This window comes from Lygodium microphyllum, chromosome 21, assembly GCF_053477565.2.
Source record: "Lygodium microphyllum isolate KBCC chromosome 21, Lygodium_microphyllum_v1.1.10, whole genome shotgun sequence".
NCBI lineage: Eukaryota > Viridiplantae > Streptophyta > Polypodiopsida > Schizaeales > Lygodiaceae > Lygodium > Lygodium microphyllum.
In genome coordinates, this window is record NC_141155.1 from 66,951,208 (window position 1) to 67,023,296 (window position 72,089).

General features: G+C 38.8%; 1 protein-coding gene across 1 annotated transcript; it reads left to right on the forward strand.

Moving 5' to 3' along the window:
- Positions 1 to 46,023: 46,023 nt before the first annotated feature.
- On the forward strand, positions 46,024 to 49,912 carry LOC148018099 (pentatricopeptide repeat-containing protein At1g03540-like). Its single transcript, XM_087661775.1, has one exon. The coding sequence runs from the start codon at positions 47,285 to 47,287 to the stop codon at positions 49,721 to 49,723; it is 2,439 nt and encodes an 812-aa protein (XP_087517901.1). The 5' UTR covers positions 46,024 to 47,284; the 3' UTR covers positions 49,724 to 49,912.
- The last annotated feature ends 22,177 nt before the right edge of the window (positions 49,913 to 72,089 follow it).

The window sequence follows — 72,089 nt, forward strand, 5'->3', positions numbered from 1 at the left end:
TGACATTACTCAAGTCTTTATCAAAGAAGTATTTAGGTTACATGGATTGCCAAAGAGCATAATTAGTGTTGACCGAGACTCCAAGTTTTAGACTTGCCTATTCTAAGCAATTGGAACGCATTTATGCTTCAGTACTGCTTATTATTCTCAAATTGATGACCAAACTGAGAGGGTGAGCCATACCATTGAAGATATTCTAAAGTCTTCGTATGGCAAAGAACCAAGATAGTGGATTGAATATCTACCTTTGAAGGAGTTTGCTTATAACACTGCCTTTCAACAAACAATCAAGATGTCACCATTTCAAGCCTTGTATGGGCAAGAATGTCGTACACCTCTAAACTTCTCAAATCCCACTCTCAGGTAGAGACTTCTAAGGCTATGCTTGAAGAGATGGACCAACAAATCCAATTGATCTCACATGACATTCAAGCTGCTCAAGATCGAAAAAAGTCCTATGTAGATCTTAAAAGATCCATAAGAACATTCAAGGAAGGTGACATGGTGTTTCTAAAGGTAAGGCCCAAAAAGAGCTCATTATCCTTGGGGAAATATAAAAAGCTTAGTCCAAGGTACTCTGGACCATATTGTTTCGGGTTTTTTACAAACCGGATTTCTAGCACAAAATTTTGCCAAAACCCCTATCAAGAGCCTTACCATATCACTTTGGGTTTACTCTTCAAACACTAGGTATGCTACATTATTGCTTTTCGATTATGATAACTCTAGCAAGTGGGGGAACAAGTTCTTGGGAGGATGTCAATGTAAAGGGTAAAAGGGATGGGTTATCTTAGTGAAGGTGGAAATGGATTACACCTAGGGATTGAGTGAGTACATAGATTTTTTTCAAATGACTAACCTCCAACTACACGTGGGTTTCCACCTGCATCACCAAGATTTTGGATCTATCACCATCATTAGAGGACACCTCACCCTTGTACACAAGTCAATGTCCATATCATGGTGTCATTTGGATCTTACAAAAAAGCTTACAAGCATGGACCCCCTCTGTCACATGCTTATATGTATTTATATGTATATAAGGAGCTAAAGTCAAAGCAACTTTTGAAAGCTGTTTTTTATCATTTCAATAAATCCCAAGGAAAAAGAAAATTCTCACATTTCCCAACCAGTTTCGACTTGGTCTACAAAGTTGCAGAAGAAACTTTTTTCAGATTCTTCACCTATTTGAAGTTACGAAGGCGCTGACTATTGGTTGCATGCAATTTTCTTCTCTCTTTCACCCTTATCACATCAACTTCTCATTTATCCTTCTTGTAAATATATTATAATAATGTGCTTTTGGCACCCACTTCTTGTAATCTAGCTCCCTTTCTCTAGCTTGTCTACAACCATCCTTGGCTTCTTGCATGATGACCAAGGTGGGTACTTGTCCCATCCACTATTCTCCATATTTTCAAAGATGCCATACATAATTTAGGATTAAGTTAATCAAGAAGATTAGCTTAATCTAATCCCTTATGGAGGCTATATAAGGTGCCCATGGAGATGTAAAGAAACACAATGACAAGCACATGAGAGCACTCTAGAACACCCTCATACTAGTCCATCTCTTTGAGGTAAGCTATGAGTGAGTCTCTTTTATTATGTAGCATTCCATATATACATAATGGCAAGCTTCCTCTACCTCTTCTCCTCTCTCTCTCTCTCTCTCTCTCTCTCTCTCTCTCTCTCTCTCTCATATTCTAATATGGTGTCTAGATCATATGTACTCTCTTCTAATTCTCCCTCTACATTCATACTTAAACTTATTAAGTAAGACTTGTCATATGCTCTATTGGTGGGAAATCCTTATTTCCTCATGTTATATATATGTTCATGGGAGAATTTAGGAGCCATCACCTCTCTTAACCTTCCATCATCTTTATTTTCAATAAGATGGGCTACAAGTTCTCTCTCGTGAAGTTGTGTTTTAGTTATTTCCATTCTCTTTGAGGAAAGGGATGTCCTAGACTATCCTCCCTTTGGCTAGGTGGTGCCCTTCTTTAGCTCTCTTAGTGAGGATTGGAGACTAGATGGGTAAGAGGCAATCCACTCATCATTTCAACTCTCAATATGAAGTTATCAGAGTAATGGGAAGGCAAGCCTACAAACTTAAATTGCCACCCCATCTCAAGATTCACAATGTATTTCATGTAAGCCTACTGAAATCTTATGTACCAAACCTCGATCATGTGCTTAATGACAAATAAATAGTCATGCATACCCAAGGAGTTCTGGAACTGTAACCCGAGAAGATTCTAAATACAAGTGAGAAACCTCTAAGAAGCCGAATCTTGAGAGAACACCTAGTACAATGGAAAGATTATCCTGAAGAGGATGCCACTTGGATCGATGAGGCAACCCTTATGAAAGAACACCCAGTTCTCTCGAGATGAGGACATCTCGAGTTCTCTAAGAAGGAAAGAATGTAATGTCCCCATTACTTAGTTTATTTTAATAAAAAATGTGTGTATATATTCCAAAAGTTGATTTATGTTGAAAATATTTTTAAAACTAGCTCTAACTATGAAGTTAATAATTATTATTAACGAGATATTATATGCTAATTTATGGAAGGAAGGCTTGGGAAACCCTCCCAAGACAAGCTTATTAAAATTATGTTTGTAGTATAGAACAACAAAAAGAACTAGCCTAGTAGATAGTCACTTGGCAGTTAAGTGCACTAGGGTGACGACACTGTCGGGATGGGTGACCTCCCAGGAAGATTTTCCTACAAGCTTGTGGGAGCTTATCATGTGCAGCCAATGGTACCAATGAAGCCTTTGTAGCCTGTTTTGCCAAGTATGCCAAGGTCTATGCATTGGTCGCTGCCTTGATCATGAGCCTTGGAGTAACGCCACTGCCCGACGATATGACACGCAATGCTCACATATATATTCATAAATTTTTATCTTCTCGCTACAAAAACGGAGTGCCCTCTCTGATGTCATCAATGATGTCATCAAAAACGCCAAAAGAAAGTGTTCTCTCCTTATCATTGATGATGTCATCACAAAAACACTAAAAAGCAAGGGTCCTCTCTTTAACCCCCCCAATTACTATATAAACAGGGATAGAACGTTACGTCTAAAAACACGACCCGTGCAGAAGTCTCTCTACTGTTGACACAAAAAAGCTCTGCTACAATCAGTCGAGCCTCTCTCTCTCTCCACACCTACGCAGAAGCGTTCCTCAAATCCATTAAGCTTCTTCCATAGCTCCCAAGAGACATCGAGATGCTGGGCAAGGTCGTGCTCGGAGAGCTCCCCAATGCGAGGAAGTAACCGTTGTTGTGCTGTTGAGGGAACTCAACACGAAGCTAAAGCGCAAGTAGAAGTTACCCCCGAATTCATTCAACCTGAAGGAGTGGTTATTCCACAACAAACCGAGGTTGCGGCCATAACTCGTAATCACGATGGATGACCAAATGGAGATAATCATGTTTAGTACATAAGAAAATGATTGCTTTTAAGCTATTAACTCTACAACTTCCTAATGAGGGATAAGTTAGTCCGTTACATAGATTACAATCAGTTAGAACGTACTTAAACTTACAAAAACATGTTAGTATTATCAATTACTTTTTAGGAAGGAACACGGGAATTGATGGAGGGGATAGATTCTATACATTGCATACATTGACAAGTGTCTTAAAATTTCTTATGGTTATGACTGCTTTTAGATTTGTGAATAGTGAATTATGGCTCTTATGATTTCGTGCTTGCACAGGATGGACGAGTTGTGGATTATGGTGGTTCAGGATGTTGAGGTCCCCAACCCAATGTTGCTCCCTAACTGTAATGTACCCACCTTGATTACATGACGAGTATCGTTTTAGTAGTCGCCCAAAGTTACCTTCCAGCCATCACCATCCCTACTCTAACCAGAATGATCGGATTTTGTCCGGCTAGTTAACCCTAGGTCTACCTCGTAGGGGAAGCGTCCTGCCATTACCCATGGAGGACCGACCTGAAGGTTTCTAATTGATCTAACAGTCACCTATGAACAACTAGCTCACATCTGGAGGTATCCTTCGAGAGGCTTCTTGTTCGGAAAGAGCTATTGCCATTACCCTTGGTTCATGGAGTACAACGCTTTTTTCCAGTAGCAGACTAAGGATTTATGAAATCCCTCGCAGTGCTCTAGCACAGCCATTATACCTTTCCCTTAAGATAAATTACAGCACAGGTTCTAAGACTAAACCCTAGGTAAGTCTGTGAATCGGCCCTTCCTAGAGTTTCTTCCTATCATTTATTTTTTGGCAAACCTCTTGGCTAACTGAGACCACCCTGCCATAGGACTGGATTCGTCGGGAATCCATCCACCTACTTCTCTCTATGGAAGTTCTTAGTTATCTAATTACCTACCACATTATGTGAAACATATAAAAACAACTTCATTAATTAAAATCCCTTTATGCACAATTGTTCGTTTGTGTAATTTACTCATGGACATACAATCAGAATAAAACAAATTCATTGATTATGTTCCATAATGTGTATTCTCCTGCCCATACAGGAGAAAAATTACAATTTCACGTGCTACCTCATTCGGTGCATTTGCATGTCACCAAGATCAAATCCACCTATAGCTAGCGTTTATAGGTGTCCCAAGTAGAACTTAGGCCATACAGGGGACCAAGTAGTTTTTAGGTGCGAAAAGGATTTACTAGCTAGAACCCCCTGGCACCCTAACCACCTCCTACTTGGGGGAGGTATAGGGCTCCTCAATTTTTATCTTGTTTCAATACTTAATTCAATCAGGATGTAATCTAGAAAATCACAAGCAAGATTGATGTCTTCAATAGTTATGACTTCAATCAATCATGCAACTTTCAAGTGATGATTAATCTAGTAGCAATCGACACTTGAGTTTCACCTAATAAACTCTTTCCCTTGGAATTGAACTAAATTTTAGAAAAATCTATGATATCGCAATTGGTAAAGGGTTGTTATCCGTAGCCATGACTCTGTTAGTCACTCCTGTGCTCACAACTCCAACTGTTGCTTCCATGTTAGTAGGGTCATTCATGATTTGGGCTTTTGAAATTTTTTTCTTCGGGGCCATGATGGAAATATGATTTGTAAAAGAAGAAGAACACGACAATAATACCGGCCAGCAAAGGTATAAGACTCACGATGATGATGATGGTTATTGCAGGATTCAATGATGTAGGCCTCGCAAATGGTTCTTCTTGCTTCATGGAGAGCAATACTTCTCTCTCTCACACCTTGGAAAGCAAGGGTAAGAACAAAGATAGCTCTTTCTCTAGTATAGAGAAAGAGCAAGAGAATAGGTATGCTCTCTCTCTCTAGTAGATGGAATAGGGACGAGAGTAGAGGTATGACTTCTAACCGGATTGATAGAATAGGATAAAGTTCTTTAGTGTCCTCTCTTCTCGGATTAGAGTAGAAGAGGATGAGAGATCTTCAGTGTATCCCCTTCCTTGGGTTGAATGGAATAATATCTCTTCGTCTCGCGGAATAGAGTCTCCTCCTTCTCAATCAGTGTCTCGTCCTCGTCAAGATTGCTCTTGTCTCCCTCTCTTGGTATGGAGTCAGATGTCGTACAGAATTCGTGCGAGGGTTTGTGAAGTCACTCACCGCACGGACGAGACTTTGTTGTCAATCTTCAAAAATAGGTAAGAAGCTTTAACCTCAACTCAAGCCAATCTCCATAGCGACTTGTGATGTTGAAACTTTGATGTAGGCGAGGAGCTTAAAGCATGTCCTCAAACCTTCTCTCCGAAATTTGATGGCAAGATCGAAGAAGGCGGGGATAAAATCTAAACCTCAAGCCTTACACACACTTGTGATTTTTTAATGGACCTTCTCCCCTCCTTGTCCTCCCTTTTATAGTTTTTCTCAACTCCCTCTCACATGTGTTTTTTCTTTGCTTTTTCATAAAATCTTAAGACGTTTAGCTTTAAAGCTTATGCTTTTTTCACTATTTTTGTTTTTTCTGCCATCTGCCTATTTGCAACTTATTTGGATCATAACTTCGTCATATGAACTTCGAATATAGTCCTCCAGATACTCAAAACGATTGGAACACATCTGATTGACAAGGTTACGTGGATAGAATTGCGAAAATCCATCAAAAATAGGTAAAAATAATGATTTTTGTAAATCGTATAAATTTTCTCCTTCTTTTGTCTTGGATAACTTATTCCCTTCAAAATAAGTCACAGTATATGTTTGGATCCATCTAAAGTGGGAATTGCGTCATCTAAACATGATATTAGAGATTTCAGACTATTCTAGTAAGCCAGTCCTACTTCCTATAAATCCTATAGAGATTTTGTAATTTTTCCATGTGTAGAGGTGCAACACCACGTATACGCACATTAATATAAATTAAGTAATGGGGATATTATACTAACACTCTGCAAAGTGTGGAAAAACTCACCTGCGGGTGGAGGCCCTACGTTCCTGAGAGAGGTAGCTATTTTTGGTTTTTGATCACTCGAGTACTTGAGAGGGCAAAGGGCTGAGTGATAAGTACCCATATTATGTAGGACGGCTTCTGAGGCTCAAGGAAGCTTAGAGGGGCTTTGAGCCAGTAAATTCCTTGTTGACCGCGGATGGAGTGCAATCACATATAGCCCAATCCCAAGGGATTGCAAGGTCCGACGATGTCTTTCTGCAAAAAGACGGTTTTATACCACTCTGCAGAGTGATGGTTCTGGATCTTACTATGAAATAAAGTTTCTGATTTCTGAATTGTTTGTTATGTGCTAAAGATTGAGTTTAACGAACCTAGTTTAACGAAGTAATAAAAGGAAGTTGATTTTGTATGTCCAAATAGTGTGGTAGTATGCTTTGTTAATTAGAAAACTAAGCAAACCCAATTGAGGAAAGTGGGAGGCTTCGATCCTGACAAACAAATGCCTATGGGCTGAGTGGACCTGATAAGTCGAGTAACTTTCCAAAACTAAATAGAGCTGATTAAATTGTTACCCTCCCAATATTGGTAAGATTATTTACCAGGTTTAACACCATTTTAGGGAGTCGGAGCTAAGATTTTACCTTATGGGTAGGGGGATCGAGTTACACTCTCCCCTGTCTCTCACTCTCTTTGAACCAAGTGTGGTGTTAACCTCACTCCTGGCTTTGATTGATTACAAAGTGGTCTTTCTTAAGTGGGCGTTAGATTGCTGTTAGGGCTGACTTGTCCACGCTTCCCCTGTGAAGTAGAACCGAGATTCCATGTTCAACTAAGTCCTAATTTTCCCATAGGGAGACTAGATGGTAATGTGCATGGATATGAATTTCGGCCAACTACTAAGAGGACTCCTCCGATCCTGTTGGAGGAGGTGCTTCACAGTATGTTACGATGTTTTATATGTTTCAAACAGTGCATATTGGGGCCAATCCCTAGGATGTAGGAGAGATGTAGGGGCCACAACAATTGGATGGGGAGTGCCCTTTGTATATGTGATTTGAGGTAAGATAAACACCTACATGTGGGAAAACTCCTTTGCTTGGAGTCGAGAAGGGTAATTAGTTAGATTACAATCTAGAATTGCATCTACAAATGTAATAGTTAGAAGAATCATTTATAGTACCCAGAAGCCTCTAGTAACGAGGCCATGTGGGGTCGTTTGGTGTGTTTAGGAGCCTTAGCTAGAGCCATCAAAGCCAGCGTAAGGCTTATTTTAGGTCCTGACAAGTGGTATGTTTTCCAAGAGTCCATTAGGATTCCCAATTGTATCTAAGTCTTGGTTATTGAGTGTATGACTCTTGCTCAAAAGTAGAAAGAAAACTTTTAAGGCAAGAATGAAAGAGAGAGCTAGAGATCTCTCGAATTCAACAAGAGAAACATAAAGAACAACTAAGAAAACATGCAAAAAAAATTGTAAATACTCCTTTGACCGTACTAGTTTTATATTCCTTAAAGTTAGGGGTATTAGAGCCTCTCATACTAAGAGCAATCCCAGTACACTCAAAAGTGGTAGTTTACCCTTAATACCTAAAGTTGGGTGATCAGCTCCTTCTAGGACCAGCCAAAGTGGTGGATCAAAACCACCATCTAGTGGTGCAATTAGCAGCACCATAGTTGTCCCTCCTAAGCCTATTTCTAAATCTATAGGGATGGCACAACCACCCTTTCATACCCCCTCAAGCAATACAAATCCTATCGGGCACGATAGCTCTACCTGCTTTAGGGTACCTGACATTGCCTATCTTTAACAAAAGTCCAAACAAAGATGCAAAGTTACACATCAAAGAATTTCAAAAAATTATGTTCAATTATCAAGTCAACAAGAAAGCACGTCACATGATGTTTTTAAGCATGACTTTGAAGAGAAGTGTTGCCTAGTGGTACTACCATCTTGTAGTCAATTCAAATTTTACTAACATGCAAGGGTTCTACACTATATCTCGTAGAGAGTTCTCCCATGAAAGCATATGCCTAGAAGCTACATGAGGCCTTCCAGTGTTTGGATAATACCATCCAATTACCCCCAACTACTTAGTTGCAATTCTTCTTAAGACGGTTGGATTTTACAATCCAACTACACTTGAGTAACATTGCACTAAATGATCTTGATGTGGCTAGAACAACAATAGAGGGAGTCGAGTCAAGAATTCAGGCAGCCTATGCAGTAAGAGTCAAGCCCTCTCAATGACTTGAATGGTGCGAAATGCAATGCTAATAGGATATAACTCAATACCACCACCACTACCTATACCTATAGGGCCAACCAAGATCCACGATGTCTATGAGTAGTGGGTAAGATCCCATCATAAACCAAGAATCTATGTAGCCACCAACCCCTTTACAAATCATAAAACCTAGTGTGGGGTGGCTCCTAATGCCATTGGTTACAAATCCTCTACATCAAATATTGTTGAGGAAGTTAAAGACATGATGAAACATTACATTGACATGATTACTAAGCAATATCAGTAGATCACTATGGATGCCAATTTTCTAAAGCATCAATAAAATTTGATGGACACTAGAAGCCTGATGATACGGGTCCATCAAGATTTAGACGTAAGTGGTGTGGTGGTCAATATTTTCCTCGAAACTATCCCAATGCTAAATGTGGCTTATATGAAAAGTTCAACCACTTGGCCAACACTTGTGGATCAAGGTTAGTTCCCTTCAGCAAGGAAATAGATAGCTAAAATCACTGAGGATAAGGGAGCAAAATCTTCAACAAGATGAGAGACCGAAGCAGATTTTTTAGAGAGAAAAGGCTGTTGTGGAAGAATTGTCTAGTGGCAGTGGTGTAAGTTTGATTGAAGCAATGTGTGTTAATGCAACTGATGCTTCTAATTTATGAGCAATTATGAGAGGTCAAAAGGCCAAAGATGGAGATAAAGATAATGCAAAACCTCTTGAGAAAAGTCCTAAACAAGATGATAAGAGCAAGCAAATCCTTGGCCCTAACGTACAAGGTGATCCTTCGAAGGCTACTACGGGCAAAGTAGATCTAAATAAGGAGCTGACAAAAAAAAAAGTGAAGACCAAGAAAGAGGTGCCTAAGCCTATGAAGCAACCAAGAGAGTGGATGGTTTGGCAGGAGAAGAGAGCTATAGCTAGCTTTTAGGAATTTGATCTAGCAAGTTCTCTTTGTGAGGTCAAGCCTAATGTTAATCTCCTGCAACTAATTAAATTATATGTGGGTCATTAGGCTTGCAAGGTGGCCAAGCTATCAAGTGCTACTAGGAAGGCTGTGGATCTTACAATCCGATTATCAAATTGACATACCAGCTAGTCATTTGATCTTTGGCAGAGGTGCCAGTCAAGCTATAATTGATGTTTACCCAGAATCACCTCAAAGCGAGAGAGCATCCATATCCTCAACGAAATTGTATGTGTTAGAGGGGCCTTCTGGTAGTGAGACATCATTGAGTGATGAATCAAGAGAGGAGTCTACTACGAAACATGTTTACCATGTAACTCTAAACAAGCCTATAGAAGATCGGGAGAAGATCAGATGGAATCAAAGATGCAGAGGTGATAGAGATATATCTTAGTTCGTTGAATGATTTGCAAACTAATCAAATTAGGGTCTATGCTCAGCATAGAAGAAATCCTTAATCCAAGAATTCCACGATATATTTACTTAGAGTTATGATGGATTGAGGGGTATTCCCCCCAATTTTGCCATACATACTATTTTCCCGAAAGAGGAAAGTCCACCTATCTACCAGAAAGTGAGGCACATACCTTTTGAGTTAAGGGACGGGCTATTCGAAGAGTTACAAAAATTACATGAAGCCGGCCTAATATTTCCCATGCCACACACGAAGTGGTGTTAACTAGTGATTATCAAAAAGAATAAGAAGAATGAAATTCGACTTTGTGTTGATTTTAGAGAACTCAATAAACAAATAATTAAGGATTATTATGTTGATATAACAAGCTCAACACGTGCAGATGTTGATGATGGACTACCTAACTAGATAGGTCCACACATCTACACTTAGCATGTCAATGGTCATTATGAACCTCACATAGCCATTGGCTTATCACTTATTATATTTAGCTTGTTGCTCCTACCTACAGCCGGTATAGTTATAGCACCAGAGTCGATTAGTCTAGTCAGTTATGCACCGTTTGACTTAGTAGGCCACTTTTCTTTTATGTTATATCTTATCTATACTTTGTGTATAGTATATTATATATGCAAGAAGAAGAAAAAAACCAGCAAGAAAACGTTTTGGCCTCCTTCTCTCTTCTTGTGTTCTTGAGTGAGCTTTCTCTTGTGTACATGGTGTGTGTTTGGCGTAGTAGCTCAAGCAATTTCCCCCACCATACAATTCTCGACATGGTATTAGAGCGGTGTCACTGAGAGAGGCTAGTTTTGAAGGCTCAAGTGAAGAAGAAGAAGTAAGGATTGAAGCAACCAAGCAATGGGTAAGAAGCTCTCCCATTCTTCAACTTTCTCTTGGATAGTGCCTGTAATAGAGGCACCGGAAGCAAGGCAGAGTGAAAATCCTAGATTGCTGTGAGATTTGGTGTACAAGCAAAGCATTGTATATTTTACAAATAATCCCTTTAAGGCTTACCCGCAAGTTTTTTGGCCATCTGAGGCCCTTTTTCCCCATTTTGGACATGCAAGATTGTGGACAATAGTTTCAAGGCATATTGCAATATCGACTGAAAGTGGGTGCACAGGTTATAGATTTCACATCTGTAATTTTTTAGATGTTTGCCAAAAAGTAAACATAAGTTTTATATGCAAACAGGTTGCAGATTACATGTACTATTGAGCAGTCACTGTGAACAAGGTTGCTTAGTATATTACTGTGCACTTGTTGTTGTGAGAGGTTATAAAAGACTTGCTTATTGTTTTGTAACATTTTTGTAATAATGGCAAAGAACAATGGAAACCTCATCATTGAGAAGCTAGACAAGAATAACTAACCATCATGGAAGTTTTGTGTGACAAACTTTCTTACTGAAAATGGCCTTTATGAGTTCATTTCAGGTGAAGAAAATGAGATAGAGCTGAGTAACCATGTGATTGCAGTGAATTAAAGGCGTGGAAAGAATGGAATGCAAAGGAAAAATTGGTGATGTATTGGCTATCTACAGTAATTGATAATACTATGCAAGGGAATATAAAAAATACAGAGAGTTCACATGCAGCTTGGATAATTTTTAAGAACATGCTTTTAGTTAATACAAAGGCATGGAAGATTCAACTCAAGCAAGAGTTGAATACTTTGAAGAAAGGAAAGATATCTATCAGTGAGTATGTTTTGAAGGTGAGAAGTATTGCAGATGCTTTGCTAGCAATTGATGCAATGCTTGATGATGATTATTTGATTTCATCTACTTTGGGTGGCCTTAATAATGAGAAGGCTTTGAAATCATTTATCACTTCTGTATATGTACAAAAGCCATTTCCAAATTTTGATGAATTGGTCTCTCTCTATTGAAGAGATCAATATGCAAGGTGAGCCATCTGAAAGAATGGTAAATAGGTCCAAGCATTTTACTCAAGTTTAGGAAGGGGATGTAGTAAATCCTCTTTGTGAAGCCATGGTATGGACATGATGGTGATAACCATTAAAACAAATTAAATTAGCGATTCGGTGAAATGTACATTTCACGATACCATTGAAACTTTAGAGGCAAGAGGAGCTCTAGAGAAAGAGGTGGATGGCAAAATAGAGGTTCTAGAAATTCTACTATTATTTTCCACTATTGTGGCAAAATAGGTCATATTACAATCCATTGTTCTACTAAGAAGGATGATATGTACAACAGTAAATTGCAGCAAAAGAAACTATACATCATCTTTAAAACAGAATGAAGACAAAAATTGTTATGTAGCATATGATGAATGTTGTTACAAGAAAGAGCACACATAATGACGTATGATATGTTAATTCAAGTGCATCTAATCATATGACCAATCATGCTAAATGGTGTGGAAAGACGCATGATTTATAAAATCCAGGTTATGTGTAGATGGGTGATGATTTATATCACCCAATTTCACACATTGGAAAGGTTCCTTTGTCCTTGCATGATGGCCAGACAAAAAGTCTGTCAGATGTATTACATGTGCCATCAATCACAAAGAATTAGTGTCTGTTGGCTACATGGTAGAGCAAGGATTGCAAGTTCGATTCAATGCAAAAAGTGGTTTTATAGAAGACTTTAATGATAAGTACAAGTTGCTCACAAAAGGAAGTAGAGTTGGCCGCATGTTCACTTTAGATATTGGAATTCTTGCTTTGAATGTTGCTATGAATGCTAAAGGAAAAGGAGCAATCATAAGCATTGAAATATGACATAAATGTATTGGACATGAAAATGTGCAAATGCTAAAATTAATGCAGTCCAAAGAATTATTTACATATTTTACTACTTCTAGAGTTGCAGAATTTCACAAAGTGTGTGAATCATGTTAGTTTGGTAAGTAGGCAAGACAACCTTTTTTGCATGACAAAGATATGAGCAAAAATATACTTGATGATGTGGATACAATGTTTGGGTGCCTACACAAAATGTATCTCTTGGTGGCAGCAAATACTTTATTAAAAGAGAAACATGCTTGAAAGTTAAGTACTTGAGATCAGATGGAGGGGGACATTATCTCTCTACTAAGTTTAGTGGCTTCTTGAGCTCTCACGGGATAAAGAGACAGTTTACTTGCAGATACATCCCACAGCAAAATGGTGTTACACAAAGAAAAAATAGGCATATTACAAAAGTTGCATGGGTATTGATGGCTGAAAAGAATATGCCAAAACATTTTTGGTTTGAAGTTGTTCATACTACTATCTATATTATGAATAAAACTCCCACAACTGTAGCTTATTGGATGACCCCCAAAGAATGGTTTACAAGCAAGAAGCCTGATGTATCACACTTGAAAGTATTTGGAAGTATTGCATATGTTCATGTGCCAAAGGAGCTATGAAAGAAGCTTGGTCCAAAGGCTGAAATTTTTACTTTTATTGGATACTCTTTAAAGTAGAAAGAATATCATTGTTATAACCCTCTCACACAAGTGAGTTCAGAGTGAGCAAGTTTATTATTTTTTATGAGATAAGCAGTTGGTATATATCTAATGGTGATGCATTAGATGACGATGATAATGATGATTACGATAGTTATATGCATAAAGAAAAGCAAGAATTGTGAAGCCTTAGTGGACCAGAAATATCATATGGTACTACATCTACAATTAGCCCAGACCAAGGAGTAGCCCCACATCTTCAGGTGGATCTACAAGTGTTGCTGATAAAGACAAAGGAAAGAAGAAAGTATTGTATGGTAATTATGCATCTACTAGTCATTTGGGATTTGATGAAGATTCTAATGGTTCATTTGGATGATAAGCTTGGTATTCCTTTAGTCAAGACACTTGGTGTACAAAGAGCATATGGTAATATAAAGGCTCCATTAACTAATCCAGTGGTACGCAGGTCTAGCAGGTCAAATACCCTATTAAAAGATTTGGTTTTGAAGGTTATGCAACTCACCATTATGCTTATATGATAACGGTAGTTGAGGATGATGAGCCCACTAGTTTTGCGGATGTTGTTGGTCATTCTCATTAGGATGTAGCAATGGATGAGAAGATTGCTACATTAGAAAGCCAATAAGACTTGGGATTTGGTACCCCTGTCTAAGGGCAAGAAAGCTATCGGCTATAAGTGGGTTTTAAAAATCAAGCATAATGCATATGGTTTGATTAGCAAGTATAAGGCTAGGTTGGTTACAAAAGGCAATGCTCAAATAGAAGGTAATGATTATGAAGAGACATTCAGCCCAATTGCTAGGATGGCAACTGTTAGACATATAATTGCTTTTGGCAGTAACCAAAGGTTGCATGGTGAATTGCAAGAAGAGGTGTATATGGAGCAGCTAGCAAGTTATGAGGATTTAGAGTATCCCACATATGTGTGCAAGTTAAAGAAAGTGCTCTATGGGTTGAAGCAAGCACCTAGAGCATGGTCTAACAAGATCAAAGAGTATCTTGTCAACATTGGCTTTTATGTTTCTAATGTTATGTGAGAAAGGGAGATACATGCTTGCTCATCATAGTCATGTATGTGGATGACTTGATTATTACAAGTAACAGTGATAGTGAAACTGCTAAAGTTAAGGATTTTTTGAAGAAGAAGTTTGAGATGAAGGATTTGGGTGAGCTACAATGCTTTATTGGTATTGAGGTGATTAGATGTGATGATGGTATATGTTATCCCAAAGGCGGTATGGCTTGGATCTATTATCTAAGTATGGTATGACAACATGTAAGCCTCTTTCGGTACCATTGGAGAAAATGGTGAAGTTGAGTGTTGATGTTGGGGATGAGATAGAAGACCCTACTATGTTCAAGAGGATAGTAGGGAATTTGATTTGCATGACTATTACAAGGCCAGACTTGAGCTATGCTATTGGCCTTGTTAGTCAGTTTATGTAGATGCCTAGAAAGCCTCATTTGGATGCAGTTTTGACGTATATTGAGGTATATGAAGTCCACTTTACATTATAGAATTTTTATGAGGAAGGTAAGGATGTACAAGTGTTTGGATACACTGATGAAAATTGGGCTAGTAGCATGTCAGATAGAAGATCTACTAGCGGATTCATGGTTTTCCTTGGTAGTGCAGCAGTTATATGGAATAGCAAAAAGAAACCTATAGTTGCTTTAGCGAGTACATAGGCTGAATATAGAGGTGCTACTCTGGTAGCATGTGAGGTGGTATGGCTGCAAAAGTTATTGGGTGATTTGGATGTGGAGGGAGATGATCCAGTTGTCATTCACTGATGTGACAACATGAGCAGCATACAACTAGCTAGGAACCCAATGTTCCATGCTAGGACAAAACACATTGCCCACTTTGTGAGAGAGAAAGTACTTGCAGGAGAGATTCACTTGGTATATGTCAACACACAAGATCAAATAGCTGACAATTTTACAAAGGCATTGGGTGCAAAGAAGCTTTGAAAGTTTCGAAGCTCACTTGAGTTACAAAGATACTGTTGAGCTTGAGGGGGAGTGTTGAAATAGCAAGCTCAATACATGCGGATATTGATGATGGACCACCTAGCTAGATGGGTCTACACATCTATACTTAGCACGTCCGTGGTCATTATGATCCTCACATGGCCACTAACTTATCACTTGTTATATTTAGTTTCTTGTACCTACCTACATCTAGCATAGTTATTTTCCTAGTCGATTAGTATAGTCAGTTATGCATCATTTGACATAGTAGGCCACTTTATTTTATACTGTATCTTATTTATATTTTGTGTATATTGTATTTTGTGTGCAAGAAAAAGAAAAAAACTAGCAAGAAAATGTTTTAGCCTCCATCTCTCTTCTTGTGTTATTGAGTGAGCTTCCTCTTGTGTATATGGTGTGTGTTTGGCATAACAGCTCAAGCAAGTCCCCCTACCACACAATTCTTGACATATTATCCATTACCATTCACTGATCAAATCTTAGACCAACTAGCAAGTAGGGATATATACTCCTTTCTGGACTATTTTTCCAGCTACAATCAAATGACCATCGCAAAGGACGATAAGTTAAAGATGACATTCATAACCATGTTTGGAACCTTTGCATATAATGTCATGGCCTTCAAATTATGTAATGCACAAGGTTCTTGGCAATGCATGGCCAACAAAACCTTCAGTGATATTTTTTCAAAAGATCTAAAAGTTTTTATTGATGATCTAGGAGCAACTACACTAGGGATAGATAGTTAATCATTTTGAGGAAATATTTTGAGTGTTGCAAGTAGTATTACATGGCTCTATATCTTAGGAAATGTGCCTTCAGAGTGCCCTATGGATTATTGTTGGACCATGTAGTTAGTTTGGCTAGAATTGCGATTGATCCAAAAAAGATTAAAGTCATCGTCACTATGAGTATGCCACACAAAACCCTAAGGAAGTGCATAGTTTCCTATTGTCAATTGGATATTATCAACAATTCATTAATGCACTAGCTGAAAGGACATTGCTATTGAAAAATTTGTTATCATTTAGCTATTCATTTGTTTGGAGTGATACATGTAAAATATCCTTCGAGGATGTAAACTAGAAATTGGCTAAAGCACTAGTCTTGAAAGTATCTAAAAGAGGTGAGACGTTCTATGTATTTTCAATAGCTAGGATATATAGTATCAACTACTACTTAGCTCAAATATGGGATGGGAAACGGTACCATTCAATTGCATTCGCAAGTCACACAAATTGGGTGTGTCCAAAATTAATTATACATATATGAAAAAATTATACATCGAGATGGTCTTTGCGAGAAAGAAATTAGACACTATATTATGTAAGAGAAGGTAGTATTTTATACAAAGGCAAAAGGGCTAAGGTTATTATCGAACAAGTTTCAACCACCCAATCACCTAGCAAAGTGGTTAATCACTTTGCAAGGATTCGATTACGAGACTAAGAGTAAGCCGTTGATATTACAAGGCATCGTAAAATGTCTTGTAGTCTTTAGGGAGCCAAAATAAGTATTGGCTAAAGTTAGCAGCCTTGAGGGTCTATTTAAAATAGACACATCCTTCATTTCATCATGGTATGCTGCAATAACACATTATCTATCCACAAGAGAGACTAGAGCCTCTTTGTGTCTAAGGTTGAGAAAAAGAAAATTAAACATCAAGCCTTAAAGTTTGCCTTAATTGTAAGAAATCTATATCAATAAGGAGTAGATAATGTTTATCATCGATGCATTATGCCTACTGAAGTTCCATTCATCTTGGAAGAGAGTCATGACTTTGCTTGTGGAGGGTACTTTTCTAGATAATTGATTGTGCGAAAAGCCTTGAGAGTTAGATATTGGTGGCCATCTATCTTCCAAGATGCATTTGCATATGTAAAGAGATGTGATATATGCCAAAGACATGATAGTAAAGAGAATCAAAAGAAGCCACCACTAACTCCTATTATGGCTTTATTACCATTCAAGAAGTGGGGTATTGACTTTGTAGATCCAATTACCTAGTCATCCTCTACATAGAAGAGGTATATCATAGTAGTGACGACTGACTATTTGAGAAAATGGTAAGAAGCACAAGCGACGAGGAAGGATGATGCAAATGAGAGTGCTAGCTTCCTTCTTGAACAAACAATCTATCCAATTGGTCTACCAAAAGAGTTGGTGTCGGACCGTGGAACTCATTTCTTGAATAAGGTGATCAAATTCTTGACTAAGGCTAGAAGATCAAGCATAATAAAATGGCACCTTACAATCCACATATGAATGGGCAAGTTGAAAGCACTAATAAGAAACTTGTGGGAATCTTGATAAAAGATCATTTCAGAAAAGAAACGGGATTGGAATAAGAAATTATACTTGGATGTATGGGCTTACAACATGACCTTTAAACAAGCTATTGGCCACACCCCGTTTAAATTAGTCTACAAAGAGGAGTGTGTATTACCCCTTGAGATCGAGTTGCATATAATAAGAATTGCGATCAACCATTCTCTCGAGCATAAAGATGCACTTTTCAAACACTTTACCACCTTAGCACATCCCGATGAGCTTAAACTTCAAAGTCAAGCATCGTATGAAACAAGTCCATGATGTGAAAGTGAACAAGTATACCTTTGAAAAAGAATAACTTGTCATATACTATGATTCATGTAAGAAGATTTTTCCTGGAAAATTAGAGCCTAAGTGGGATGGTCCCTACATAATATTTAAAATAGGTAAAAATAAGTCCACCACATTATTAGTAGATTTATAAGGGGTAGAATTTAAGAATAAGGTTAAGCTTAATAAGATTAAGTCTTTTTATCTACAAGCATACTAATGAGACAAATGCCCTTGTAGGTTTAACAAATGCCCTTGTAGGTTTATGCAGTGTTGATTTGAAACCTGCAAGAGTGGTTAAAACCAATTTTGATGGGGTAGCCAATGCCCTATTTGGAGTACCCATACCTAGAACAAATATATTATTAGGGAAGGCTTGTTTGGTGGAGCAAAGGATATAATGTGATTGAGTAAGAAGATGAGATGCTTGTTTGGGAAATTAAGGTCTTTTGCCATCACTACTTGAGTATCATGACAAGTATCCATGTAGGTTTCAATGATGAAGGTGGGATGGAGCCTTTGGTTTACCCTTTGAATATACTAAACTTCGATTATCATAGTTACTCTAAGTCTTCCTTATCTCACTAAAACACTTATGCATATAGTAAAACCTAGATCTTCTCTTTCTCCTTGGCTTGGAAGGCTCACTTCCTTGAGCAGAAGAGGGTCTAGATTGATTTGTTGGCCAATCAGGTGCTCTAGGGGAGATTCGAACCTTAGTAGTTGTAGGAGAGGACTATCCTGCAAGATCATATAGTTAATCATTAACCACATGGACCTTGCCTTGGGGGCAGGAGGAGAAGACATAGTCTCTACACTTGATTGCTTCGATTGCATGGTACAATATTGGGGAAAACTAGGGATAGGAGGGAAGCAGCTTGTGGAACCTTTGATGGCCTTGCCTCTTGTTCACTATCCTTGCTCTCTATAAACTTTCCTTGCTATTTGCTTTGTCCTTGCCATCATTACTTGATAGAAAATGACAGGAAGAGTAAAAAAAAAACTATTCCTTGGAGGTATCATTGATACGATGTGTAGAGGATAAGTTGATACGATGTGAGCTGATACGGTGCAAGTGTGTGCAGCAAAGTGTAATCTCGACACGATTCTTTTTGCTTCGTATCATGAACACGCTGATATGGCGTGAGAGTGGTAAAGTGAAATCTCCATAGGGGTCCTCCTCCCTCCGTATCGTGGAGGAGCAAACAAGTGCATGTAGAGCACAACCTCTATATTTATGTCGTTTTGTAATGTCTTATTTTTTGTGAGACCAAATACATATCTAAAAATTTTCAAAAAAAAATCTATAAATATTTTAGGCTCTAATTTTTTTTTGGAGAATTTTCAAAAAAAAAATATGCTCATTTACTATTTAAAATTTTTTTAAAAAGCAAAAGGCTAAAAATGACCAAAAAGCTAAAAAAATCACATTTAGCTATTTTTTCTTAAAAATAATTTTAAATTATTAAATTATCATAAAAATTTTAAAATATTTTAAAATATTTTTCAAACTAATACTTTTATTAGAAAATTTTAGATTTCTTAAATAGATGTAAGGTATTACTAAAAATAAAGATCATAACATTATCAGAGAGTTACATGTAACCAATATCCTAAAGCGTAAAAAATTTTGGGTGGTTCTTTTTCTTTTTTTTCTACCTATCATTACATAATTTGGATCCAAAAGAGAGTATCTTTTTGAATAGATATTGTATCCTATTGTAGCATGATTTATAAATGCATCTTATTGTGGATTAAGGGAGGGGCATCCTGTCATGCTTTGTAATCCAATGCCACTTGGCATTGGGGGGGGGGGGGGGGGGAGGGGGGGGTGAGAGTGTAAGCATGTGAATCCTCCTTATGCTGGAGGGGATAAGGAGGCTAAGTGTGAATGGTCTTGAGGGGAAGGGGATCCTCCTTATGCTAGAGGGGATAAGGAGAGTTGAGTATGAATGATCTTAAGGGGAAGGGGAAACCATCACCCAACCCCCCTATTCGCACCATATCATGATAGACTATTTTTTTGTGACTTTTTTGTGCTTTCTTGGTCATTTTTAGGCCTTTTTTTACTTAAAATAATTTTATACAAAAATTTTAAATTTTTTTAATAGGTGTAAGGTCTTATTAAAAATAAAGATCATAATATTATCACAGAGTCACATGTGACTATTATCCTAAAGCTTAAAAAATTTTGGGCTATTCCTTTGTTTTTCTTTCTACCTATCATTACATAATTTAGATCCAAAAGAGACTATCTTTTTGAATAGATATTGCGTTTGTATATATTTGCTATAAAATTTCTATCTTCTTTAGGAGCTTTAAAAATACATAAGATATATTGAATAGTTATATATTTTTGAGATAATATATACTTTTAGTCATTTAATTACTAATCATTCTATCAAATCACTAAAATATTTTTATTTTAGAGAGAGTATCTTTTTGAAGAGTTGTGAAATATAGTTTATCTTTACTAAATAATATATTCTATCCTTTTGAGCTATAGAAAAAGTTTGAAGAAATATTGAATAATTATACTTATTATCATGGATTTCATGTAAGAATTTGACTACTAATGAATTATTTATTCAATTCCATTGATTCATCAAAAGTTTGTACTGTTATATAAATGACTCCACTAATAATTTATTTATCTAACTCCATTGACTTGCCAAAAGTTCATGTTATTTCATGTAGAGGACTTTGTGTAACATTATATAATACTCTTTATTTTTTTAAAAAAATAAATAAGATCATGAATGCTATAAAGTAAAGGAGATCTATAATCACAAGGATTAATTTGATGGTCATTTTTTTGTGAAACGTGAGATATATTACATTTAAAGAAAAATATATAAGGATAAGACATCAATAATGTAGTGATGCTTTCAATTATAAAACAAGTCTACATTAGAATCAATGTTTTGAGAGAAACAAATAGAGTCAAGTCCTTTCTATTTCTTCCTACAAATCAAGGAAAGAGATCTTAAGAGATTTGCTAGGATATAATAGTATGAGTAGTATTATCCCATGACATCAAGCCACCATTTGGGTATTGAAATCTGATAGTGCTATTAAGGATCGTAGTTGAGAAGATTGAAACCCGATAGTGCTATTAAGAATCATAGTTGAGGGTATAATGAGAAAAAAACTCCCAAGAACTAATATCAAGTAAAAACGTGTATCCTTCATATTCTCTGAAGCATCCGACACACATGAAATCCTCTTAGTCCTAAAGTTGATATGATACACAATATCACTAATACTTTTATATATTACTAGGTTACTTTTTTTATATCTTAATAGACTAAAAATTGAATAATAAACATTTCTTATCTATTACTAGGCAAATCTTTTTTTCTCTTAGAAATCAAAGTACTTTCTTTCTTCTAATTATAATATATTATCCTTATGCTATGCATTAGTGCTTGCTAAAAAGTTGATATTACAATATTGTATAATAAAGATGTTCTATTTCAAGTGCCAAGATCAAGGTGAAAATTTTCACTTTCTATTCTATAAGCTTGAGGTTGATCCTTAGTATCTATCCCTACTAACTTGTATCAACACCATGAGACTCTTTTAACCATTTTATTATGAATCAAATTGAAAAGATGGAAGAAAAAGTTTGGATTTGGTTAAAACAAAATCTTACAGAATAGATGTCTTAGGGGACAAAGTAAAGATGCGGCTTGGATGTCCCAACCTAGTTCTTGGCTTTGAAGGATCTAGAAAATTCTATGCACCTGTTGTGATCTATTTGCTCGCCAATCTTCTCTAGGTACTTGGGCTAGATTGCATTGCTTGACCATTTGCTTGCTTGTATCCTCAGTTGCCATTAGTTTTCCTGGATGTGTATACTTGGGTATAGTGATTGGATGAACACCTGCATCTTCGTGGTTACGTGATATTTGTTCTGTTCTCTTCCTTGGAAAATGGTAGCCCTACCATTTAGATTCCTATCATAATACAATAGCTCACAATGAGTTCTCTTTGAAGGAAAATTTTCGCTTAAAAATCAAAGCAATTAGAAGGAAATATTATCAGATAGTGAAATGTATAAGCCAAGGAAAGAGAAATTTTCATATCAATCAAGCCACACATTCCACGCAAGAACTTTGTGAAGAATTTTTCACTAAATGAAAATTTAATTTATCCTTCTTTTTGGAGTTCAACCATATTTCGATTCATATTCACCTTTCACCTTACTCGCTCCCCTCTTGGAACAATAAGAATCCTTCCTAGGATTGGAGAATGGAGGGTAACAGATTTTGGTACACTCTTAGCGTGCTCTAGTGTTTCAAGAGCCAATTATAGAAGTTTGGGTTATACTCCAATGTAGCATAATGGTCCATGTCTTGTGGGTGAATACCCACATGTGTGATATAGTTCAAGACATCAGTTAAGAGATCCCTTGAGTGCATTCTGCAAGCAACATGAAGTTTTTCTTCCATCAAGATCTTATCTAAGTATGGATTCAACATGACATTGTCTTCTAATGGTCTGATTCGTATCAAGGCCATTACTCTAATCAAAGTTGGGGCCATGTAAGTGTTCGGAAGTTTTGATGGCACATCTTTGCTTTGCATTGGTCATGATTTGACAATCCTCTTGTTCCTATTGGATGTGAAGAGAGTATCATTTCCGTAGTAAATCGCAACTAGCTTTTTCAGCTCATCAAGTTCATCGAGCAACATTGGAACTCTGCTTTTCTTGAAGGACATGATTAATTGTTGGTTTAGGGTTTTTTCTTGGGAAATTTTAGTGGCAATCAGATATTCTGAAATTGTGGAAGTTCTTGTGAATATGAATTCAAATTCCTCCCAAGGCAAAGAGAGTTTATCATTTGCTATCTATTCATTAAACATGCCTAGGTCCAGACATTCATAGCTTCTAGTAAATAGTGTGAAAGTTGAGTCTAGGCATATGATACAGGTCACTAAGTCATCTCACCTGTTCATGGCTATATTGTATGCCAATTTGAGAACTGATAGGCATTGATAAGATGGTTTAAGGCCTATGGATGGTAGGGGTTTGACTCGATTGGATTCCTTAGCTATATTTGCCTTCACTATGAGGTGGTCATTGGAGTGTTTGTTATTTGTCACTTGTGATAGAGCTTGTGGTTCAAGGGTTGTGTGGGCCTCTGTTTGTGTAGTGGGTGGTGCATTGGAGGTATTAGGGCAAGGCCTATCAGTAGAGTGAGTTTGACTTTTAGATGATAGACCCATTGAGTGTTTGACATGGATTGAGCAATTTTTGCTCACTTTGGTTTTTACCTCCTGTTGGGACTAATAAATATGTGTATGTTGGTTGGGAGGTTGCGGGTGGATAGGTAGGTGCACCATTTGTGGATCTAGGCAACCATACCAGGGTGTTGCCATCATAGAGGCCTTGGTGTGCTTTAGGATTTTTGGCACCCATCGAGGTTTGGTTCTTTGCCTACTTGTGTAATGCTAGCTTTTTCTTTTAGGTCTGGTGTGTGGGACATAAGAGCCATGAAATCTTGCGGATGTGCCCTTGGTAGGTGCTGTGATTTATGTTTGGGAACCCACTTGGTTAACTGGACTGTAGCTTTGATTGGGGCTTCTAAGTATTGTGAGTATTTCTCACTGGATGTCTGTGCAGGTTCACTACCCCTCTTCTTAGGGTTTTCCCTAAGTTTAATTGCTAGTAGCACTGTGGGCTTTGACAAAGCCATGGTATGCTTGCGGAAAGCTATGACTATCTTGGCATTGCCTATGGCTAATTGGATGCGCTAAGAGTCGTAGTCAATATTCCAATGAGTCTATTTCTTGAAAAAGCGCGACCCAAAAGTGATTCCTTACCAACACCTTTTTTGTTAGGTAATACATAGAAGATGATCGGGAGACTCTTAATCTTGATAGAAACCATTACCTTGCACTTCCCTAATAGTGAATAGGATTGCCCCCCCAAAGAGGCTGAGTTTGGCATTAGTTAGTTATACTTGGGGTTGACCAATGAGGGTCCAATGATCAAATGTGAGGATGTTGTTGTCAGCTCCCTCATCGATTAATGCATCAAAGATATGTACATTTTGGGCATTTACAGTGTAGACTGGTGCTACTATTTCTTTGTCCTCATCCTCAATGCTTATGATAGTTGCTACTCTCACATTCATGGGTGGTGTTATCATTGGCAGCTCATATAGTGGGTGTGATGGAGGGTAGTACTTCTTGATGCAATTGCCATTGAAAAAGACTATACCCTCTCCTTCTAGGGTTTCAAGCTCCACGTTGCTAGTCCTACTAATGTTATAGACTTTGAAAGGTCCCAGCCCCCTAAACTTCATCTTTTGTTTGTGACCCCTTACAGAGTACAACAACACTAAGTCTCCTTGTCCAAAGTCGTGTTGTTTGATATGCTAGTCAAACTAAGTCTTGCATCTTGTCTTCTCACATAGATTAGGACATGGGTTTCAATAAGCCACATTTCAGATAGGTGTTTGAGTTCTACTATGTAGCTCTTGTCCATGCTTCCTTGCCATCCCATCTCTCTTGGATTGCTATTTTCAAGCTTGGAACAAAGAACTCTATTGGTAAGATTGCTTCAGCTCCATAGGTTAGCTTAAATGGTAGGCTATCCCATAATCCCATAATACTTCCATTAGCTTATTATCCTAGTCAATGTTGCGGGAGGCAAAGACCACCTTGGTTAGGACAGTCACTAGGATTTTATTTGTGGCTTTAGCTTGACCATTGGCTTGAGGGTAACACAATGAGGATTTTTGATGGATTATCAAGAAGGTGGATAACAAGTGGGCAATCACTTCATTGATGAAGTGTGTGTCTTGATCACCGACTAATTCTATGTGACATCTGAACCATGAGATCACTTACTCCCAAACAAATTTGGTGATGGTCCTAGAGTCATTTTTTTGAGTTTCCAAGGCTTCAGCCCACTTGGTGACATAGTACATGGCTATGATTATGTACCTCATTTATGAGTATTGTGCTATAGCACTCATTGGATCAATGAAATCAAACTCTCATTTTTCAAATGGTTGGTGTGCTATCACTGGTGTCAAATCCATCTTATCCTTACGAATAGGGACCTTGCTTTGTTGGCACTCATCACAGTGCTTCACAAACTTAGTTGCATCATAGAATATTGTGGGCCACAACAAACGGGACCAGAGAACCTTACGTGCTGTAATGTTCCCACTAAAGTGTCCTCCAACAATTCCACCATGAGCTTCTACAAGCACGTCATGCATCTCATACTCACACACACATCTCCTCAATAGTCCATCCTGCCCTAATTGGAAGACTTGGATGGCAATCAATTGATAGGGTTGAATCCTTAGAATGAGATGTTTTAGCCTAGCCTTCTCAATTGGGAGTTCAAGTAATCCATGTTCATAGATGATTTTAAGAGCCGATATATACTTTCATGTTATAGAATATGTGGCGAAACTTGTATTTTTGACTTTCGAAAGTGTGGTGATTTGTTCTCTAAACCAAAGATATCCTATAATCGGTTGGCGAATATTTTTTATGAAAATAATAAAGTAATAAAAGGTTTAAAGTGTTAATGAAAGAGGATGTCATTGATAAGTTGGTGAAAAACTATGGAGGATTTGCAGATTAAATTGGCTAAGTATGAATATTCTAGGAAAATTGGTCATTCATAGGCTCCGCCTAGGAATAATTTTGTGCATAGATGCATATGGTGTGATAGCCCTAATTAGGAGCACATAGATTGTGAATCATTTAAGAATTTTATATAAAAATGTTTGATTTTCTGGCTGGATGGAAAGTTCTGTGTAACCAAGACTAATAAGTATATTGCTATAATTTTTGGTAAGGGTGGAATGAAGAAGCTTTTTGAAGATATGACTACTTGAACATATTATGTAGCCACATGAGATGCTTCGGCTTATGGTGTTCAGATTGAAAAGAAACCAAAGTGTAAGTCAAAGTTATGGACTTTTGCTTTACAGACTACAAATAAGGACAAAGTGCAGCAAGAAAATTTATCTAGTGCAAGGAAGAGCATCACAACAGAGATTGGGTGGGGATCTTCAATTGATAAATACTCAGTTATACCTATTTAACAAGGGGGAAGAGCAAGAAGCGAGCTTTTTGAGCAAGCATTTAAGCGAGCTTTTTTGGGCAACCTCCATTTCTTGTTTCACATATTCCACTTATTCTCCCTATTCTCTTGTACACATATCAAGCACCACTACCACCCCTACTGTCACCACCATCTCCATCTCCACCACCACTACCACCACCTCTACCGCTGCCTCCACCACTGTTGTCACTACCATCTCCATCGCTTCCACCACTACCGTCCCCTCCCATGTTTCTCCCCCCATGTTACTCAAGTACAACTCTCTCTCTCTCTCTCTCTAACCCCCATCTTCCACCAATTATTCTCTCTATATTTTCTCTTCTCCCCATCTCTCTCTCTCTCCTTTCCTCCTCTCTCTTTCTTTCTCTCTCTCCCCTTTCCTTTCCTCCCCCCTCTTTCTCTCTCTCTCAAATAGAGCAAGTAAATAAAGCAACTAAATAATATTAGATCAAAGAGCACTAGACCAAATAAGCAACTCCTCTCTTTCTCCCCCTCTTACACACACACACACACACACACACACACACTCTCTCTCTCTCTCTCTCTCTCTCTCTCTCTCTCTCTCTCTCTCTCTCTCTCTCTCTCAATTAGCAACTTTTCACTTTCTCCCTCTCCTACACACACACACACACACACACTCTCTCTCTCTCTCTCTCTCTCTCTCTCTCTCTCTCTCAATTAGCAACTTCTCTCTCTCTCTCTCTCTCCCCCCTCTTAATTTTGCAAGGGTCATCCATCCATTTTTCACAACCCTCTTATTTTTACAAGGGTCAAGGTTTTGCATGAGGTAAATTGTCTTAGACACTTTTAACTGTTAATATTAGGATGAAAAGAATATCACATTGTTATCTCACATGCATATATACATTCACGTACCTCTCACTTTTATGTGCATGATTTGATATTATATCCTGATATATCACTTTCATTATTGTGCACACATAAGTGAAACTACATTGCACATGTTTTCGCTACTTTCAATTGAGCATTATTGTGTGGACTTACTATAAGAGGATAGGGTATCAAATAGTTTGTTACACTCACTGCAATAACGTGCAATATCTATTGTTTTTCACTTTTTTCAAATAGTCAATATTGAGACAACAATATTACCTCATTGTTACTCAATCCAATGTTCACATATACATTCACATGCATGCATGTTTCTACACTCGACCCTTCTGTAGATATTTTGCACGTGCTTTGTTTACACATCTTGTAGTATTGCAATTGAGTGAATGCATATATACAATCTCCCTCACTTGCACATTCCTCTCTCTTTCTCCTCTTCCCTCTCATCCTCACTTCATTGCGCTTGTAAATAAACACAATCTAATAATTCTAAAAGTACATATTCATCATGCGCATCAAATATCAATCGAGTTCCATTGCGCTAGGGGGTGGAATTGGTAATCCCTAACAAAGTCTAAGATTGAACCATGGAAGCACGCTAGCTCAGTCAAGTAGGGAAGCATGTGCTCCAGAAGAACAGTGTCCATGGGGTTTCCCTCAATGGGGGTGGGAATATAAAGGCATTGGGTGGGTTCATTTGCATCTTCTCCATGCTATCATCCACAAATAGTGTTGTTGTTGGGTTGAAGTTTGGCCAATCAATGTCGTCAAAACATTTCATGAAAAGGGGCTTTGTGTAACTCTTTATTTCAGCAAAAGTTGGTGTGGGAGTTGCTCTACACTTGCCTTGTCCATATTAGAATACAAAGGTTGGTGCTTGCTTTGACAAATTCACACATTCACTTCTAACCAATTGGAGTAGCTCACTTAAGTTGTCTTCCTTCATGGAGCTCTAGATGGCAATGTCAAACAATGTAGATATTTCCTTCGAAAACCTTGCGAGCCCTGGCCACAAAATCACCCAATACCTGCCCACTTCTAGGGGCTTCACTAGTAACGACCCCTTTTGCTTTGGCCAAGTAGAAGCACCCCATTATATCGAACACGATTAATTTTCGAGTTGTGGGAGGTAGCTGTACATGTGCACGTGAAGGGTGAGCACCCATGTATTGGTATGATGAAAAAGAACACTACATTATAATTAGATATTATACAATTTTATGTAAACATGTTACCTTTGCTCTAAGATATCTTCTATATTTAGCAAAGTGATACTACAGACATGCAATCTATCTATTGGAATTTAGCACTACCGATGCAAAGTCACCACATTTTGCATTGCAATCTAAAATGGTGTCCCCTTCTTTTGTGTATATTTGCAAGAATGAGCTCCAAAAAGCCCTGCCACGTTGCATGCCGCCTACAATATTTGGTAGTCATATAATGGATTAGGAATCTACTAAATGTTTACAAAACATATATACAATAGTTTAACAACATTGGATCTCATATTGACCTCTCATTGGGGATCTTGATGTATCTCGTATCCACTCATTCGCAGTAATGTCATCTTTTGTGAACTCTGGAGGGATGATTCCATTGTAAGCAATATTTGAACGCATGTATGCTAGAATATATAGCACATGTACCTGCATTTAAAGCTTGAAATACTAATTTTAGTAATTTCATTCACTAAACGAAGCCAAGTGTGATACATAAATAGTATCCAGCATGACCATATCATGAATTTAAAACTCTCACCTCTCTATCTCCAATGACACAGACGTGCATCTCACAAAGTGAACAACCAGTGCTATGCGTAAGGCCCAACACTTCTTCCTTGACTCCATTCATTGATGTCCATCCTCCACAACCTGCTCAACAAGCTCTACCACAGAGTGTGTTGTAGCAATGAAAAGTAACATCCATGTGTCCTTGAGAATACGATCAGCCAGATACATGGCATCAAGTGACTCTACTACCTCAGTATTGGAGTTCCATGATAGAATTCCATCTCCCAATCCATGCACAACACTATCTTCAAGGAGACAAACCACCATGATATCGCATGCTGTGTTTGTGTTTTCTTCGTCAACCTTGACCATCTTGTGTTTGTTGACCTCCTCCAATGCCTCTACCGATTGAGAGAATGCCTCACTTGGCTAATCATTTTGCAATGCATCTCCAATCTCAAATGGGTAACACAGAACAATATGCCACTCCACCTTCACCATCATAGCGGCATGGGAGACAACAGCTTGCAAGGGGTATTCCATGGGGCTTTCAATGTTGGGGACCTCTGCACATTGACTCCTCAATTAGTAATAATGAGAAAGAACCGTGCCAAAGGTAGGGGATAGAAAACACGAACTTGAATTGCAAGGGGAGGGGAGTCCTTTCAAAGACAAAGGAGAGAGAGTGAGGGAGAGATATAGAGAGAGAGTCACATATCGAGAGTCATGGGGGAATGATTTGCAATGTGAAAAGGGGGAGGGGGGGGGGGGGGGATGGGTCCTTTTATAGGTGAAAAATAGAGAAAATAGGGAGAAGAAAGAGATAATGCGATATGTGTAATTTTTTCTTACCAAGAAACAGGTCGTCAATAGCCCCTTATCGAACATTTTTTTTTTTCAATGACCCATTCTTGGAGAGAGTAAAATTTGGCTCAACTAGATTTGTGGTTTTTTTTTTTCCCACCCAATTAGGGGCTGTTGGAAACCCCTTTTTGGCGAAAAAACAAACCACAGTTCCGAGAATAGACAACATGGGGAGAAGAGAGAGCAACAAAGTGTTTTTTTTTCACCTAAACAAAACATGGCATCCTCACTTGACAGATGATTTTTGATGCCGAGAAGTGCTTAAAAATAGCCAAAAATTACGAATATCAAGGGAAAAATAGACTTCATCAAAGGCGGCGGTGGCAATCAGGACGATTTTAAGCGACAAGTCTCGGAAGTGCTAGTGCTTATTTTCATGGAAATCAAAAGGTGGTGGATGGTCGACCTGAAATTTTCCTAGATGTAAAATGACGTCAAGAATCCAACGCAAGTCTCGGATCTCCGTTCCGAGGTCGTTTGATCCCCCATTTAATCCCTACAAGGTTCGAGGTTGTGAAGCAGCTACTGGATCCGGAAGCCAAGAAGAGCATGACGGGGGCCAACTTTGTAGATTTCGACGTCATGGAGCCACTCGTCCAGACGGATCTCGATTCCGATGTCGTTTGCCCTCTCAAATCTGAAAAATCCACTTGCCAGAAGTGTGAATGCAAGAGACTTGAACTAGTTAAGTGGTTAAGAGTTTGAAAGCTCTTAACTAAGAGCTTAGCCAACAAATCCTCACGAAAATGAAACGATGGGGGGGGGCATCAATTTTTTGCGCCCCCTCTTTTCTCCCCAAATGATGATTTTCTGACCGGGTGAATCAGGAGAAATGCTCTTGAGCTTGGAATGCTTCTATCCTTTGCCCTCCATTGCCACAAATCAATCAATAAATGATGCACTGAGTGAAGAGAATAAAAACTAGTCCTTCTTTCTCCTCCCTCTCTCTCCTGCATAGAGGCTATTAGTGTGTAGGAAGTCAAGAAGGAGAGGGGCTGAAGAATGCTTGTCCGACTGTGATAAGATTGCTTCAAGATGAAGAGAAGGCTAAGGAAAGAGGTTTTGCACTGAAGAATGGTTGTTGATCAGTCTGTGGGCTGCTCAAAATAATGATTAAAAAACCCCCAACATGCAAGACACGTGGTATGCTTCAATTTTACAAAGAAATTTGATTGTTTTTGTTGTTTCATGGTCCAAATGTTGTTCATATGCAATGAAATTTTTATGAACCTTGTTTACATCATGATTGAGGGCTGTAACTATAGAAACACAGAACCCGTAATGATTTAGAACCATTATTAATGCTTTCAAACTCATAAAATGTCATTTTCAATGGAAATTAGTGGTTTTTTTTTTATTTTGAGCTGGAGAAAAGGGATGAAAATGGAATAAAATTAGAGAAAATATTAAATTTCAGTCAAAATGATAAGTCAATACAACAAATCATAAAATACCTATTTTCTATGAATAATAAATAGAAAAAATAGCAAAAAAATAAAGAAAATTGGGATTTTCGTGCTAAAAAAATAGGGAAAAATAAGATTTATGTGCATGAATGTTTGGGAAGGTTGAAGCATGAGGTTAAGCCTCATCTTGGTCTTGTCCTTTGTGTTATATTCCGTGTTTATTGCTTTTTACATACAAAAATGATACAAAACAACCATTTACACCTATGCACCGTAGGCAACACCTAAACGTTAAGGGAGGGATGAAGTTTGTGTGACAATCTAATTGCTGAAAAGATAAAAATTTTGATTTTTCTCTTTGTGCATAGCATTTAGGGATCATTTCATAATTAAATGTAGGTGACTAGTTGCATGGAAGTTTCAGTGCTAGTCCCTAAAGCAACGCAACACGTGACGCTTAGTTAAATTCATGAAAGGGCTATTTTCTGCACCTCACATGGCTGTTTTTTTAAATCATAAAATGGTTGTGCACAATTGTCATACACCTTGCATTAAGCATGCCATGTGGTATCTCTTGGAATGCATTGCACTTGTTTGATAAACTTTGACCAATGCTAAGAGGGGATAGGAAACCTAAGCTGTAGGTTAGACGGGTGCTTTCGTTGGGGAAAGTCTTGTGAGGCAAATCAAAATCTCTTGGAACGTTGAATTATGAAAGAGTGGAGTTTGTGCAAATGTCATATGTGTTAGTGACACATCTTGGGGCTAATCCTCGAGGTGTAGGAGAGTCGCAGTGGAGCCAGGCAGTCAACCGCCAAGAGGTGCTTCCCTATGTGTGTATTAGGAGGAATTATTCCTATATGCTATGAGATCTCCCTCTGAGGAGAAGGGAAGGTGAACGTTGGACTACATATTGGATACAAATGCAAAATCATCATAAGCATTTAGTGCAAAGTGAGTTTTAGACGCTCCTGGCCCGCGAGGCCGAGTGGTGGGGTTGTCTGTCATATGCATGAGGCCCGACTAGTGCCATAGCCAGTGCCGGCCCATTTTAGGTCCCATCAATGGTGCATCTGTCGAGAGCCCCCAACAAGTGGTGGTTCTCGAATCTAGGGTTTTTAGGGACCAAATAGTTAGTTTATGTCCTCTAATAAGGACTGTCAAGCCAAAATACAAAAACCAGAACGTGTTGAGAGGGCTGGATGGCGATTGGAGATCGTAAGTCACTATTCTCCTCAAAGGAGCAGCCCGTTTACAGATATGTGGCAGTGGTTCTAGTAACCTAGGTGTTACGAGCAGCTCTTTGAGTGCAAGTGGAAGTCTTGGTACTTCCCTATTTCCAGTTAATCAACCCACAACAAGTGGGGGTGTAGTGTTGCCTACACAAACTCTTGTTGTCAATCCGGTTGTAGCCATGGCACAACATATCGCAATTCCAGCAGGTACACTAGATTTACCGGCATTAGAAGTACCGTTGCCCGTTTTCCATGGGGTAGCAGAAGAAGATGGAGAGCTCCACATTAAGGAGTTTCAAACGCTCATGTTCAACTATTGAATCCAAGATGAAGGACACCTAATGATGTTCTTCAACATGACGTTAAAAGGAAGAGCAATAGTGTGGTATCACGATCTAGAAGCCGGAACCATAACTAGCAGTGCCCAATTCTTTACGGCTTTCCATAGGGAGTTTGCCCCTAAGAAGGGTGGAAAAGATTGGTTGCGTGTTTTGAACGTAACACGCCAAGAGCCAAATGAGAATGTCCAGGCATATGCTAAGAAACTAAAGCAAGTTATTCGCAAACTTCACGCTTACATTCCTATTCCAGCGGGCTGCACAATTGCAATAATTCCTACATGGATTGCATTTTAATATCCAGGTGCAGCTGAGTAGTGTTGCTTTGGCCGATATTGACACTGCTATTACCCAAGCAGAAGGAGTAGAGTCGCGCTTGCAAGTGGCTTATTTAGCAAGGATAAATTGGAATGGTAATAATTTGGCCTTGACCAATGGGAGTCAAGGGGACCCCATGTTAAATATGAGTGGCAGAGGGAGTATTATGTCAAATTTGCCTATGTTACTAGCTCCTCCTAGCATGACTATGCCTATGGCTAGTCAGGCGGCCTCGGTAAATAGTGGTGGAAACCAAACAATGAATCCTAATGTTTTCCCAATTGGTCAGCGGATAATTCCTAATCAAGTGGTTAGGCCCATGGGACGATAGACTGACGATCGCGGCTATGAGTCGAGTGCTTCTAATGTCCTTGGTGAAGTTAAGGACATGATGAAGCACTACACCGATATGATCTCTGAACAGTATCGACAAATAGCTGTGGATGTCAATTTTCTTAAGAAGCAACAGAATTTGATAGGGAGCCGACGCCCTGAAGAGGATGGCCCCTCAAGATTCAGTTGTAAGTGGTGTGGGGGCCAACATTTCCCTAGTAATTGCCCAAATGTCAAATGTGATATTTGCATAAAGTCTGGCCACCTAGCTACTACCTGTTGGAGTAAGATCAGTTCTCTCCAACAAGGGAGTAAACAACTAGGTCCAGTTAACCATCGCACACAAGGGAATAATCTCTAGCAAGACGATGGACCAAGGCAAATATTGCAAAAAGGAAAGGCTGTTTAGAGGAGTTACCTCATGGCAGTGGAGTCAGCCTTATTGAGGCTGTACGTATCAATGATGCTGAAACTTCTAATCTACGAGCCGTAACTAGAGGCCAGGAAAGAGATAATGCAAAACCTGTCGAGGGAAGCCCTAAACAAGATGCTAGGGAAAAGCAAGTCCTGAACCTTGATAAGGAAGGTGGACCATTAAGACCTGTTGGCAGTAAAATCGATCCTGAGAAGGATAAAGGATTGCCAAGAAAGAAGGTAAAGGCTAAAAAAGAGGCACCAAAACCAATGGAAAGACCAAAGGAGAGAATGGTTTGGCGCGAGAAGAGAACTTTGGCTAATTACCACAACTTTGATCTAGCAAGTTCCCTTTGCGAAGTCAAGCCAGACATGAATCTCCTGCAATTGATTAAACTTTCTCCAGGAGTATACAAGGAATTCAAGAAGATCCTACATATAGGGTATATAGTAGAACCTTTGGGCATAGCTATATGTGGATGGAATATTAGTGGAGCACGCTATCGTGGACACTAGAACCTTCATCAATATCATAAGTTCAGACTTGATGGAGAGGTTAGGTCTAGAGATCCAAAAAGATGGCTCCACACTTCTTAGAATGGCTGATGATAGTCTAAGACAACCAGAAGGTTGCATTACAAAGGTCCACGTTATAGTTGCGAGTGCGGAATGCTATCTGGACTTTAGGGTAATAAGGTTTGCATGACGTCCTAGCTATTGAGTTTTGCTAGGCAAGCCATGGATTCTACAGATAGACTGTGAAGTCGATATACCCACTGGTCGAGTGAATCTAGGTTGAGGTGCCCATTGTGTAATAGTGGATGCTTACCTTGAGTCTCCTCAGAGTGAGAGAGCTCCACTATCCTCCACTGAACTAGAAACAGTAGATGATCCATCTGTCAGTGAGACGTCATGGAGCGATGGATCTAAGGAAGGGTCCACTACAGAGGATATTTATAAGATAACCTTGAATGAGCCGATAGAGCCTCATGATCGAATAAGAGACGCGGACGTTATTGAGCTGGATCTTGGTACACTAAATGATTTATGGCCAATTAAATTAGGGTCCATGCTCAGTTCGGAAGAAAGAGAGGATTATGTGTCCTTAATTCGAGAGTTCCGCGATATCTTTGCTTGGAGCTGACGAACTTCGGGGTATTCCTCCTAGTCTAGCTGTGCATACTATTCCTGTAAAGGAAGCCGCCTTGTATGTCAGAAAGTAAGGCGTATGCCTTTTGAATTAAGGGACGGGTTGTAGAGGAACTATAGAAGTTGCGTAAAGCAGGTTTGATCTTCCCTGTTCAACATACAGAATGGTGTTCACCAGTTGTGATCAGGAAGAAGAAGAATAATCAAATCTGTCTTTGTGTAGACTTTAGAGAGCTGAATAAGCAGATTGTTAAAGATTACTACCCGTTGCCATTTATTGACCAAATTTTGGATCAACTAGCGGGTAGAGAAATATGTTCGTTCATGGGTTGCTTTGTAGGGTATAACCAAATGGCGATTGCTGAGCAAGACAAGCTAAAAATGACGTTTATTATAGTCTTCGGTACTTTTGCGTACCATGTGATGGCATTTGGGTTGTGTAATGCACCTGGTTCGTGGCAAAGAACAACCGACAAGACCTTTGATGACATCTCCCCAGAGGAGCTGAAAGTATTCATTGATGATCTGGGGGCAGCCACCATAAGGGATAGACAGTTGATCATTTTGTGCAAGTGTTTTGAGCGTTGTAGACAATTTTGCATAGCTCTTAACCCACAAAAGTGCGTCTTCGAAGTTCCTTATGGGCTCTTGTTAGGCCATGTGGTTAGTTCCGTAGGGATTGCGACTGATCCTGAAAAGATCAAGGTCATAGTCGCCATGAGTCCGCCACGTACTCCAAAGGAAGTGCATAGCTTTCTATCATCAGTAGGTATCCAAGACCCATCTACCATTATTATCCTCAATCAATAGGCTCATTAGACAACAAGTTATGTGTACACCTCTTGCTATATATACAGGAAGTATGAGTCATAATTTGATGCATCTAGTTTAGGGCTAGGATCCCTATTTTATCCTTGGAATGGAGCATCTTGTTGCACGTCGAGTATCACTCCAAGGGGGGGGATATGGTACAAGCTGTATTGATTTATTACTTTAGGCCAATAGGCCAATTTTTTTGGATATAAATGTTATATTTCATTAGGCCAAGAGGACAACCTTTTTGCAATGAAATGATCTACTTTGTTAGGCCAAGAGGGCCATGTGTTTGGTTGGTTTAGGCGCATTTGGTGGTTCTTTGTTTTAGTATTGTACTAGACAAATTTGAAGAAGCAGCTAGAGGAAGCCAATTGCTACATGGAAGCTTCTTGAGTCAAGTCTAGGTGGTGTCTTTTCTATTTGAGTTCTTTTCTCTTAAGCAGAACGTGTATGTGTATTTGGAGATGTTTCTTTCTTTAGTGGGAACCGACTGTCAAGACATGAAGCCACAGGATTAGGTTAGGTATGTTTGGGGAGGTTTGAGTAGTTGTTCGCCTCCTACTACAAAGACATTGTTAAGCATATAAATATTTGTCTTAAAGGTAGCCCTAGTGACCTTGCCCTCCTAGCCTGCTAGGAAGTTGGTTCTAGGAATCCTTATTAGTTGTGAGGCAACTAGGAAAGCCTAATGAATAAAAGAAGAAAATGATAAATGTGTTTGAAATATATATAATATGGAGATATATAAAAAGGGGTTCTCACCCTTGAAATAAGAATATAAAGAGAAAAAATAAATAAGTAGATATGTATCACCTTGTAAAGACCTAGTAGGTTCCTAGGGACAAATCAGACTCGGGGTTGATACCTTGCCTTCCTAGGGGTAGCATCTAGCCAAACAAGAATCAAGAATATTGGAGAAAAAATAAAAGTGAGCGAGAAGAAAGGATTTAGTGTCACCTTGCGAGAGCTTGGTAGTTTCTTGGATAACAAGAATGGGCCTGAGGCCGATGCCTTATTCTCCTTAGGTCACAATGCACTTAGCTCCCTCCTTTTTACACATCCAAGTACCAAATAATGAAGAATAGAAAATGGAAAAATAGAAAAGTATATGAATTCAAGTGGACCATGCTACTATAGGAATACTCACCTAGTAGAAGCTCCTAGTATAGCTGTCTTAGGATTAAGTGAAGGCAAGTCATCCCACCACTTAAGATGACCTCTTTGATAGATTTACTTTAGTCGGTTTGTGTTGGATTAGTTGGTTAACAACTAGCTCTTGATCTCTTTGTCAGATTATGCTTGGTCTCTATCCCTTGTGGAATTCATGCCTTAATCTTTGTCAGGGGGTAGGGTGAGAGATGTGTTCTGTGTTATGTTGTGTATTTTATTTAAAGTAGCTTGATGCTCACTATGTTTTACTTGTGTGTAGATCAATCCAGGGATTCAATGGCCTGAGTCTCCCTATCTCATGGTCGCCAATGAAAGCTATGACGAGACACTAAAATTGAAGCAGAAAATGAAGCATTTGTAGTAAAAATGAAGAGCCGTTGGAGTTGTCTAAGTAAAAGCAGGTGGCCCAAAATGTGTTGAAATCGTCCATTTGTCAATTGAAGTTTGTTAGAAAGCCCATTTAAAGAGGCGTAACTTTAGCATTATAAAGCTACTTGATCCAAAGATTGAAAACATCCAAGAGGCCAAGTCAGTAGAAAACGACACCAAAAATGTGACTCTGCTTTCAGATCTCAAATTTGAGCTCCTTTCCCCTTCGATTTTAACAAAACCACATGCCAATACTATGTGAACAGGCAGGGCAAGAACTAGATATTTGCTAATTAGGTGGTTAGAAGAGCTTAATAAGCTAAAAACAACAAAATACTTCACATGGAGGAGGCATTTTTTTTCGGTGTACGCCTTCAATTCAAAAAAAATTGTATTTCTTACTGTTGACAATTTAGAGAACACTCTCTACCATGGATTCTCTAATTTAAACGCTCTCGATTGTCGCAAAAGAAGCGCGCAAAATGTTGTACTCTATTAAAAGATTAGTGTTTAGTCTTTCTCTTTCCTCCTCTCTCGCCATAGTGGGTGTTCATACAGATTAAGAGGGAGAGGGAAAAGGAGTGCCGAAACATGATATGATGTGAGCAATGGAGCAAGGGATTATGGCTATTAGCAGCTATGTGGAGCGTCAGCACAGGCTGCCTAAGTGATCTCGAAATGATACAAAATAAAGCGATTTTATGAAATATGTTATGATAAGTCTCATTTTATTTGAAAATGGGAAAAAATGAATGGTGTATGTGCATATAAAGTGTCCTTACTAATCAAAAATTTAAAAAATATTTTCTAAATGCTTGATCAGCATGCTTTTTATCATAATAATTGATTTTTAAAAGGTGTTTATATGATAAAACTAAGTAAAATGGCAAAAAAATGAATGATTAGATGGATCAAGATGTTGTGGAATTGTGTTTTAAGCTGTGTTTATATGCGATTTTTCTCATTTCACTATATACCTAAGAATATGACAATGCTTGCAAAATTTATCAATAGGGGGGTGAGAAGGAAAAAATTAGATTAAATGTGTTGATTTTTTAATCTTTTTTATATGCATATAGGTTGATGTTTTAGCTGGTAGCACGAGTTTTCTTAGTGTGTACCTCCCTCATCCCACACTATTGAGTTGTGCTGGAAGCGCATTGATAGCTCTACCCTCACCCATGCTAAAGTCCCTTCTTGTGCCTCTGGCTACCTTGTAAATGTGTTCTATGCTATGAATATGACTTTCAACCCTCAAGAGGGGCCATTCTACAAACATGTGAGCTTTGTGTGTTTTGTGTCGCATTCCGTGGTGGCATGTTGAGTGCCCCGTGATGTGTTGAGTTGATGTTATGGCTATGCTACTAGGGAATAGGTCTAGTGCTTGTTTGGAGCCAAGACAAGGTCAAGAGAGGGGGTTGGACCATCACACTTGGTGCTAACTTCTACATTGCCACAATACGTATAGTGAACAATATGAAAAGATATGATTTTGTACATGGAACATGATGTTGTTTTTCCTTTGTTTCTGCACTGTAGAGGAATCCACCTTGCATGGAAATAGCATAAAATCATGGTATCAAAACCCTATCAAAATAAACCTCCTAGATACATAGAAATTGCATGAAAAACCCGTTGACCCACATGAAGTGGAAGAGGATCCTTAGCCATAGGTTAGCACATTTATTATTAGGAAAAAGGTTATGTGAGGTTATGAAAAGTCTCCTAGAATGATAAATATCATGAGAGGATTATGTTATGATGTTTTATATATTTTAGACGATGCATCTTGGGGTGTAAGAGAGCCACAGGGGTCACAACAATTGGCTGGGGGTGCCCTTTGTGTATGTGATTTGAGGTGAGATAGTCACCTATGTGTGGGAAAACTCATTTTCTTGGAGCCAAGTAGGGTAATTAGTTAGACTACAATCCAAAATTGCATCTACAAATGTAGCAGTTAGAAGAATCATTTATAGTACCTAAACGCTCCTAGCTGATAGGCCATGTGTGGTGTGTTTAGGAGCCTGACTAGAGTGATCAAAGCTAGTGTTGGTGGGCCCATTTTAGGTCCCAACAAAGCTAATTAAAAGGATACTCACCAAATTTGTCAAATGTGATATGACAAAGTAAACTAAATCCATTCACTGAAGGGATTTGAGAAGGATCCCATACATCAGTATGAATGATATCCAAGACTCCAAAAGCTCTTGTGGAGCTTCTATGGAATCTTTGTCTTGCTTACTTTCCAGAGGAACCAACTTTACATACACCAATATGATTATGTAGAGTTGAAATGAGTTAGATTTCAATGTCAATAGGCTTTTGAAGTTCAAATAATCATTGCTTTGTGCCATAACTTTGTAGAACTCATCCTTTTCTCTTCTATGTTCATTGCATTAAGTTGAGAATGTAGGCATCTATTTTGAAGAGTCTATTATGCTTTCTTCCTTTTGCAACCACCTTGTAGTCTCTTTTCTTATCCATTATTAGACATCTATTTCCTTCAAATTCAACTCGGTAATCCCTTTCAACCATAGCACCAACTAATAACAAGTTCTTTGTCAAGGAAGGAACAAGTAAAACATCATTTACCTTAGTCTTCTTACCCTCAAAAGTCATGTGGATCTCTCCTTTTCTTGGCATTTCATTTGGAGTAGTATTAGCAATGTACACCATCGGACTAGTCTTCTTACCCTTAGACATCATGCAAATATTTTCTTTTCTTATAGTTGCACTTGGAGTGTTATTAGTATTATACACCATTGGACCATCATTTGTGGATAGAGAGATGAAGTAGCCAGTGTGAGAGGTCATGTGGGAGCTTGTCCCACTATGAATCCACCAAGGTTCTTGTAAAATATATTGGTTTTCAACCCGTACATTACTAGCAACATCATATTTAGAAATAGATAGCAAATTTTCCTTGCAAAAATGAGAGGTTCCTTTTTCCATGAAGTTTCCATGTTTTTTCTTGTTTACAAGAGACAACAAAAACTTGATTGATATATGACTAAACTATCAAAGTACAATGACAATGATCCTCATTAAATTGATGCTTCGATTGATGTAAAAACACTCAATCCACTCATACAAGGCTTAGATGAAGCTCAAAGATATGCTATTTGAGTTCTACACTTAATACTCTCTTTTTTCTCTTAATATGAGCTTTTTATAGCCACATCATAGTTCAATAAAATATGCTATCAAGATTTGGTTTACATTAGGGCTTATGCCATCAAAGCCTTTGGTATGAAGATGGCCCATGATGTATTCATATTGCATTCTTAGATCATGGCTGTAGCTCAATATATTCAGCTGCTCATGTATGAACATGTACGTGAAGTCTTGATTCTTGCACTTCAGGCTTTCTATCTTTCCTTGTGCATTTCAAGTGGTTATGTGATGAAGTGTGTGAGTTCAATCATAATCAACATAGATCACACTCCCTTCAATTGATTTCAACTAGTGCTAGCTCTCCCATACAAGTGGCAGCCACTCATAGTGGTCCATTCTAGGTCCCTACTACACGATTGAAGCATAGCAGGTTCAAGTTGTCAATTTGAATCTCTATTGGGGTATGGTCAGTGAGCTAGTCCTCACTCCTAGACTTTTGGTTCTTAACCCTCAAGTTAATCGGCTCTATTGCCCTATCTACTCACCTAAGGACCTACTGGGATGTCCTACAGCGCCCCTAAGGTCAAAATATGCTAGAAAGTGATATTTTGTTCTCCTATCTTATTTGCAAGTTCTAATCCGATTCCCAAAATTAAACATCTGATTCTGGGCTATTTGATTTCTACGTCCAGTCTGAGTCTGATTTGTCTGAATCGGATAGTCAAAGCTATCTAATTTTTGACTAGCCAAGTGTTGTTCGATTGAATGATCCGATGTGTCCAATTATGAAAACCAGACGACTTTTGGCAGTCCAATGGTTTGATTTTGGGAATCGGATAGTCCAACTGTGATGGCGAAAATCGGATGACTTTTGGCAGTCCAATGGTTTGATTTTGGGAATCAGATAGTCCAACTGTGATGGCAAAAACGTGCACAAACTTGACGAATTTTTGGTGCAACACTCTCAGTATGTCCTCCTAGTCCCCCTAGCAAGCTTCAGGGTCAAACAACAAGGGGTTAGCAATCAAAACAACTCACCTATAGCATGAGAATGTGCCCGGTCACATGAATCAAAGCTCTCCTTGCCTCCTTGCTACCCTACACAAACCTATCCAGTCTCTCTCTCTCTCTCTCTCTCTCTCTCTCTCTCTCTCTCTCTCTCTCTCTCTCTCTCTCTCTCTCTCTCTCTCTCTCTCTCTCTCTCTCTCTCTCTCTCTCTCTCTCTCAGAAACCTTGAGTGTAGAAATGAGCTCCCTCTTGCTCTCTTTGCCTCTTAAACCCCTTTTCCTTCAGTCTTCTACTCCCCTCCTCTCTCTCCTCTCTTAATGCTTTGAAGCCCCTTTTTCTCCTTATTTTACCTTGTTGTACAATAGTAACCCTACTGTTTGTTTCCCTATTTTTCCTAAGTTTTTCCTACCTAAATGCATCCAAATCACAAGCAAACACTTGCGCTAATTCAACCTACTCACCTAAACCTTAAAAACCAAAAAATTTACTTGCAAAAGAGATCGATTGCCCTCTAAATTCAGAGTGCACAAGCACTCAAAGCTTGAATCCATTTGGACCCAGCAATGAAACCAAAATGTGGGAGCTCTCACTCAACCACCAAGACCCAGGGACCGCTTATTGTTTCAAGCATTTCAAGCCAAGTGCAATGGCCACCTCTCATATAGCCATGCGCACTCACAACCACAAGTGTAATGAGCTTGCCTCCATGCCCGATCAAGTCAACTCCTCCTATGAGCTCTCCGATAGCTCCACGATCCAAGGTGCAAGCTCGATCCTCAAGCTCCAAGCTCCAAGCTCCATTGCCAGGTGCAAGACGAGAAGAGAGGAGAAGAGAAGATGAAGACATGAGAAAATAGAGAGCTTATCCACCACGGTCCCTCACCCTCACACACTCACTTCCTCACACTCCCTCTCTCAAGCACAAGCACAAGCAAGAAGAAAAAGAAGAAGAGAGCTAGTTTTGGCCACACATAAGAATGAGCTAGTATTGGCCACATACAATAATCAAAATAATCTAAATTTAATAGATTTTTTATAAATAAACATAATATCATAACACATAGACCATATATGCCAATGTTATATGTCATCCTTTCTATCGATGTGATGCTTGGCATGTAAAAGTTCCTTATGATGATAATGTCAATATTTTAATCAATATATATGAATTTTCCAATAACAATTGTGTTACTCAAATGCTTGATGTGATGATCGACTATTTTACCAACAATTTATTGTTGATGTTTATTATAGGATAGAGAAAATCAATTATTTTTATGCTTAGAAGTTTATAAAGGCTTGCAGACATAATGGAAGTGATAGATAAAGGCCCAACACGGATCATTGGTACCCCTGTTGGTAAAATGGTAGTTTTGCCATCTTCTTTTACAAGTGGGCCAAGGCACATGTACTAGTTGTATCAAGATTGCATGGCTATAGTATAAAGCAAGGAAAATTTTGATCTTTTCATAACAAAGACATGTAGCCTAAAGTGGTTAGAGATACTTTATGCTTTGTTACTAAGACAAAGTGCTTATGATCGTCTTAATGTGACAACTTGGATGTCTTATAAAATTCATGATGCTAATATGATGTATACATTGTTGAAAATTTTTCTTTTTTGGAAATATTGTAAGCTATGCCAGTGTGATCGAGTTTCAAAATCAAGGGCTAGTACATTCCCATACTTTACTAATTTTGGAACATTCTTTTAGACCCTCTAAAGCGTGTCACTCTAACATATTAGTTTGTGCTGAGTTTCCTAATAAGGCAAAGTTTCAACTTTATTTGAGATAGTTTCAAAATGCAATGTTCATGGTCCTTGTGATGCATTCAACCTCAAGAATCCATGTATGTATGATGGTCCATATGCTTAAAATTTTTCTCAAATGTTTGTTGATATGACAACCATTGATAGTTTTGGCTATCCCATCTATAGAAGACTAGATTATGGAAACACAATAATCATAAAGAGTAGTTATGTATAATCGATTGGCTATTCCATATAATCCTTCCTTGTGATCTATAATACTTCTAAGGAAGCTTACATTGCATATGCATGTTAGAGAGTGACGATGAGTGTGATGTGCTTAGAAGATGTTGTCTCTATGCAAATTGGTGCTCAACTCTGTACTTTAGTTGGAGTGATTTTGATCTTTTGTGAGCAGAAAGGTTTTAGGTACCAATGGTAAAGGGTATACTATATAGATTGCAACTAAAACATATGCATGTCTCTCTTGTTGTTATATAGCAAGAGATATCTCACATAGCTTTATTACATCTTCAAAATCTTTTACACTAGCATGGGTGAAGATTGTTTGAATTTAATGGATTGCCGAAACCTCATCAACCAAATGCTTAGCTTCATACTAAATCCCTTTTATAAGATGGATATGTATTGGCACACTAGAGCAACATAGAGTTTTCGTTTCTATGGAGACAAGGTTGAATGATGGATTTAAGAATTGCATATAGTGTAGTTATGGATGGTGTGAGTGCAAACTCTAGATATATTTATCTTTTCAATGGTCTTAGTGAATTTGAAAAATAGTTTTCTTTACAAATATTTTTTTGCTAAATTTTATAGGGTTCTGCATATAGCATTAGTAGCAACATCATCTAGCATTGCTGCCTTATTTACACTAGGTAGTCATGTAGTGATCATCATATTATGTTAGCAATAGTATCATCTGGCATTGATGCCTTAATTTTGCCAAGTGATTGTACATCTCACTCAAGGTTTAAGATTTCATTAGAACTAAATAATTTATCTATTTGTAATATTCTTATCAATGTGACCTTGCTCAATTGTTGAGACAATCAAGCCTTATTTTATGGGATGAGGCTCCCATGATGCACCAACATGCCTTTGAAGTAACTAATAGAACGTTAAGGGATATTATTAGTTGCAATAAACCATTTGGTGGAAATGTCACTTTAGTTGGATGTGATTTTAGACAAACTTATTAGTCTTGATGAAGGGTTTCCGTGAGATTGTTGTTAATATAGCACTATGTTACTCTCATTTGTGGCAATATGTTAATATATTACGACCTTGTTTTTACAACTATTTGGTGTCAATGGTTGGTAATGTAATAGATAATGGGTTCGTTAGCTAGATTCAAGGGATAATGAATGGAGTGTGCATTACAAAAAATTATGATAAGTTACGTATTCCACCTAACATAGAGTTAAAAAACCACTCTATCGAACCCTTGGCTAATTATGTCTATAATGAAGTACACACTACGAATCTGAGCATATTTTAGTGAGCGTGCTATTTGACATTATGAAATACAGAGGTGGCTGCTTTGAATTATCATGCTTACAACTAATATAATGAGAGGTTATGCTATAGTGCAAATTTAATTGTAGAGACAAATGAGAACTCATTTTTGTACTTCATAGAGCACTTAAATACACTAGATCTTAGAGAGGGATTTCATCCTCATTTATTATTGTGCTAAAGATGAATGCACTTTTTATTCTCCTTGGAAGCCTAAATCTAAGAAAATGACTACATAATGGTATACAATTGATAGGTAAGGCTTTTAATTGAAAAGTGATATAAATGTTGAGATAATAACATGAACAAATATAGGAAAATGAGTTTTCATTCTTAGAATCACTTTTCTTCCTAGCACTTCATAACTTCCATTTATTATGAAGAAGTGAAGGGAGTTTCATGTTCAGTTGGCAGGAAGTCATGGGGTGGGACTTGGTTCATTGTTAGTTTTTATTTTAAAAAACACTAATGTTTACACATGGGTAGTTATATATTGCATTTACAAGGGCGAAATCCTCATGCGATGTGAAAATCTTGCAAATTTAAATGAAGGAGATATGAATGTCATGACAAACAGGGCTCACAATGATGTTTTTCGAAAGATGCAATGATATGTATTGCTTTTTTGCAGAGATGCATTTATTGAAACTAAATAGCCCTGTAGGGTTAATGGCCTAGCATATATGTGAATTGCTCTTTATGCCACGTTTGTTTGACATACACTTTTTTTTAAAAATGTGAGGTTGATATCAATGTAAAGTAAATACAACACTAAGAAGTGTAGCAGGTCTCAGGACCATTGGAGCAGCTGGTTACAAAAAAGATTACAGGGCCATGTTGTACAAAAAAGATTACAGGGCTTTTTGTGCCTATGGATGCTATTCAAATGTTGAAGGAAGAAATGCTTTCTGTGTTAAACCCTCTTAGGAGGTCTCATTGGATATTCAGACTTTTTGCTAGGACGTACACTTTTTTGATAGTGGATTATATTCCATGTTTAAGTATTTCCTTAACTTTTATAGATGCCTACTACAAGCTAGGGCTATTATCAAGCTTTCAAATATTAAAAGGAAATGTAATCCAGCTTACATGCACTTCAATTTTTAATAAGGTCGTATACTGTGGGAATCCTTAGGGTTTTCGAGTACACGAGGGTGATGATGAAAATAAGGCTAAGTTAACAAGTGGTGATGGAAACAATGGTGAGAGAGAGAGAGAGAGAGAGAGAGAGAGAGAGAGGAAAGCTAGAATCTATACTATTAGTTAAGGAGAGGTGGGGGACAGGTGCCACACGTCCAGCAACCGCCCCTGCCCGCAAAAATCGCACTCGCCCGGGCGCTTCGTGCCGGGGCGAGTCTAGGCGCTCCGCGCATAGTACAATATATAGGGAAGAAACGAGGGAAGCAAAAAATATTGCACGGTAACTTTTTGTGCACAAAGCAAAGGTTGCCGAGCATTTTGTGTGCAAGAGCGAGGGGAGGGTGAACACCATCATTTTATAGGCAGGCCGGATCGCTAGTAAATCATTACCACGAACCGTCCTAGGCACATCAAGAAACTCACGCATCGGGGCTAGCATAACCAGCTCGCCTCACAGGTCGCTGGTACCCGTTTGTCTGTTGATGTGGTATCTTCTCCTTCCATGATGCCGCATCGAAGCATCGAAGCGCGAGATCATGGCAACCGCATCGGTTTGGTCCGGTACAGGTCTCTGCTGCCTTGTGCTTGGCGCGGCTCTCCTTCAAAACATGTGGAGCTCTCCATTCTTTGTGCTGCGCCTCCCAGCACAGGCTCCAGCGATTAAGGATCACTGCCCTTCGTACAGCGCACGCAATCGACATGACGGGGCGCGTGTGACCTAAAATGAATATCACCAATCGCGTTTATCTGACCGGTATGTCTTCTTACCACTGCCTCTGACATTTTTTCTAGACAACCATCTCGCTGGCCAATCCTTGCTTCGAGTTCATACATTGATCAATCAATGAACAGTGGTTTCACCGAAAGGCACACCTGTTTTTTTCCTTTCAAGGAAGAGGAAAACTTCGCCTACTGAGACTCCTCGGAAAATAACGTTCCAAGGTAATTTGGATGAGGGTCTTACCGTTACAATGCAATGACTCACTGATTGCATTAGCTTACCCTTTACAATAGATTTTGAGACCAATAAGAATCCAAGCACAAATCAAGGTTATTCAATCAAAGTATGAGAAAATCAAAATGTAGTTGCAATCCTAATGGAACTAATGCTGAGAATTGATTAAAAGGAATTCGTCAATCTTAAAAATATATCTCTTTGATTCATGATGCATTAGAAGCTTAGGAATATCATAACCTCTCATCAATAAGTGGATGAGGCCAAAATTTTTGGATTAAGAGAGATTTGAGAGATTAAATGAATGGTTTCCTAAAATGAACGAAGATTGGTAAATCAATATGCATCGGCCCTGTTAGGGCCTTCCATATCAAAAAACATGTAACAAGGGGAAGTCTATTACAACTCTTGAATGGATGAAAGGCACACATGTTCAGTATCTGGGGTCTGTGATCCCAAACTCTTGAATTTTAGAGACATTATGACTGGCATTGTGACATTACCAATGTCATATGCCTCACGCTGGGGCATCTTATATAACCTTTAGTAATCACAACAAGACGGTGAATTATGAGTGGTAATTGCTCTCCACTCCATAAAAGGAAAAGGGAAGTGTGTGAGCTAAGTGCATGGGCATAGGCACACATGTCAAAGCAGCAAGGTGCAGAATATTGATCAATGTACGCCACATTCAGACACACATCTGTCAAGAAATACATAGTGACTGCTTTGGTTTTGCTGCAGAGGTATTCAATGATGAGGATTTTTCTAACCAATCCCCTGAGTTCTTATCAGAGATTCTATCAGATAGTTGCAGGAGAAGCAATGAGAAATTTTCTACCCCAGTGCAAACCTCAAACAGTTGCCCTGCATTTTTATCAGAGATTCTATCAGATAGTTGCAGGAAAAGCAACAATAATTTTTCTATCTCACAGCAAAGTTCTAAGCATTGCCCTAAGTTTTTATCAAAGATTCTATCAGACAGTTGCAGGAGAAGCAATGAGAATTTGTCTATCTTACAGCAAAGTTTGGCCCCGTATGATCAACTGGTTGAACCTTCTGATGCTACTACATTGTCCCGACTTCTGAAACATTTGGGCAAACATGGGGCTGTGGCTCATGGCAGGCTCTTGCATGTCTACATCTGCAACCATGGATATGAAAAACGAACCTTTGTTGCAAACTGCATAGTAGAGATGTATGGCAACTGTGGCTTTGTGGAGGATGCACAGGCCATGTTTCACACCATCATAAACCCTGACCTCTATTCATGGAATATACTCATTAAAGCTCTTGGCCAAAATGGGGACCCAGCGGGAGCACATCGCGTGTTTCATAGAATGCCAGACCATGATATTGTCTCTTGGACTGTGTTGATATCAGCATTCGCACAAAATTGCCAAGGTAGAGAGGCATTGGAGACATTTTATGAGATGCAGTCAGAAGGGATGGAACCTTCTAATGTCACCTTTGTATGTGTCCTTGAGGCATGTACCAGCTCCTTAACTCTTGAAGATGGCCAAAAGCTTCATGATGCCGCCATTGAATGTGGCTATATGCAAGATCTGAAGGTAGGGAATGCCATCATCAACATGTATGGCAAATGTGGATGTGTAGAGAAGGCACAAGTTGTGTTTCATGAAATGCCTTACAAAAACATTATATCTTGGACTGCATACATTTCGGCACTTGCCAAGAATGGATGCGAACGAGAAGCTTTGGGATACTTTTATCAGATGCTTGCTGAAGGCTTTACCCCAGACAAGGTTTTATTTGTCTGTCTTCTAGATATGTGTGCAAGTCTGGAAGCACTTGTTCAGGGACAGCAGATTCATCCTGCAGTCATTGACTTTGGCTTTGAATCAGATGTTTTTGTAGGAACTGCTCTAGTCAATTTGTATGGTAAGTGTCGAAGCACTGTTGATGCAAGGATTATATTTGATCGAATGCAACATCGAGATATTGTATGCTGGAATGCCATGATTGCTACTTTTGCGCAGAATGGGTGCAGCATGGAGGCACTCAATCTTTGCCACACGATGTATATGAGAAATATTCTGCCAAATAAAGTCACATTCATTTGTGCTCTTGATGCGTGTGCTGGTTTAGCAGACTATAAGAAAGGGCAGGTTATCCATGCCACAATCATCGAAATGGGTTTTGAACAACATGACATTGTTGGGGCTGCACAAATTTCTATGTACGCAAGTTGTGGCAGTGTACCCGATGTTAGAAACATGTTCAGCAGGATGACCCACAAGAATGCATCCACCTGGAATGCTGTCATGTCAATCTTTGCTCAAAATTGTCAATACCATCTAATTTTAGGCTTTTTTCATCAGATGCAGATTGAAGGCCTTGAGCCAGACTGTATGACACTTGTCTGTGTGCTTGAGACATGTGCAAACTTTGCAGCCCTAAAAGATGGTCACAAAATTCATGCAGCCATTCTTTTCTCTGATTCCTGGCAAGATGTGTCTGTGGTGAATTCTGTCATTGATATGTATGGTAAAAATGGAAGCATACAGGCTGCTAGAACTGTGTTTAATGAATTGCAGTGCAAGGACATTGTATCATGGACATCCATGATTGCAGCATGTGCACTTAGTGGGCATGGTATCGAGGCACTTGATCTTTACCACCAGATGCAAATTGCAGGAATCAGGCCAAATGATATTACCTGCATCTGTCTGCTTAATGCGTGTAGTCATGCAGGCTTAGTCAATGATGGTATGCTGGTTTTTGCCTCAATTGAAAAGGAGCACGGCATAACTTGCTCCATTGATCATTACCTTTGTATGGTTGATCTTCTTGGTCGTGCAGGACATTTAGAAGAGGCAGAGGGCTTAATTGAGCATATTCCAGCCATGATAGCTGTTGATGCATGGACAAGCTTGCTTGCTGCTTGTAAACTTCATGGTGATGTTGAATGTGGGCTGCATGCTGCTAACATGTGTCTGGATTTTGATCCAAATACGTCTGCTCCATATGTGATTGTGGCAAACCTTCATGCAGAGGTAGGCAGTGTTGAAGATACATTGATTACGAATGACACACAATCGTTCTAGGTAGAGTTGATGAGATATACTCAAAAGTGTCTAGCAGATGTAGGATAGATCTTGACGGTGCTTTGGTGAAGTTCTAATAACATGAGCCATAGGCCCAGTTAGGAGCCTATAACAGGGCCAAAAAAGGGCCAGACCAATCTAAACATTTACATTCTAGATTTTAAATTCATGATATAAGAGTTTTCTTGACTTGACAAAGTCTGATAGTTTGTCATCTGGTGGGATCAATTAAAAGGAAACTGTTTATAAGGGTTGAAGCATGGGGTGATGTAATCGGTCCCGTTTTGTTCATCCTACATGTACATTGAATTTGTTGAAGGGAGGTCTAAACTGTTAGCAAGCTGTCCATTCACCCCTATTACATGCTAGAGAGAGAGAGAGAGAGAAACTAAGTACAACTTACAGCTTTCCTATAAGATACGTGACTAGGGTTAGGTGATCAAAGCTAAAACAAAGTCAACCAGTTGAAGTTACCGGGTTTGCCTTCTCGATGTTGGTACAGTACCTTGGATTAAAAGTTCACTCTTACCAAGGGCATAGAGGACCAGCCATTCATTTGAATGGTGCGAGAGTAGTTTGCATCTTTTATATCTTTATCCATTTTAAAGGGTTCCATATGTTAGCATGTTGGTGTGACTCAGACCAAAGTAAACCATAGTGTGCCAAAACCCAAGTATTTGTATATGGATGGGTTAATTTTGTAAAGAGCACTATTTCCAAAGGTTCATCATTGGCACTTGGGGGGCGAGTGGACCCTTGGGCTATGCAGAAAACTTTTAGGAGGGTTGCATGCTTGGGGGAAGGCTTTTGCTTGCCATTTTCGATGGGACTGGTGGTGATGTGCAACAAGGGATCAAACTAGGTAGTTGTAGCTGTTTGTATATCTCGGAGAAACAGATGATGGGGATCTGAAAACGACATGAGATTCAGACATGCATTCTAATAGAATGTTGTCTATCATTTCACACAAGGAGATGGCAATCACAAGATCTAGCAAATCTTGTCTTGAAAGTGAGGGCAGTATTGAATGTCAGAGACATCAGTTTGGTGGCCAACCTTCTGGTAAGCCATGCACTTTCATGATTGGGCAATTTATTTGGTGTTGAGATGGTACATTTAACCAAAAGATGCTTGACTTCGTTTTGGTTAGGTGTGTGTGGGCTTGATGTTATGGTTAGCTGCATGCCCAAATCAGATGACAATGGAAATTAACAATGTCAATGTGGTATTGCTTACTATTGAGAATGCTCCCCATGTGACCTCACCTAGACTTAGCTTTGTGCAATGAAGATCCTTGTAGGTCTCTATCCACAATAATTGAGCTTCCTCACTTGGCCAAAGACAATTCTTTATTGCCTCAAGCATCTTTTTAAAAACACCACCTGGCTACTTCTAGGCCAATACATTTTGGATTATCACGTGACTTCCATGGAAGGACACTCTTTGGCCTGAAGTTGTCCTAAAGGCACCACTAGAAGGCAAGCTTGAAAGTCTCTATGTTGTGCTCTACAGAGCCTCTAGTGGCAGCCTAACAATCCTCTTGCATCAATGTATGTTTGTATCTCCTAATTGTGGAGGAGAAATTGTATGATATTCCGCTAGTGGGGGGCCAATTATCATCTTGCATCAACTACCCTACTATGGGATGAGAAACTTACAAAAAACTTTCAAGATGGGGAGTTTGACCAAGGCCACTTTCTTAAATCTTGGCCTAGCTTATCCATGGCTCTTTCTTCCCAAATTTTGATTCCACTCATGGGCTTCAAAGAAAACATGGCACGATGGAATATAATGATGAACACGAGTACAACTTAGAATAAATGAATGAAAACCTTGTACCAAATCTTATATACAACTAATCATGGCTACCCACTTTCTAATCGTGTGCTCTTTTGTGCTTCAATGGTGATTGCAAAAGATGAGTGCTGCATAATTAGAATGTGTACTACATGGCTCTAAATAGTGATAGAGTTTAGTGGATCATAAAGGCATGTGGTAGATCCAATTCAAAGTACGTCCAAGTAATTTAATCTACTCACTACCCTCATACCTATATATAGCTTGGTACATTTTTTACATGGGGCATTGTTGATTTGGAGATTAGAGTCAAATACTCCTTGTTGTCAAAGGACTTGTCCATAGGCACTGTCCCAAGAGAAGTTGCAAGGCTTACAACCCCACTCTAAGGGAGAGGAAAGTCTTTCCTTGCAATGAATCTTTGCATATTGTATGAAGTGGGCAAGTCTAGCATTGTCACTGCAAGTACTTTGTGCAAATGTGCTAGTTCAAGTTATAAGGGAACTTAGCGCTACTGCTATACAGAAAAATTACATTGAAGAAACTAGATATAGAATGAGAGAGAAAGGCCTTTTGTAGAAAGGAGATGTCTCACGTGCAAAGTCGGAAATTGGAATGGCACAAGTATCTAACCATATTGTATCATTAGGGGAAATATGAACTCCAAAAGGGCCGTGTGTGGAATGGATAAGGAAACCTTAAACTTGAATTATTCCATTTTCCATTGTCATCATTGCATGTCTTTTTGTCTTCTACCCTTTTCATCTCTAAAGGTGGATAACCAAATTATCTGCTCAACTAAACATTTTTCATGCTCTATTTTTCCCTCTCGTCCTTCCAAAATAATATTACAAATCTATACAATTTCCTCTCATAGCCTATATTGCTTAATGGAACTGCTTACAAACATAACTAATCATAAGAGGAAAGCAGATTTGCATGTTAGTGTAAATGAGTAGTATGCCATTACAAATACCTCTCATAGTAGTAAGTTTGGCATCGATGCAATATCAGCTTTTTAGTATCGTTCTTATGAATATCTAAATGTAATTTTGGGAGATGCTTGGCATTGAAATGAGATTCTTCTAGATGTCCTTAATATTTTACCCATGGAAGAAGCTCAAATAGCTTGTGATACAATTAAGGTTAGTCGATAAGGCTATAAGGCCATATATAATATGATCGCAAACTAAACTAGCTTATAGTAAGATAAAGCATATGATCTTGCCTCATTCATTTCAACTTAGAATTAAATAATAAGCTTGAAATGTATCAATTACTATTTGAATAGGACAATACTCTTTAATTTAAGAGGAAACGAAGGGAGAATGAACTAAAAACGAAAAGAAAATTTCCCATGGATGTGATGAGTTCAATAATATTTTTATTGACCTAATTAAATTACAGTGTGCCATATCTCATTTCTACAAGGTACATTATACAGAAGATATTGAATTGTTGTAATATAATGTGAAGATTTAATATGATACACTTAGTCTAATATGTCCAAATATATATCTACCAACAACCTTGGAGCTTCTTTTGAAGCTCAACGAACTATGAAGGGACATATGTTGGAGAGAGTGGATCTAGCAACAAATGATGTGCCTAAGGAGACACACAATGTGCTCTCTTATGCTCAATGAACTTATCTCAACCTAATTTCTAAGCAAGCAAGTGGTGAGAATCTCTACATAGAAGTTAGAGAATTTAATGTCAATTGACATTTGGGTGGTAAACTTGAGACACTTGAGTGTATGTTAGTTATGATACTAAGATCTTAGCATCGGTACCTTGTCCTTCTTATATGATAGCATATAATTATTCTAAGGTCCTAAAGCATGTCACACGAACTGAAGGAATGCTAGCATGCTAGAAAGGCACCACCAAATAAGTCACAATTTACAAGAACTTGAAACCCATATTTCCAATTGATATTGAGAATGTTCATTTTGACTCTTTAAATTGGCTTATGTGCAAATTTGACAAACCTTTGAAGTTTGATATGAATATATGTACATAATGACACCTCCATTTATACATCAAGCAATTATTTAGAAAATTGAAGAGTTATTGAATTCCTTAGGTATGTAGCCTAGAATATATCAATGAGTGGGATGAAGGCAAAGAGATTCTAGAGCACCATGATTGACAAGTCATCCATATAAAAGTGGGGGCTTTAGATATATCTATATGTAGTATAAATTAGGAAAGAGATCGAAACTTTAAGAATGTGCACACCAAAGTTTGGTATTGTTTCAATAAGTTGGTGTGTATAATGTTAAGACGCTCAACAATCCTTCAACTCAAGCTAAATTCCATAAAGTATTTGACGATTATACGAAGTTCATTATCAATTTATGGAGTGAAATTAACATCACCCAATACATTGTACTTTTTGGACTTCACTTCTTATGTGTTCGTTTCTATTTATATGATGCACCATTACAAATCTAATGTCAATTGCTCATATTTTTATAGCACATATTGTATGCTCATGGATCATACTTTCTAGAAGAATATGAGTCTTTGGAAATGTGCAATACCCAAAGTATGGAGAAGTCACATTTCTGACCTTGTGGTGCATATTTCAAGAACACTTGCCATGGAGATGGTCATATAAAGAGTAGTTATCTTACATAAATGTTCAATTGGTTTTACAAATGCGCCTTCTTTGACATTGGAGAATGTAAATACTACTGCAGTAGCTAAATCCCTCGTATAAAAAAATCAATTACATAAAAGAGAAAAGTGGTGGAGCACATCTGCAATGAATATACATGTAGCATGGTGCATGGTAAGGCAAAGGGAAGAGTCAAAATAGGCATGCTTGTGAAACCGCATGTAAACCCCTTTTAGTAAGTTTCATCTAAATATCTCTTATTCTTTAATTCATTCTCTCTTTTGCACTTCTATTTATCTCTCTTTCCCTCTACTATTCTAATCCACTTGATGGTCCACACCAAGCAAATCATATAATGACATTTTCTATCAAGCCAAGCATTCTACAATGCACCATGACTAGACAAGGAGATTCCTAATTTCTTTAAATCCATAGGCTCGAATACCCCATCCTCATCCAGCACTCCCACTATCCTCCCATCAATCTAAAGGTCACAAGGCTCTTCCCCCTACAACTTTGAAGTCATTGAAAAGAGATTGCGAACACGAAGATTATTCTAAAGATAAACAAGCAAGCCAAGAAGATAAAGATAGCAATAACCACAATGATGGAAGTATGTGGATAAGGACATCTCCAATGATGAGGAGAGTAAGTATGTGGATAAGGACATCTCCAATGATGAGGAGAGTAAGCATAGTGATGAGGAGATCAACGATGGTAGTGAGGGCAATGATAGTGGTGAACATGAGACAAGGTACTATCACATTGATAGGTACAAGACCAAGATAGATGGGCCTAAGGTGAGTGCATCCATAAGGACATTCAACATGTGGCAAGGTGTCCATGTGATTCCCCAAGATACCCATCAAGCAAGCTAGGATACTTCTTTCTCCTACTCCCCATCTAGCTCTTTCCCTTACTCCTTTACCAAACTTAGTAGTAGAGTAGCCACTATCTTAGTGTCAACCAACACAATGAGGTCCTACAGCATAGGTGTCTGGGCAACCGATAAAGAGGAGAAAAAATTTACACTCAATAGTCCTCCAAAAAATCCCCAAATAATGGAAGAGCACTAAGCTCTTGATGATAACAAGAGCACGAGAAGAAGTTGAGACAGTTGCTAAACAAAATGCTTTAGATCTTATGGTGGAAGGAGCTATAGTAGCTCTAGATAGTAGCTTGGCTAGTGCCTCACGTGGAGAAGATGATATGTCAAAAGATGTGGGTGTAGATTGCCTTATTAATGGTATGAGTGAGGTGTTCATCGATGGCAATGAATTTTCTTTCTTGATGATGTAGGGAAAATGTTGAACAAAGAGAAGACGAGGCATCATCCATGCTAGCAATTGCTCATGAATTTCTAAGTGTCTTAGAAAACTTTCCCCTTAAGTGCTTTAATTTGTAGCTTGAAGATATTTGGGTCAAAATAGTATCTCTTGACCATGTCATCATGGACTCAGCAGAGCATGCTACAATTGGCACCCAAGATTTTGAAGCTATGCATGCCACAATTGGCCAGACAAGTACCTTAGCAAGGCAAGTACATGTGAAGGATACATACCACTTAGATCCTTCCATTGATGAGTCAATGTTCACTCAAGACTTGAGAAAAACCTCTAATGTTGCTATTGATGATGAGCAAGAAGTTTAATAATTTTTAGTTTTGGCATTTTGTCTTTATGTCTATACTATTTTGTGCTACCTCCTTGTCTGGACATTGACAAGTTTGCAAGTCGCTAGAGAGTCTGGGGTGCCTTCGACAAAGATGATTGAAGATTACATTGGCCAAAATACGACTAGTGGCATTAGCATTGTGCATGCCTCTTATACCCTTAAAGCCCACACTCAACTAACCATCTTGAATGCCTTGTCAAAAGTGTTTTATGGTTGTACAATCGCTAAGAATGTGAAGAAGATCATTCTTGTGAAGTAGTTGTTTGGTGAAGCACGTGTTTTAGCACATGCTTGCGAGGGAGTGTCTTGCATGCCATCGATGTTGAAACACTTGGAAGGGTGAATGAGAAAGAGATGGAACTAAGTTCCACTACTACTATTGAAGGCTAAAACTGATCAAAATTGTTGAGAAACACAATTAAATATGTAGGAAATGAGAAAAAGGAATGGCTCCATAACTGAGTGCTAGTCATAATTCATAGCATATCATGTTAACATAATAATTGAGTTTTCCAAGTAAAGATTTATGTACACTTATAAGTAATACTCAATCATGCATCAAATACTAGATTGAAACCATTAGAAATCTTTTTGATTTTATAAGTCAAAACTTATCATGTACATAGCTCTTGAGTGGGTATATACAAAAGTGCTAAGTACTTAACTCTAGTTTCTCTCCCCTCTTAGGCTTTTGGCTCATTGCATATATCCTTCCATGATTGTCACACGATTTCATGAATTGTGCATAGTTAGGCATCCCTAAAAAGCCTAACAAGGCAAGCTTCTAAAGCTTCATGGATGGTCTCCAATGCCACACCTTGAGTGCGGAATCAGACTCCATATGACCAAAGAATTACCTTCACTGTGTGAGTGCTCAATGATGGGTGCGGGCATTGGATCAACAAGATCTTTAGTCAACCCCTCTCCCACTTGGACTTCAATGCTCACCTTTATGGCTAGGGAATTCTAGCCTTCATTGAGAAAAAATATAGAAGTGGCAATCCAAGACAATTAGTTTTTGTGAAACTTATGATATCCATATACCTTGGCCTCTTGGGGAATGGTTCTCTTTAAAAAGCAATTTTGAGATTCTCACTAAAAAACTCACTTCTTGATGTAGATCAAGAGATCACATGGCAAATTGATCCTCCTTCATATCCAAAAAGATGAAAATATATTTTCAAAGGTGATCGTTTATATATTGGAGAGGATATTCTAGGCTAAGGGCATGCCACAACACTATATCATAGTAGTTAATATTTAGTGAAGATACCTACTACAAGTTGATCTCCCTTTCAAACTTAGTGCCTCAAGGAGATATAAGAAGCTAGCAAGTGGTGAAGTTTCAGTTGTAATGAGGCGAAGGCAAGGTGCAAGGGGTATACTAGAGAGGAGGAGAAGTTGGAAAGTTAGAAAGTGAAAATAAGAGCCGGTCATATGTTTATATAGGCAATGAATTTAATTCCATTGTAAAGAAAACATAACTTTTAAATATATTTTAGAAATTAAGTAAATCAAATCACACATTGTTAGCAAATTAGAATATGCAAAAACCAAATAAAAGAAAAAAGCCCTCAATCCATTCACCACATGAATTTTAGATACACCATCTAGCTCCACATAAAGTCTAGCTTGTTAGAAAGCACTCGATACGACGACATAATTCTCCTTCTTTTTCTTTCCCATCTAAAATATCCAAAAAAAATTATAAGTTCCAAATATAAATTTCACTACTCAACGTTACTAAACAAGCACACCTTCCTACCACCAATTTGAAAGTCAAAGTTCTCCACATGTATGTTTGCCATTAGTAATAGATACTCTCACAAATTGAGTAGGCTCCAAATCCCTCATTGTGACTAACTCAATTGTCCCACTTTGAATATGAATTTGAACATCAAGGGTTTGTCCCATGATTTCATTGGACTTCGAGAAAATCCATTGGCTCATCTTTTTCATATATACAAACACCTAACTCTAGGGACCACCACTCTACATGAGAAGATGTCACCTTTGTGCGGCCTACCTAACGGAAGGATCCATCAACCTCACCCACCTTATCTCATCCTTCTTCAAAGGCGAAAATGAAAAATCAATCACTTATATCCTTACAAATAAACATAGCGGGACAATGTATATTAGTGGTTTTGAAGACATATGAGAAAATATAAATTGACACAAACCATGAAAGGCCCACAAATATCGAAGCTTTTCCAAATTTTACAACAAGACCACCATCTCGAACATCTTGAACTCAAAGCAATATACCCTTCCAATGACTTTGCATTACACCACGCTGACAAACTCGATGAGACCCAATTGTTGAAGGCTACATTCAAATCCATGAATCCTTCTTGAACATTGTTCCTTTTCATTTATCGTGCTCGTTTTTTGTATACAAAAATAGCAAAGATATTCTAATCACACGATATCTTTATTGACATCTAGATGCCATTGGGATGGATTTGAGAATAATACTACTTAGGAGGAGAGGGATGCCACTTAAGAGTAAGTAAGAAGATTGTAGAATAATGATAAAAATTCAAGGAAGAAAAGAGAAGTTGGGGGCATATAGAAAATATTGGTGATTATGTGGAACCCGCCTAACATAAACGTGCTAAAAGTATGGGGTGGTAAAGGGTAGATAAGGGGGAGAGTCTATAAGTGGTGAGCTTGGGGGGAAAAGAAGTGGATAAATGTGTGGACCACCATCTCTTCCATTGATCCACCACCTCAAAATCTCTTGCAATTAAAGAGTCATGAACTCCTAAGCTAAAGAGACCTTTTAGAGTCCATACTTCTCCTCATTAGAAAGACAAGTGAGGGACACTGAAGCTCAACCCAATCACATGTTTATGAGATAGGGGAGCACTTAAAAGCTTGAGTGACTCATTGCTATTGGCTACTCTAATGTGGTTCTATCTACCTTTACATTTCAAAGAAAAACAAATTAGACTAGTTTTATTTACATTCATGTCAAAAGATACTACTTAGACTAATTAGACTTACAATTCCAATTATACTAATGTTTTTATATTTTTATCAAAAGGATACTAATTAGACTAATTTGATTTACAATTTTACCAAAAGGATGCAATATCATTGATAGAGAGAGAGAGAGAGAGAGAGAGAGAGAGAGAGAGAGAGAGAGAGAGAGAGAGAGAGAGAGAGAGAGAGAGAGAGAGAGATTAATGTCCTTTTAGGTGCCTCAAAAGGCATATAGAGCAAAGAGACACACATCAAAGTCTTAGTTGCAATCCACTTCAATGTGCCATTGGAAAAAAGGGAAAACCAAATTAGGCTTTCTAAACTCCTCTATGATGACTTTGCTACCTCAATTAACTACCCATTTGTCCCCCATTCTAGTTACCTTCATCTTGGCAAATTCACATGCTCTTGCTTTGAGCTATACTAGTGTAAGTTCATCTATGACCTATATTTTGGTTCCCTTGAAACATTTTTATTTCTTTAACACTTTGACTTTATCTTCCATGTTTCCACATTGCAATTGAAAGACGATTTTCCATGGTATCATCCAATCGAACCCTTTTTCTTCAACAATTGGCCTTAGTTTGGACTCTAGCCTTTATGCCCCTAAATATCCTTGGGGCTTTTTATCAACTTGATTCCTTGTGTGTTTCTTCATGTCATTTCTCACATGAAGACCTCCTAAACATACATGAAATTTAATTTTTGCAATGAGAGCGACATATGCATAAAGTTAGATTAATGCCATTTAATACACCTCAAACATGTATTGGACAGAGAGACACATCAAGATTTTGGTACAAAGAGAAAACCAAACTACTAAAGGTATAAAAAGTAACTAAATGCCTCATGACCCTAACACAACTCCATGCTTAAGTTTTCTAACCTCTATGATAGCTTTTTCATTGCCATGATAAACTGTCCATTTGTCCTCTTTTGAGAGTGAGAGAAAGGGACACACACATAAACACACAAATCGTGCAATTGAAAAATGTGAAAGGTGGAGCAATAGTGAAAGGAAGAGAGGTGCAAGACCTATGGAGACTCAATGAAGAGAGAGCGAGATGGTGTAAGACAACTCCAATAGTCATAATGTGTGACCTCTCTTCAAATAAAGAATAAAGTGATAGCAACAAGCAACACCACCTGCAGTGTACAAGTGTGCACACTGTAAGTACAAGTAAATGTAGGTGGCTAGGCATTGGTGGCCTTAAATCCCTAGCAACCTCTCATTTAAAGGAAAATATGCCTGAGTGTGGAGAAAATAAGAAAACATGACATCACAATGTGTACATATAGTACAATAGGATGAGAAATAGATATCAGCTCATCCTACGCCCATCATCTTTTTTAGGAAGGCATAAAGTTCCACCAAGAGACTTTTAGTGAGAAAATCTACAAGATTCTTGCGCCAATCGAGATCTTGATAATATCTACTTGCTTATCCTCAACCACCCCTCTAATGAAGTGATAATGGACCTCAATGTGCTTGGTCTTTGCATGAAAGATCAGATTACATGCCAACTAAATGGCATTCACAGAGTCCGAATGCAATATAGGAGTCATAGTCGTACCAAGGTCTTCCACCGAATGGCCTAACCATAGGACCACTTGTAAGCCTTAGTGTGGCTACAATGTACTCATCCTCAATAGTAGACAAGGCTATGTATTTTTGCACTTTGGACATCTAAGAAACAACACCTCTAGCAAAGGTGAAGACATAGCTAGAGGTGGACTTCCTACTATCTGAAAATCTTGCATAATCAGAATTTGTATAGCCCACGACTCCAGTATCCTGGCCACATAACAAATGCGCATATCAATAGCGCCCATAAGGTATTTCATGATACTTCACAACATCCCAATGTTGCCTGCCAAGTGTTGCCATATAATGAGCCACAATTCCCATTACAAATGATATGCTAAGTCTAGTGGCTATCATGGCATACATCAAGCTGTCCACTGTAAATACATACAGGATCTTGGCCATCTCAATCCTCTCATCATCTCACTAGGAAAAATTTTCATGCCTGACCTTCACATAAGAAGCTAATGGGCAGCCAATAGGCTTATCACCTTGTATATGGAATCCCTCAAGGACTTTATGAATGTACTCCTTCTATGACAAGTAGAGAAGTCCCTTAAAGCAATTGCATGTAATGCGTATAGTAAGTATGTGAGAGAAATACCCCACGTCCTTCATCTCAAAGCTCTTTTTTAGCTAAGTTTTTAGAGTATCTAGCTCATCATAAGCAGTTCCTAGCAATCAACATGTCATCAATATATAGCACCAAAATGATAAGGCTACCATCACATGCCTTCTTTATGTAAAGATACAAATCCATATCACTATGGAAATAGCTCTGTGTATGCATAAGACATCAAACTTATGATACCATCCCCTAGATTCCTACTTATGTCCATAATGACTCTTCCCCAACTTGCATACTAGGTGTTCCCTAAAGCCCTTGGGCTGCTACATATAAATGTCCTCATTCAAGTCCCCCTAAAGAAAAGTCATTTTCACATCCATCTTATACAAGTCCATATCCATCTACGCAACCAAGGCCAATACCAAGCATAGGATAGTCATCTTGACCACAATAGAGAATATCTCATCAAAATCAGCTTCCTTCTCCTACTTAAAATCCTTAGCAACCAATCTAGTCTTATCTTATAGCCTAGGGCAACTAAGGGTACTTTTCAACTTGTACACCCATTGTCGGAGGGGTTTTTGTCAAAAGGTTGAATCCACTGGGGATTAGAGATAGAAGGAAGTAGAGATAGGAGATGGAAGAGAAGAAAAAGAATGGACAAGAGGTAAACACGAAAAAGATAAAGCACAATCAATTGAATCAATATGTATTGACATAACCTAAAATTCTTTGTTTTGCACTACTCAGAAGCAATCTTTAGGCATTAGATCTCCTAAAGCTCCTTCGTAGACCAAAAGCGTGCATCAAAATTACAACTCCTTCTCTGCTGCTCGAAACCCAAATTTGATGGCTCTGTTGGCTTTGGAAGGGGGGTAAAACTACCGGGACACCTAGTCAGGGATCTCCCAGATCACTCTTTCTTCCTCTTCCAATTCAAAGTGCAATTTTCAGTCTGTCAATAGCGATCACGACACATGCGATTTCGCCCATCTGCCTTTTTTATGAAAAATCCAATAACTGGCTGAAAAAGCAACTTGCTTTTTGCATACCATCCTAATCTAGAAGCTTTTTTAACTTTTTTGGATTTTTACAATAAATAATATTAAAAATAGACTAAAATTATCCAAAAATCTAGTATTTTTGGATAATCCATGCCACTCACACTAGTACTAACGAATCAAATCACATTGACTCTCTTGATCAATAAGAAAGTCAGATGATGATGCACTCTAGAGTTTTTCACATTGTGTCTGCATAGTGACACGACATCCACCCCCTCTGAATTTGCACATCCTCTGGTATGTGCCAAAATCCTAGTTGTCATCAGATTCTGAGTCCAAACCATCCTCTGCAACCATATCCCTCGCTTCTTCATCTTCCATATCTTCCTGGCTACCCCCTGTGTCATGGCCACTATTTTCTTCCAATTCTAGTAACTCATAGACATTAGATTCCCGTCTCTTGAATAATTTGATTCTTTTCCCTGCTACCAAAAGTTTTATGGCTGTCCCATCTAGTTCATTTAATGCATAAGTAGCATTATCAAACACTTGTCTTACCACATAGGGTCCAAACCATCTTTTGGAAACTTTATGCATGGCACTATGCTGGTTGTCTAAACTGCTATCATAAACCAATACCCAAACCCCATCTTGTATGGTTCTTGGTCTCAGTCAACTCCTCCTCCCAAGGTAGCACACTCCATGTGACTGTCATCTCTTCTATCAGAATGATAGGTTTTTGACCATACATCAATTCTGTAGGCATATATCCTGTAACAGTACTATGAGTTGTTCTGTCAGCCCATAAGGCATAAGGGAGCAATCATGGCCACTCTTTTACCTTCTCTCCACATGCTTTTGCCAATGCCTTCACAATATGTGGATGACCTCTTTCACTTTTTCCATTTCCTTCAGGGTTATATGCTGAAGTTAAAGCAAGCTTTATTCCCAATTGTGCAATGAAATCATGAGCTTCAATGCATCGAGCTCACCCCTATCTGCTGTAATTTTTCCCACACAGCCATATCGACAAAAGATCTCTTCTAAGAGAAAAGTACACACAGCATTTGTTGTCTTAGTACATAGAGCTCTCCCTTCCACTTGATTAGTCAAGTCTTCACGGGCAAGCACAAGATATCTCATTTTCCAAAGACCTATAGGCATCGTGACTAAATCCATCACCCACTTAAAATGTAGAGACAATGGATATGTGGGCTGCAATCCATCCCGATGTCTCACAGATGAATACATTTAACATGTCATACATGTTTCCACAAAGTGAGCAACATCCTTATACATACCCTACCACCAATATCTTTCTTTTATCTTTGCAAAAGTACCCCAAACACCTCTATGGCCAACCCACAAGCTTTCATGAAATTCTTGCATAACAATTACTTGTGAAGCTCTATCACCCAAAACTCGCAATGGCATACCCTATTTCTTTTTAGCATGTTTCCATAGGTATCTATCTTTTAAGAAAAACCCATAGGCTTTCCTCTTTATGTTCTTAAAATCCTCATCTGACCATTCATCTCTCTTTGTTAATGTACTGAGGTATTGACCAATTCTCAGCCACTCTCCTGCATATTTGTCTTCCATAAACACTTCTACACAAGATGCAAAAAATCTAAAGTGTCTTCTCTTTCTTGTCCAAGCTTTTATTAATAATGTGGCAACACCTTGCATTGCTAAATTCACTCTTACAATATCATTTTCAACCACAAGAAAGCCATCTTCTTCCTCCTCATCCATCATTCCATCTTCATTCTCATAACATGTTTGCCCATTGGGTTATCTCTTCCTGCAATATGCTGAAATTCATGGTTCAAAGATTTGATGTATGCAATCCACCGGAGCATAGCAATGTCCGGGGAGGCACAACTAGTAATCATACCCAATACCGACAAACAATGGGTCTCAATGACTACATGAGCACCCATAAAATACTCCTTATCACATTTAAGGGCTGTCACAATTCCCCATAATTCTCTTTTAACCTGTGGATACCTTCTCTGTCGTTCAGTCAATACTTTAGAACCAAAGTGTATTGCATATCTTTGCCCTTCCTCATCATCTTGCTCAATTGCCCATCCAATTCCGATCGGGCTTGTATCAATAGTAATAATGATAGGCTTTCCATGTGAATAGTCAACCTTTCTCAATGTAGGACCAGATTTTAAGAGCTACTTCAATTTCTTCATTACTTTCTGATGCTTTTTTTCCCAATGAAATCTCTGACCTTTCCTCAAAAGCTGATATAGAGCATCGGCTACATGTGCAAAGTGAGGAATCCATATCAAATAGAACACACATGCACCCAAGAATCTATGCACCTCTGATACATTCGTGCATGCATCTTGCATTCTATCAATCCCATCTATTTTTGCTAGTGACAGTCTTCACCCATAGGGCCCACACATATGCATAACAATCAAAACCTCTTCAACTCCAAAGACAGACTTTTTTCTAGAAAGAGTTAAATGCACCTCTTCTAGACGTGTCAAAATCCTCTCACAATCCACAATATGGTCTGCAACAAACTGTCTGCACCCATGAGCATCCATCTCTTCATTCTTTTCATCCACTGCACATCCTTTAATTGAAACATCATCCAAGAAGGCATTGTCAATTGTGGTATAAAATCCATGAGTACCCTATTCATAGCATTTGTCAAATGTGCCACTGAGTTTGTTGCACCTTGTGGGAGAGTACACATCCGTACTAACCCCAAGGGAGTCTTCATGGTTGTGATATCCCTACTTTCAACTACAAGCTGAAACTGATCATACCCCGAGTAAAGATCACCCAAACAAAAGATCGCTCTGCTTGCAAAAGCATCTGCAAATTCATCAACCACATGACCTGCACCCACATTTCTTATGGTCACTTTATTGACCGGTTGCATGTCTTGAATAAATCTCAAAGCCCCGTTCTTTTTGGGCACAGTAAACCAATGATTTGAGTACGGGGTTGAAGAGGGCTCCAAGATCTTCATGCGAATCTTTTCATTTAGCAAATCCATCAACTTTGGCAAGTAAGCTTTAGGCACTGGAATAGGCCTCAAGTTCCATGGTACATGTGGCACAGTAAATATTACCATAGGAGAGATAACATTTGGATCCACACAACCTATTTTAGTTGGCTGAAATGCAAATGCCTTTCCATGCCTAGCTAACATCTGCATAAAACAATCTATTTCAACAGGCAAAAGAAACCCTTATGCACCAACTTTCAATTCCTGTAATGTTTTAGATGTAAACTAATGACCTATATCTTTAGGATCCCGTAAGCTTGGCTGCCTGGATACTTTTTCATACAAACCCTCACTTTCTGGTGGAAGTGGCAAAGGAATTGGTTTCACCTTTTTGTTGACTGTCTTATACTTTGCCTCCACAAGTGCTTCAACCCATTGTAATCCTTCTTGCTGAGCAAACAATGCTATAACATCATAGATATCCAAAGAATATACTGACAATACTCTGTTTTCAGCCTCATTTCCTGCATGTATAGTTGCTGAAATTTTAGCCATAGTGTCATTAATATTCAGCCCATAAAAGATGCCTGAAATGCCTTCATTTTCAGCTAGCAGTCCCAATGCTTTCAGTTCCTTAGTAGCCCATTTCATAGATATGTCTTTAGCCTTGCACATAGCTTCCATAGGCTTAAACCAACATGAACAGTTTGCTGTAAACTGAGAATAACCAATAGTGAATACATGCTTCATTCCATCAAGAGGCGAGTGCATCCTCTTACAGCACTACTATAACCCCGCATTACAACAGTGCTTAATGAAAATCCAGGTCTTTGAATTCCCTTGCATTTGGAGCCAAAGGAGACTCTCGAAGCGTATCCCGATTTCTAGGATGATTAATACAAACAGTAAGAAATCGGACTGCTTTCCTCCCATCCTTGCTTCTGACTCTTACATAAGCAGAACCATTATCAAGGACCTTTGTTTCCATACACACTCCTGTAATATAGGGTTGTCCCAAAATCACTGCATATGAGGAATTATCTTGCACAAAGAAGTGTTGCTCTTCTTATACATCACCAATCGTCACTTTTACATTAGGACATGCAGCATAGAGCTCTCCAGAAGAATTATTTGTAGCCCTCGTATGCCAACCATGATCAGTGTCCCCACAGGCCATGCACCATTTTCATACAATCCACGCTCAATGACGTTTATCTCAGACCCATGGTCAAGTAAAGCGACACAAGGAGTTTCATGTTCCCCTATTTTCACTACCGTTTCAGTGGTAGCCCTGGCCCAATGATTTCTTATGTAATGAGTTCGAGGAATAAATCCTAGAGTCTCTTCTCCATATTGTTGCATCTGCCTTACTCCACCATGCATATTGCTACAAGACAATGCATTTTCAGCCACTTTCTTCTCTGTTCCACATGATATCCACTGATTAGTAGCATCTTGCATAAATAATCCAATACTTACTTCATGCTCATATTCAGCCCAAATATCTAACAAACTAGTTTTCTCTTCAAATTGCAACAATGCACTAGTGGTATCACCAAGAAACTGACGCTTCCTCTTAATTATGTTAATGATCTCATCATGAACTTCTCGCTTGGCAATGCCAAGCACCTCTCCCAAGGTGAATTCTACCAGACTGTTTAGGATTCGTTATTCAAGAACCTTCTTAAGATCTGTGGTTGTCTTAATGTCAGACTGCAACTTATATCCTGGTTGCTTGCCCTCTTGTTTGTTATCCTGTTTTTGCTCCTAACTGACCTCTTCCATAACATGCTTGGGAGGTGGCTAATTTTTAGCTTTAGGTTAATCCACACTTCTTCTTGTCATTCTTTTAGATGTCCCTGCAGTATATTCATCTTTTTAGCTTTAGGTTAATCCACACTTCTTCTTGTCATTCTTTTAGATGTCCCTGCAGTATATTCATCTCTCTTTCGTTTTTCTTCCACAAGTACATTCGTGTTTTATACCTTTACTAAATATACATACACTGAATATGCATCTATTGGTGATTCCCAACCAGTTATGTCATGAATGTCTTGCCCTGCATGAGACATTTCACTATTAGTAACCTTTCTCTTTTCATCTACATGTAAAGCACGTGTCCATATTTCAGCCTTTGGATTGCCATGCATTCTATCCAACTGTAGACCAAAATTAGAAGCAGTACTATTGCATAAGTATTTCGGACAGCCAAGTCTTCCAAAAACTTCTGCATACCTCCCTTTCCAAAATTCAAAGCGAGGTAATCTCGTTTATTGTGCATGGATCTTGCCATCTTTCCAAAAGATGAGCTGTCATGCCAAGGCCTCCTAATAAGCAGCACAATCCTTTCTCTCATGCTGCAAACTATCACACCACATACATCTTTTTCCTGGCTTAAGGGTTGCTGTCCATCCCCTATCCTCTTGTCCTTTTTCATCCAATTTTGCAACCTTCAATTGAAGATCCCACATGTCTTTAACCAATTCATCCAATACATCTTTCCTAAGAGAGGGAACAATAGCAGGTACAGCAATAGGGTTAGCCACAGAAGTGGGTGGCTTACTGGATACATCAACTGTTTTACTCGTAACAATGGGCAAGCTAGAGACATGCAATCTTTCTCTTCTTCGATGCTTTTTCACAAGTGCAGTACAGCTTCCTTGACATGTCTCCACTTTGTTTTCAAACCTATCTCTTTAAGTCTGATCCTCCAGCAAATCATCAAGCTTCTCTTGAAGCTCAGGATCAGCTACTGCCTATAGAAACAATTCAATTTTATGGCTTGCAAGAGCTTGCTGTTCTGCAAGGTCCAACTACTCAAATCGACTTTCAAATTCTCTTAACAATTTTGTAGCCACAAGACCCTTATTGGGTTGTAAAACCCACTCTTGAAAAGTCTTGCACGTAATCAAACCGGTATCTTCAATGTAAAATTCTTTCTTGAGTGTCTTCTTGAAAGCTACCCAATCAGCATCCTGCAAATTCAGTAATTCGTGCTTTCAATTCATGTACAATAACACGTACAAAATACCGGATCCATGCAAGTTGAGCCACCCCAAAGAATTCCATCTTCTAAGCATAGGTATGTACATATGCAAATACATTCCTGTCATTGAATAACTTCATCTCATGCTCAATTGCTTGTAGAGCATTCATCACAACACTTTCTGTTTGAGCAGAAGCCCAAATCACCTGTTGTTGTCGTTGTACCTACATAAGCATATTCATATTTTGCACCAACTGTTGCAAAACATCTCGAAGGTTCTCCCATCTTTCCTTTCCTTCTTTAGACGACCTTTCACGTCGGGTTCACCAATGTTGGAGGGGTTTTTGTCGAAAGGTCGAATCCACCGGGGATCAAAGGTAGAAGGAAGTAGAGATAGGAGATGGAAGAGAAGAAAAAGAATAGACAAGAGGTAAACACGACAAAGATAAAGCACAATGAATTGAATCAATATGTATTGATAGAACTTGAAATTCTTTGTTTGGCACTACTCAGAAGCAATCTCCAGGCATTAGATCTCCTGAAGCTCCTTCATAGAACAAAAACGTACATCAAAATTACAAAGTTTTTCACGCCATGCTCGTGTAGTGACATGACACCGCTTACATGGCAATGCATATTTTTCATTGGGAAAAGGAACAAAATCCCATGTATGGTTTTTCTACAATGAATCATAAAGTGTATAGAGCTCTCCCAAGTGTGACTATCACCTCTACACATAGCCTCCTCATAAGTAAGGGACTCGCGAGAATTTGTCACCATGATATAATGCATAGAGGGTTCAAAACAATCAAAAGGAAGGGAAACTCTAGTGTAGCATCTCAAAAACTAGTTGTGGGGCATGTATAGCATGTTCTCTCTATCCAACATCATGATCCTACATAACAAGCGAATCTTGGGCCACTATATCATTAGTAGCTGTGCAACAGACTGTCTTAGCAAACTGCAACAAGCCGTATAATTGGAACTAGTTGTACCATGAGACTCGCAGAAGTCTAGGTCTAAGTCACGTGGTAAGTCGCGCAACAAGTCTCGTGGGAGAAATGCTAATGTGACATGTCAACATTGTGGCAAGAAGGGTCATATATGCCCACAGTGTCATGAGTTGCACAATGAGAAGTGCAAAGAGAAGGGGAAAGAAAAAGTATAGGAAAAGTCCTCCGATCGCAACATAGTGCTTGCAAAATCCAGTGTGAAAATCGAGGAAATAAATGTCATGCAAACTGATGGCTCCAAGGGGAGTACATAGTTGCAACCAGTTCTTGTGATACTATGTCGTTCCAAAGTTCATTCTATATATGCGCAATGCCAGCTTTTGGATTATGGTGCTTCATTTCATGTTACACCATGCCGTGAGTGGTTCCACTCCTACCGCATTGTCTCTGGTTCAGTTTGCTTGGGTGATGAGACAGTCACTTACTATTGTTGGCATTGGGGATGTACAGCTGCAGTTCTCTACTAGCAATACTTTTCTATTATAGGATGTACGTCATGTACATGCGCTTGCAGGCAGTGTTATGTTTGCAGGGCAGCTTGATGATGTTGGGTTTCATGTTTCATTTGGGAATTTTACCTGAAATATCACCCATGGCAGACTTGTACTTGTTAGAGGTGCCAAAGCTGGCAACCTCTATCCTCTTATAGTTGATGGGTCCTCTATTGACCATGTTTTGTCAGTGGGTTCCATTCCACATGTATCTCTTTGGCATGCCTGTTTCGGCCATATGTCCTTGAAGGGAATGAAAATGCTTTCTGGTTTGCAGTACTTACCGCCCCTTGACTACACATGTTTTGATTCATGTGTGCATTGTCTTTATGGCAGATAGACTAGGAATACGCATAAGAAGTCTAATAGGACACACATGAGTGAGCCCTTGGCATTGGTAAATTCGGATGTTTGTGGGTCCATGCTCTGTCAGTCTATGGGTGGTGCAAAGTATTTTGTGATGTTTATTGATGATTTTTAGCATAAAGTCTAGGCTTATCCCATTAACCTTAAGTCAGATGTCTTGGCTGTATTTCAGAGATGGCTTGCATTGGTTGAGAACCAAACTGGGCATAGGCTGAAATGCCTTAGGACTGACAATGGGGGAGAATATGTGTCAGGTGTCTTTGAGCAGCTATGTGACGAGACGGATAATAAGCATCAGTTGACCGCCCCCTATATCCCACCCCAGAATGGTTTGGCTGAGCAGATGAATAGAACCATCCAAGAGCCTATACATAGTATGCTTAGCCATGCAGGCCTACCACAGAGCTTTTGGACTAAGGCAATCAGTACAATTGTGCATATCATAAACAAATCACATTCCAGTGGTTTAGATTTCCAGGTTGTAAAGGAGGTATGGACTGGGAAACCTCCATCTTATGCGCATCTACATGTCTTTGGATGTTAGGCATACTGACATGTGTCGAAGAACAAGCGTAGTAAGCTGGATCCTAAGAGTGTCAAATGCATTTTCATTGGCTATGGAGATGCAAGCGAGATGGATTACCGCCTCTAGGATCCGCAGCCATGATCTAGTCTTCCATGAAGACAATATGCATAGGTATCCTGAGAAGGTGGTAAAGATACATATGGTTATATTCCAAGAAGAGCCACGTGCTCCTGCACAGCCAGTTGGATAGTCTGCACAACAGCAGTTGATACACATGGCCAGGGTGTTGGACAAGTAGCAGAGCCTGGTCTACTAGAGATAGACGTCCACCTGATCAATTTGAGCCCTCGATGCATTATGTCTTGGTTACAGATGCTAGAGAGCCTCTCACCAGGCTATGCACAGGGGTTGTAGTCACTCCTAGGAGAGGGCTATGCAATCTGAGATAAACTCCTTACATAAGAATATGACTTGGGATTTGGTTGCATTGCCTAAGGGCAAGAAGGCTTTGCCATGCAAGTGGGTGTACAAGCTAAAAACTACACCTGGACACCCCAAGTCGGCATACAAGGCTAGATTGGTAGCAAAGGGTTTTAAGCAGGAGCATGGTGTTGACTTTGATGAGGTCTTCTCTCCTGTGGTTAAGATGACCACCCTACGCTTAGTCTTGGCTTTGGTTGCACATCTTGACTTGGACTTGTATCAGATGGATGTGAAGACGGCTTTCTTACATGGGGACTTGCATGATGAGATTTACATGGAGCAACCTAAGGGCTTTGCAGAACCTGGCACGAAGCACCTAGTGTGCAAGTTGAAGAAAAATCTTAATGGCTTGAAGCAAGCACCTAGGGAGTGGTATCATAAGTTTGATGCCTTTATGCAGTCACAGGGCTATAGCAAGAGTACTATGGATCCATGTCTTCACAAGAAGAAAGCTCGTGATGGCTCATTGCTTATTTTGGTACTTTATGTGGATGATATGCTGATAGCAGGGATAGCTCATGATGAGCTAGATGCTCTTAAATATCAGTTGAAGAATAACTTTGAGATGAAGGATTTGGGACACGCCTATCACATTCTTGATATGCGCATTAAGCGCGACAAGCATCAGAGACCACTCTACCTCTCACAGAGAGTATATTCATAATGTCCTTGAGCATTTTCGCATGCAAGACGTGAAGCCTATTCGCTATCCATTACCTTCTTATGTGAAGGTTTCACTGGTCGATTGTCCGCAGACAGATGAGCAGAGGACCGAGATGGCCAAGATCCCTTATGCATCAGCTGTGGACAGTTTGATGTATACCATGATAGCCACTCATCCAAATATTGCCTTTGCAGTTGGTGTTGTGGTACGCTATATGGCTACACATGGCAAGAAGCATTGGAATGCCGTGAAGAGTATCATGAGATACCTGAAGGGCACAGCAGATATGTATATTTTCTATGGCAGCCAGAATACAGAGTTGTGGGGTACACAAACTCTGATTATGCAGGACATGTAGATAGTAGGAAGTCCACTTCTAGCTATGTATTCACCTATGCTGGAGGTGCTGTCTCTTGGATGTCCAAGGTTCAGAAGTGTACGACTCTATCTACCATTGAGGCTGAGTTTGTTGCAACCACCGAGGCCTGCAAGGAGGCCATATGGTTAGGCCGTTTGGTTCATGACCTTGGGATTGATGCTATACCTACACTGCATTCGGATTCTATGAGTGCTATTCAGCTAGCCAAGAATTCAGTCTTCCATGCGAAGACAAAACACATT

Excerpts from the sequence above, each read along its gene's own strand:
- LOC148018099 (XM_087661775.1), top strand. The coding sequence starts at position 47,285 with ATGGGCATAGGCACACATGTCAAAGCAGCAAGGTGCAGAATATTGATC.